Below are 72,089 nucleotides of genomic sequence, written 5' to 3' on the forward strand. Positions count from 1 at the left end.
TAGATTTTATCCAGTTGTTCCTGAATCCCTACCCAAAAAGGTCTAATTATCGGACATTCCCACCAATTATGTCACCAGTCTCCTTCGGTGCTGCACCCTCTCCAGCATAGGGCCGATGTAGTGGGGTACATTGTGTGCATTCTATTCTGTTCTGCACCCTCTGCAGCATAGGGCCAATGTAGTGGGGTACATTGTGTGCATTCTATCGGGAGTGTAGTGCCATTGGAACATAACTTTGCACCACATTTCTCTCGTTTGAATGGAACGTGTTAGTTTGGGTATCGTGCTCTGTTACTGTGGGGCTACCTAACGTGATTTCCCATATTTTAAAATATATTTCCACTGTACAATTGTCGTGCCCTCACTGAGTATTTTGTATAGACTCGAAAGAATTCTCTTTTCACCAGAGTGTGTTGTAATGTACTTTTCGAATCGGGTCGATGGGCATATAGCCGACTTTTTAATACGCGGGGTGGATAACCAGTGTCACATTTGGTTGTAGCGGAACCTGTCGGCCTCCCTCAACCCCATATCCCTTTTACAATCATAAAACGTTCTAAGGATGTGATCCTGATACATATCACAAACTTTCATACACCCCACATCTTCCCAAACTTTGAATGCCCTAGGTTCCAACCCAGGCAGGAATAATGGGTTCTGAAGCAGCGGAAGAAGCGGGGAGGGAGTTGGTGATAGATTCCCCACTTTATTTGATCTATCCCACAACCTAGTTACTGTCCCTACTATTTTACACATTTTTACGTTAAAAGGTCTATGGTCTCAATTCAACCACACCATCCCAGGAAGTGGGGTACCCGCTACTGCCCCATCCTGTCTAGTCCATATTTGCTGTCCCGTACCACCAAACCATTCTTTTATGACCCTTAATTGTGCTGCCTCATAATACTGGTTGAAATGCGGAGGGCCCATTCCTCCCCGGTTTTTTGCAGCTGTAAGAGTGCACATCGCTATCCGAGCTGATTGTTATGAGTTCATAAGGGTGCTAAAAAAGGTTTTCGGGACATGAAGAGGGAGGGCTTGGAAATAATACAGAATTCTTGGTAAGATCACCATTTTTACCACCGTCATTCTCCCTATCCAGGAGATCACTAATGGATTCCATTTTAGAAAGGCTTTTTTCACCCTCGCAACTAGTTGCAGTTAGTTAGCCCCATACATTTGCTCTAGCGCGTTAGAGAGAACTACCCCTAGGTACGCGATACCTTTCTCTGCAACTGATAATTGAGTTGGGATCCATAAGCATTCCACCGAATCTGGGCTAACTGATAAGTTCAATATTTCTGATTTTGACCTATTAATTTCAAACCCTGAGACCTTTCTAAACTCCACCAATTCGGTCATGAGTGCCGGTAGAGATGTTTCTGGTTCTATTACTGCTATAAGCATGTCATCTGCAAACACCATTATTTGATGTTCTTCCTCCACCATCTTAATTTCTTTAATTTGTTGTACTTCTCTTACCCTAGCTGGAAGGGGTTCCAAGTAAATGCATATGGTAATGGGAATAAGGGGCATCCTTGTTTAGTACCCGGTCGTATAGCGATGTTGTCAGATAAAGTCCCATTAAATGCTATACTAATCTGCAGGGAGCAGTAATTTGCTGAAACCATCCGATGGGTTCCTTCGCCAAACACCATATGTTCCGTAGTACAGAACAGAAAGCGCCGTTCAACTCTGTTGAACACTTTTTCGGTGTCGAGCGACACCAAGAGCGCTGGTGTTTGGTTTATAGCCGACTTTTCCAACAGGTGGCATACTTGATGGATATTATCGTGAGTCTGTCGAAATGAGATAAAGCCCGACTGATCGGGTCCTATCAAGTTCGACAGGAGGTCCTTCACCCGAGTCGCCAATATTTGATCTAGGGGGGGACCCGATAAAGATGACGGAGGAGAGGGCCAGGAGGAAAGGGTCACATTCTCTTTGTCGCATTGCCATAGAGCCCATAAAACTGATAATGTTGGGATGCTTTTTATGTGGTCGGGAAGGTCTTTGGGGTGCATAGGAGGTCCCTTACCTTCCTGGGGTGCGTGTTGGTATCCTCTATATACGTCCAATAGGTGCGCAACTCATCCCTCATATGCTCCAGCATTACCCTAAGCTGGGCTGCCTTGTGATACTGTCAGAAATCTGGAATACCAAAACCCTCAAGGGACCTCAAGAGAGTCAGTGTCGCGTGCTTAACCCTCGGCTTCTTACCATTCCAAATAAATCGTTGGACCAGGGTATGTAGGGTCTTAAAATATGCATCTGGGATAATAGTAGGGAGGGACGTGAAGAGGTAGAGGAGACGGGGAAGGACGTTCATTTTAATTGACACCATACGGCCAAACCATGACAGGGTCAAAGGAGCCCGTCTTAATAGGTCTGCTTTTATCTTAGATAGGATAGGGGGAAAGTTCAGTTCAAATAGAGCACCCAAGTCCCTCGGAAGGAGGATTCCAAGATAAAACGAGGCTTTGCACTCAATTCGCATACCCCAAACTGTTTCCCTCCCCTCAACGTCCCCGTCGCCCTACCCCATTGGCATGATACACGATTTCAATGGATTTATCTTGAGCCCGGAGAAGATACCAAAGGAATATATCAGGTCCAGGAGGATCGGGAGAGAGGCATTTAAATTAGTTAAATAGGCCAGGATATCATCCGCAAAGAGCGAAAGTTTAAATTCGAGATCCCCACAACGAATCCCCCTGATCCTCTGGTGCTGTTTTATAGCTATGGCAAGAGGCTCCATTGCGAGGGCATATAGGAGGGGAGAGATAGGACAGCCCTGGTGGGTCCCCCTGGAGAGGAGGAGCGGGGCAGAAACTGTGCCGTTGACTGCTACTCTGGCGGAGGGGCCATTATACAGAGAAGCTATCCACCCACAGAAACTTTCGCCCAGACCCATCCTATGCAAGACCATGCCCATGTCTGACCATTCAACCCGGTCAAAGGCCTTTTCTGAATCCAATGAGAGGATGTGGTCTTCAATGTTCTTACTTGAGGATTCATGTATAAGGTCTAGGGTCTTCCTGATATTGTCTGCCCGGGGTGAATCCAACTTGGTGTCTGTGGACCAGCAACGGGAGGTGTTGGGTCAGCCTATTAGCAAGCAGCTTAGCCTAGATCTTCATGTCCGTATTGAGTAAAGAGATGGGGCCGTAGGATTGGCACTGTGTTGGGTCTTTCCTCTCTTTTGGGATCACCACTATGAAGGCTGATAACTTAGATTGGGGTAGGGTTCCCGAGTCTAGGGCAGCATTGAATAACTTAGCCAGGAAAGGAGCAAGAGTGGAGCTTAAAGTCTTATAAAAGGAAACTGTGAAGCCATCTTCGCCCGGGGTGGTACCACTTTTCATAGCGCTGATGGTGTCTATTACCTCCTGGGGCGTAATGGGGTTTTCGAGGGGGCTCGCTTTTTCAGGAGGGAGACAAGCGATTGGGAGATTCCAAAAACTTGTCGGCTTCCAAGCCGTCTCCCGAATATTCCAATTTATAGAGACATTCGTAGTAAAGGCGGAATTGCTCTGCAATCCCAGAGTCTTCAGGGCATTTATTCCCCCAGGTAGATTCAAAGAATCAACTGTTCTGCTGTTTCTGAGTTCCCGCAACATCCAGGCCAGTTTCCTCTCGGTTTGTCTGACCATGAGGGCAGCCAGTTTTGCCTTAAGCTGCTAGAGTTCTACCCATTTACCTGGGAACATCTGAGACTTGAACTTGCCCACCGGTTAGATAGCCTCTATTTTATCTCTAAGAAGCCTTTCTTCCTTCCCCCTTGCCTGCTTCCTTCTCGCTCCCATAGCAATGAGGACACCCCAAATTGTGGCTTTAAAGGCGTCCCAGACTCCTGCCTCCCCAACCTCACCATTGTCATTGATTGCAAAGTATTCTGTAATGGCTGCAAGGAGGGACTGAGACAATTCTTTTTCCTTCAACAAGAGGTTGTTACACAGCCGCCTTGAGCCCTCAGGAGATTTCTGAGGCAACCCTATTTGGACCTTAACGAGGTTGTCATCTGACCACAGGACTATATCCACCCAAAAGCCAGATATTCTCTCCCAAAGTGAATTTTTGACTAGTACATAATCGATTCTGGAGAACAAGGAATGAGGGTTAGAGAAGAAAGTAAATAAAGGGTCACATCCCAGCCTTATCACATGGGAGTCCGAGAGTCCTAGTTCATCATTAGTATTTTGAAAGGAGGCAGCCATTCTCTTCTGTGTTTGCAGGTCTGAATAAGGGCGCTCAGACTTTCTGTCTTGCTCGGGATTGAGAACCATATTAAAATCACCACCCACAAGGAGGACCACCGCCGTGAATGCCATAATCTTTGTCTTCACCCCCTCCCAAAAAGGTCTTGGCACTCATTCGGGCCGTAGATCGATAACTGTAACCTTGGTTCCCCTGATTTCACCTTTGACCATTACAAATCGACCTTCTGGGTCTTCAGGCTGGGCCTTCAGAACAAAGTGAGCCTTGGGAGACACAACTATTGCCACTCCCCTTTTCTTAGTTGGGGAGGATGCATGGAAGACTTCCTGTATAGACCTGGCCCTAAGAGACATTTCCTTACCCCTCGCCCAATGAGTTTCTTGAAGGAATAAAAAGTGAAGCTTCAGCCTTTTAAATTCTTTCACCACTTGGGATCTCTTATATGGGAAATTCAGCCCAGAGCATTTAGCAAACCCGTCAGTTGTTGGTTTGCGCCAGCCATCAGGGGGACACCACTTTCCCAAAAACCATCTAGGGGTGCACCTGTGTCCCAAGCCCCCTTCCTGGCTCAGTATAGTCAGATCCCTCACAGAAAAGGTAGTCCCCAAAGGAACCAAATCCCCACTCAGTAGTGTCAAAGAATAATAACCCATGAACAACAAGAACCAAATCCCCAACAAACCCTCCTAGCCCCCCCCCGAGCGCCTGGGCTGCCTGCGACATGGAAGAGGCACTCTGACCAGGCCACCAGCATCTATCTCCACTGGGTCGATAAGTAAAATAACCACTAATTATTTGAGCCCCCCGTCCCACAACGATCAAACCAAAACATCATACGTCAGCATCCCATCGCCCCCCCCAGAACTACCACCGAATTGGGTGTACATACTAGCCGCGGGGGCCATTCCGGATCAAGGGACCAAGGTGAGCCTCAGACTTTCTGAGACCCTTGAAGAAAGCCAAAGCCCTCTCCTTAGTTCTTCTGATGCACTGTGCACTGTGAGATAGGATTGTAATCACTCATTGGCGGACCTGGGGGAGGCTGGAGCCACTCTCCTGAATTTTCTATTGCCACGGACCCATCGCCTTTCAATGAATCTGTTGGAATTTCGGTTTAACGCTGAGTCGTTTCCCCTACCTTCTTGGCCGGCACCCAGGGTGGACTCCCCCAGGAGTTCACGGGTCACCCTTTGTATGTCATCCTCTGTGACCAGGGAGTGTTTTAAACTGTCATACTCAAAGGAAAGGGAGAATGGGTGGCCCCATCTATATCCCACACCTTTCGGTTGAAGCCATTTCGTCAGAGGGCCACAGAGTCGTCGCCGAGCCAGTGTGAGAGCCGAGAGATCTTGATAGATCGTGACCTTCGCATCCTCCCAATCTATCAACGCTTCTTCCTTGCCAGCTCCAGAATCTTGCTCTTTTCCGAATAATAGTGAAATCTCACAAGAATCGATCTGGGGCCCCTGGTGGCGGCCCCTGCCATGTGTGCACTGTCAATGGTTGGCTCGCTGGTGTTGCTCTCATCAAATAGCTTGCTAATCACTGCACTGACGATCTTTACAATATCCGCTTGGGTTTCACCTTCATGTTCCGGTATTCCCAAAAACCTCAGGTTACTACGGTGCTCTCTGTTCTCTAAGTCATCCAGTTTTAGAGTGCATTTCTCCTTCCTCCTATCCAGTTCAGATAAGCGCATGTCCAATTGGATCTCTAGGAGGCCGACTGAGGTCTGATTTGCCTCGAGGGTCTGGACTCGATCATCCACAGAATCCACCTTTTTATCTAAGGGGTCCAGTCTTTTGCTAATGTCTGCCCTGAAACCACAGATCTCCTCCAGGGGGGCTACCATGCCCTTATTCACCGACTGGGCATCCATGACTTCTGGCTGCACAGTGCTGGGCATGCCGACTGCCTCCCTTGCTGAGGACGGGGAGTGACGAAACGTTTGCAGTGATTGGGCCCAGCCCATCGGCTGATATCTTAGGAGATGGCACGTTCTGACGAGATGGGGCTCCCGCCCATTGGGGGACCCGCGGGAGACCTTATTGGGTGTCAAGACAAAGCACACAAAACTTCAAGGGGGGGGCCCCACCAGCTGAGAGACACCCTGGATGAGCTCTGGCCCCCTGGGGGGTCGCTTAACGACAGAGATTGTGGGAACTGTTAGTTAGTCGTACAAGGAGAGGCCAGTGAAAAGACCAGAGATTTCACCTGCTAAGCAGACTAGGAAAAAGTGTCACTGACTTGGGTCAGAGCGTGGATTGGACCAGAGCCAGCCCGAAGGGAGAGTCAAGATCCAGAGCTCTCTCGGGTTGTGTAAAGTCGGCGCCCACATGGGCACGTATGCCCCTGTTAGTTCAGAGACGTTTTGTGTAAATCTTGCAGGTGCAGGGATGTTGCAAAGCAGGGGCTAGGAGCCTCCGGGGGAGGGCTCTCCTCTCCTAGGAAGGTGGCAGAGGCTTAGGCTCGGAGGAATCTCCCCCCCCCGGCACCAATGGAAACATTCACTTAGGTGGGTGGTAAAACCTTGGCTTTCAAGCTCCAATGTTGTCTTCAGGCAGGGTGGTGGGGCTCATAGGACGGAGAAGTCGGGGGTCCTGCGTCATCACACGACCCTGGCGAGGGAGCAAGCGGGTTGGAGGGGCTCATAGGATGGAGAAGTGGGGGTCCTGTATTAGCACACGACCTTGGCGATGGAGCAAGCGGCCCTCACACCCCCGGGAGGAAGTACAAGGCTCAAAGAGTTCTCCGCTCCTGGTACACAAGAGAGTCAGACCCAGGCAACAACTGGGTCTACCCTCCCTCCCCACCTCCCCCACAGCAGTTTCCCAAGCACCCACGTGTTCTGGGGCCTCCCTGCCGTCTCAAGGCCCTTTGCGCAGAGGATCCTTACTTGAAGACCAGGGGTTGGGTGCTAAGACACGCGCTAGCTGCAGGAGTGTTCGACGTGGGACGTGGGACCCCTCCCAGCGACCCTCCGAGAAGGCTGGCAAGTGCTGCTCAAAGGCTGCTGGCTACTGGATACGGCACTCGCAAGAGGCCCTATGGCTGGTGCATAGGTGTTCTGGGATCTGCCTGGAGGGTCGCTACATGTCTCTCTGAGAAAAACTGGGCAAAGTGGAGGCGGGCTGCGGGAGCGGAGGCAAGACTGCAGGTGTTCAGTGCTGGCTGGGGATACGCTGGCACCAGCCGGTTCACCGGAGATCGGGGTTGACCAAAAGCACACTAGCCACGGTCCTGCAGAATGAGGGGAACACAAGGGAGCAACAGTTGAATTGCAAACACTCCAAAGTGGGGATGATCTCCTGCGTGACAGACCGCTGCCGCTCTGGGGTAGAATCAGGTTCCTCTCTGGGAGGGACACGTGCGTGAGGCAGCCATTACAAGAAGCACTGGTCCCCTCCACAGTCTGCTGCATGGCCGCCTCACAAGGTTCACCACCGGTGAGTCCAAGAGCCTAAGTACACTTGTCTCCAGCAACCTCTCCGGGAGCCTCGGCCAGCAGACTTGGTACCTTTAAAGTAGCAGGTCGGGAGGGATGATCCGCAAGCTGCGTGGTCCGGCCCCCCTGGGCCCCCTCGTGTCTCTGGACTTCCAAGGGGGACGCAGCCCTGACATCGGTGGGCAGCAGAGGGGGGCGGCGGAAGGGTGGGTGACCCAGCGTCCCCACCAACAGAAGGGTCCTTCCTCGCGGCATTGAACAGCAAAGCCTCTGCGAGGCAGAGCAGAAGCGGCGCAGCTCCCGCAGTCCACTGCGTGTCAGTCTGTGTGTCAGGAGTCGCCTCTTCCCTCCGCTCCCAATCACCTGGCGCAGCCCGGTGACTCTAGGGGGGCTCCGGCTCCAAGATCGACGAGCCCAGGTCACCACGAAAGCAGGTCACGGCACAGAATGGGCAGGCCTCCCAAAAGCCGCCAGACCCAGCAGATGGTCCTGGAGGCGGAGCACGTTGAAGGAGACGTGGGATCTCCGCCCCCACAGCGTGGGAACCGATCACGGCTTCCAGTGCACCTAGAAAGTCTGGGATTTCTCCTCACCGGAGCTCCTTGGGTTTAGGGTGCCCCTGGGGGGGTCAGGTGCTCACTCCTGGTGTTAGGGAAGGGGGGCTTCTTCCCCTTATTTGTCCCATGAGAGCTTGAGATGCATCAGACCATCTTGACGCTCCCTGGTGGCCCCCTCTCCCCTGGTGGCTCCCCCTCGTACGGAGCATTTCTAATTGGCCCTGCACGTGTATTAAAGCTTTTTGTAAACACATTGAGGTGCCTTTAGCTATCTCCTTCAAAATCTCCATTATTTTAGCTTCTAATTCATCCTGCCCCTTACACTGAAGTCTATCTCGATTTGCTTTTAAGGCTATTAAATTCCCCCTTTATACTGCCTTAAATGTGTCACATAACGTACTCATGGACACATCATGGGTGTCGTTCGTTGTAAAGTAGTCGTCTATTTTATCTTGTATCGACTTGGCCAGGATAGGGTCTTGTATCAATTCTAATGGGAAATGCCATTTCCAAATTCTACCCTGCACCCCTTCCAACCGTATCTACATTATTAAAGGTGCATGATCAGAGAGAGGAATGGACGCCAGCTCAATAGCTTTAACCTTTCCCATTAGGCGGGTTTAAAGCCACATATAATCAATCCTTGACATTGATAGATGCACGTGTAAATAATATGTATAGCCTTGTGTCTTTCCCTTAATTACTCGCCACACATCATGTAGGGCCAGAGTTGTGATTTTTTGTTGAAGCGCTTTGGATGGTGTGATTATGTGCCGGGTCGCTGAGGAGCTCCTATCTATCTGCGGGGCCCAGGCCATGTTAAAATCTCTGCTTAATATAATGTCTCCCTTGGCAAAATCCTCTAGTTGAGATAAAGCATCCCTCGGAAACCATCTTGACCTTTATTTGGAGCATATAGTGACGCTAATGTGCATCTGTAGGTCCCCAGTTTGATATTGAGGAAGAGTAATTGTCCCACTGAGTCAGCTTTACTACCCAGGATATCCATTGTTATTTTGTCGCTTATGCAATAAGGACCCCTGCTCTTTTATCCTCTGCGTTTGCCTGAAACAACTGCAAATAGCCCCTTATTTTAAGCTTCCCTTCATCTTTTTTTCTTATATGCGTTTCATACCCCTAACATTGTGGGTTAATATTTTTATATCTTTCATTTTATTTCTGTGGTCTCACATAGCTCACTATTCTTTTCACCCCCACTCTTTCTTCATGATCGCGTCATCTTGCCCCTGCCATTGTGTGATCGATCTTGCTCAGTAGATCGCCCCAAGATGCCCCCAACCAAACAAACCCCAACTCCCTCTTTTCCCCTCACCCTTCCCCAACATTTCCCCCATTCGCTGGGGCAGGGGGCCAAAGTTCCTAAGGTCACTCGGGCAAAGTGCTCAAAGCCATTGGTCCCCTAAGCTACCCCAGGATTTATCGTGGAGAGTCCTAAACCCCACTCTTGGATTCCAAGCCAGGGACCACCACTTATTGGACCCCCAGGACCACTATCTTACTTGCGTGCATATGTGGTTTCCGCTGCTTCGTTAGAGGGTTTCTTCCCTGGATTAGTTCCATCTTTTAGAGTCACCCTTATTTTCTCTGTCAAGAGTTCGATTGCCTAGGGGCGCGACCTCATTTTCCAGACTCTCTGTCAGTTCTTGTAGTCAGCTATCATTCCTAGGGTTTTCGGTTCTTCCTATTTCGCGGATCCATCCTCCTGTCATTGAATAAAGGCATACCTTCTTCCTCCTGGATCTGCAGAATGTGCATTCCTTCTTCACAAGTGGTAATTCGATGTTGTCTGTCTTCCCGTTTGAAGAGTAATCCAAAAGGAAATGTCCATTTATATTTGACGTGTTTTTGCATTAGGAATCGTACTACCATGACCATTGCTATTCTTTTTTGTAGCATGGATTCTGCTAGATCTTGGTACAATTGGATTTCCAAGCCGTTTATTTTTATTGGACCCGAGGTCCTTGCTTCACATAGAATTGTTTCCTTCTGAGCGTATGAGGTAATAACCGCTAATACCTCTCTCGATCTAGCTTGCAGACCCATTTGTTTCGTGCCGACCCTATATATCCAGTCTATACCGATGTTTTCCTCCTCTGCCCCTGGGACAAGGTCTGCAAACATTTCTTGTTCTGTGGCTTTTAAATCATTGTCCTCCACGGATTCGGCCATGTTTTTGATTCGTATATTGGATCTACGGGAATGATTTTCTAGATCTTCTGTTTGGATTTCCAAGTTATGAGTGAATCTGCAGAGGTGTTCTAGGACTTGATCGTTTTTCTTGTATCATCCGACATTTCTTGAAGGGCCCGTTCCGTTATGTCTACCCGCTCCTCCAATTTAACTACCTCCACCTTTACTTCCTGTAGCGATTGTTTCAGCTCTAATTTTAATTGGGTGAACTGTGCTTGAAATGTCTCCATAAAGTCATCCTGAAATTCTTTTAAACAGATTTGTAAGTCCTCTTTTTGCATTGACATCTTTCCTGCTTCCTCACTTGACTGTCAGTGCTTCTTAGGTTCTTCCGCCCCTTCAGGCGGCTGTGCAGGCATACCGGGGGACCACAATATTTTGATACTGCTATCTTAGCTTTTCTTTATGTTTTTCAACTCCTCCCCTGGTGCCTTCCTTCTGTTTCTTGACATTGAGATATTAGTCCTTAACTCCACACGTCACACACTTATAGGACTTGCTTCAGTTAACGGCTCCCTCAGGCAAGTATCGAAATATCTGGTAAACTTTGGCTGCGTTCTTTCCCCCCTGATCGATCCCCTATATCAGTCTATTGCCCTCCCTAGGGTTGTATAGCTAGTTGTAGTCTGGGCACTCCTATTGTCCTCAGTTCTGTACTGTTCACACGAAAGCCTTGTTATATTAGCGGTTCACTCGGGTGCCCCACAGTTCTTTGCCAGCCCACTCTTCCCAGGCAGGTGGTTTTGTGTTCCCGGGGTTTAATGCTTATGCTTATCGCAATATTCCGTTTTAGGGGAGCTTACCCAGGCTGTTATAGTCCAGTATTTTCAGGCTCTGCTGGTGGGGTTCTCTGGTTTTTCCTTAGTGTATTATGTTCATTCCCCTTTCTTATGTGTCACTATTAAATCAGATGGGGGCTTACTTCCATTTGTTGTCCTTGACTGCACCATTGCACCGCTCCTGTTGCTGATATCTTCTGATCATGACTGTCCGGCCGCAATATCCCCCACTCCTCAAATGGGGTTAAGAATGTCTCTGTCTGTTGTGTAAATTGCTTGCTCCTCCTCCCCCGATCCGTGCACGTGTTGCTCACCCCCACTTTTCTTGAACCATGATCCCACAAAGGATTTTTACCCTGGGGGTCTATCCAGTACCACACGCACAGTGGGGGGATCCCCCGCGGCCCCTTCCCTTCCTGACTCCCTCTTCGCTTGGATTCTTCATGTGCGCTTCACTGGGGCGGGTGCGCCGCAGCACTGTATGAGTACCGCTCTCCTCGTGCAAACGGGGGGAGGTCTCGCCTTTTCTTCACTTGCTTTGCAGGCCCAGGGCAGGATCATCACTCTTATTCATTTAAGTCCACCTTTTAGATTGCATGCCTTATTATCAGGCCCAAAGGGGACGGAGTGGCTTACACACGTCCTGTTCCATCGGTGTCCATTTTGGAATAGTCTGATCACTTTGTTTGTTGAATTTAACATACACTTGCCCAGTAAACCTCTTAAAATATTTTCTCTGCCTAAAAGAACAACCAGCAGAAACCTGAAAATAATTGACTTAGGAGATCTTGAAACATGTCTTAAGCAGATCATGGAGCTCACTCATGACACGACCCTCCAGAAACACTAGTGAACACTTATTATCTTCAAATCATGCGTTTTCTAGACAGAGTTGCCCCACTAAAACTAAAAACAATCAGAGATAAAACTGCAAACAATCATGGTATACCCCTGCTCTGACTGAGATAAAAATAAATAAAAGACGGCTAGACCGGATCTGGGAAAATAAAGCCTGCATGCGAAAACAAGGAAGGCTGTAAATAAATGTAATATGTATATAAACAGCAAACCTAGAAGGCTATAAAGAATTTCTATAACAACTAGAAAATGACTCAAAGAAATTGTTTTGAATCTTTCGTAGCCTCGAGAAACCTAATTTACAAGCTCCCCAGTTTACAGCTACAAACGAGGATTGCAATAGTGCACAGCAAGCCTTTGCAAACAAAATTACATCGGCTCACTTAAAAATCTCGGATTCACTGAAGCAACACACCACTTGCTTGCACACAAAGCGAAGTCCAACAAACCTGCAATTTTGTGTTCTCAAAGGTATCAAAAGAAGAGATGCTTAAATACTTGAAATCAATGCCCCCCTTTTTGGTCCGTTTTGTGAACTCTTTCTTTAGACATGGAAATGTTTCTGATATTCTTAAACATGTAGTAGTCACCCCTCTTCCTAAGAAACTCAGTCCGGATCAAAACAATCCGAGTAACCTTTACCCAATAAATAATAAAGTCTTCTTGCTAAAAGCTATTGACAAGATTGCCACAACCCAGTCCCCAATACACCTGGAAAAGACGAATAACTTCCACCAAAATCAATCTGGTTTTTATGCATTTCATGGTACAGAGACTGCACTAGTGGACTTACTTTATTTATTTATTTATTTGTGTTTATTTATTTATTTATTTGTGTTGATTCTTAACAAACCTTTACAAAATCATTCTTATCAAATGTTTTCACATGTTACGGGTTTCATCAAACCACATCACTTCACTTCACATTTTGATCATTGTCTTTGTCACATATTGTGAACATATTATTAAAATACATACATAAATATTTGTGGTACATTTAAAAAACGTGTGTGTTAGAATCCAACATATCTATCGAGACATTAGATCATTTCATTTGATAGTGAATTCCATTAGATCACCACAATTAGCACTGTTGTATCTTCTCAATTATTTAGGTGCTTTGATATAACACCTCAAATTTTATAAAGTGCAATATGTACGGACTGCAGGTCAGTATTTAGACAGAAGTTCCAGAACTCATCACTTTTTATGGTCTCATAACTGGCCACAAACTGACCCAATGTTGTCACATAATTCGATCTCATCTTTGGGCAGAGAGTCAGGACATGTCTTGGTGATTCAATATTTGCTTGATGCTTACAAACAGGTCATGTTAATACTTCAAGTGGGATGTTAGTATAAGCACCTTGTAGTGCTATCTCACAATTTCATCATTAATTTGAGAACAGCCGGACAGGGCATTTCAGGACATATTGCTGTGCTTTATGATATTGGTGACCAATGTTCGATACATATTTAAAGTTGGACAGTGTCTGGAGAAATGTGTAATTTTGTATCCAGTCCCACTGCTCTAGTTTCTTTTTGAATATGAACTTCAAAACCTCAAACTTAGTACCACGTGCAAAATCTGGGATCCAATCTATGTCTACGAAGCAATCATCATTCAATTTTACAAAATTATTAAAGGACCTTATGTCATAGATCGGACCCATGAATTGTAGTAACAGGCATTGGGGGAGGCTTTGAGATTTAATAAAAAGTATGCCCCTTGGTATGACAACTTGACTCATAAGGGAATCCAGTCCTAATTCAAGGCGTAGATATGCCATGGGCTTGGTGGGGGACAGAGTTAAAAGCTTCCTCCAGAAAGAATCTTCTACTACCTTAAGCCAAGTCATTTCTTTCATAGCCAATGCTTCAAGTCCATAAAGAATGGCAGGATAGCTCAGGAGGATAGCTCAGGGGCAGCGTGCTCACCATGGAAGCAAGACGACACGGAGCAACCCAGGTTCAATCCGCAGGTCCACACTTAGAAACCTCTGGGTATTAAGCCCGTTATAAATAACCAATCATATCATGTCAGGAATTAAGCTTTGTTTATACAACTTGAGGATACCTTCGATCGAATATCCAGCTGTATGGTTCCCAAATTTGCCAATGAAACAAGTCAGCTGTCTGGCTTTTCTTTTCTTACTCTCTACAATTGCCTTGTACTTACCTTCAGCCATCAGCTGAACTCCCAAAATATGGGGAACTATCCACATATTCAACGCTGTGGGAACCAAACAATAATCTTACTCTGGCAATCTAGTTTCCAGATACAACCATCATTCTGGTCTTGTTCAGGTTCATTACAAGGCCATTTTGGTTTGCATTCTCTGCCAGGGCTTTGAATTTATTGTGTGGTCTAACAAGAAGAGGTAATCAGGAGACATCAGGCTTGCTATATGTTGAGAACCCATCCTGACTGAACATGCTTCTACAGCCAACAATTTTACAGGTAGGGCAGCCAGATATAGGTTAAACAGAAGGGCGGCAAGGGCACAGCTTTGTCTAACCCCTCTGTTCACCAACACAGGTGCCGTCATAGTACCAGAGTTATCAAGTCGCACCTGAACACTGTTGCAAGAGTGTAGATGAATAATGATTGCCAAAAGCCATTCAGGACAGCCCCATGAATGCAACTTTGTCCATAGACGGGCAAGGTTGACTGAGTCAAATGCTGTGCTAAAATCCACCCAGATCACCCAGATCAAAAACAGTGAGGGATTTCCTTTGCTTGCAGCTACGCAAATCAGTGTATCTAGAATCCTAATGTTATGTGTAGTCTCAGAGCCACAGCGGGAACCTGCTTGTGTATAGTGTAATATATTGCTTTCATCCACCCATTGTTGGAGAGCTGTAATACAAAGGTAGAGAACTAAGTGGATTTACAAACACATATGCTAAGCACCATGGATGAAGGTAAATCAGGTCTATTAATTCTCTTAGACCTATTCACGGTTTTTGACCTGCTTGAGCACACCCGCCTTCTGGATTGTCTACGCACTTTTGGTCAATGATCTAAAGAATCCACTAACTGGATTGGCTCTTTTCTAGGAAACAGTAACTCAAGAGTATGGTGGGGTGCGGCAACCCTAGTGTCTGAATTAGTACATGATGGTGTCCCTCTGGGAGCCTGCCTATCGCCCACATTGTTCAACCTGTATATCAAGCCCATTTTTGATCTTTTGACTGCTTCAACCATTCACTTTTCCAACTATGTGGATTATGCTCAGCTCCTCGTGGAGCTGAGCGGAAACCACAAACTTGACCTGGTACAGCTTAACCACATTTGCAGCTTGATAAACAATTGGATGACCCAAAATTCGATATGTTTAAACAGAGATGATGATTTCGGCTCGACACAAGCTAGAACCAAACTTAGCTTGGAGTACTTAGCTTGGAGTACTTCCACATGAAGTACTTCCACATGAGCATCGAAAACAATCACATCTTAGAACCCAAACCTACATCATGTGTCTCAGATATTTCTACTTCAAGTTTTATTCAAGACTCTATTCACTTGCTTGTCTCCCTTTTGTCTAAAATTGTTAGTTTATCCCTTAGAACATCTGTTGTTCCCTCAGGCTTAAGAATGTGTGGATAACACCTATTCTAAAAAAGCCTACTTTAGATCCCATTACAAACGCCCCATTTTCATTAAAGATATTGGACTAGATTGCTTACTTACAACTCCAAGAACATGTTGAACAACACAGCCTTCTAAGTGCTTGTCAATCTGGATTCCACGCCATGCATGGCATGGAGACAGCCCTGATTGGCCTGCGTGCAAAGTTGGACCGAAGTCTGGAAAGGACATATAGTTTATTTTCCATAAATGCATCTGTGGGTTAGACTGAGTGCTTTGAAATGTATTATATCTAGCACCGGTATCTAGCCTGGTTTTGCTAGATCTGTCGGCTGCTTTTGACCTGGTGGATCATTCCCTCCTTTTGGGCAGGATGAGACACCAGGTGGGGTGTTCTGAAGCTACAATCTCTTGGCTTGCGTCATTTGTTGGCCCCAGAACTGCACATGTGACTAGTGACAACTTTAAGACCCCTCCAGAGCCCCTCTTTTGTGGAGTTCCACAGGGTGCAAGCCTCTCTCCTATTCTATATAAAATGTATACCCACCCACTGTTTGACATGCTTGATAGTGCTGGTGTCGTCTACACTAATTACACTGACGTCACTCAGCTTATCCTGAAACTTGATGAAGACTATGATGCTGACCCTTTTTTTGTTTGAACAGCGTCTATGATATGATCCAGTACTGGATGACTCATAATTCAATGGTGCTGAATAACGATAAGACAGAACTCATGATTGTAGGCACGCCTCAACGAATTTTGAAACTTGAAGCGCGGTTTTCCCATTTTCTTATCTCCAACTGCCCTACTGCGGTCAGTTCCCATATTAAAACACTTGGTGTTACACTAGACTCTGGTCTTACTATGAATCAACATGTTTCACAAATAAAATGTTCATACATCAATAAAAACTTTTGAGACAGATGAAGCCTTATTTGTCTCTGGAACATTAGCTGTGGCACTTGTTAATTCACGCCTGGATTATTGTAATGGCCTTTTGACAGGCACTTTAAAAAACAACTCCACAGCCTTCAAGTAGTCCAAAATAATGCAGTCAGAACAATCTGCAATCTGGGCCTGCACGGTCATGTTACTCAGTCAACCAAGCACCCAGCTATCTGGCTAGTAGATTAATAATGACTCTATTTTCACCCTTAGGTCCAGCGAGCAATTTAAACTTTCTGTACCCCGGCAAAAGATGAGAAGCTTTTGTGGCCGATGCTTCTCCGTTCAGGCCCCTGCTCTTTGGAACTCCATACCTGTCAGCATCCACCTCGCATCCAGTCTTGCAGGCTTCAAAAAAGCTGTGACAACATTCTTTTTTAATCCCAATGATTAGACTGGAATTCTTTCGGTCTTGTTGTCATGGTCCTGACCCCTTGGATTGGCCCTCTTTCTTGAAGCAGACTGAGGCCTTTGGGAGTGTTGCGCCTTATAAGAATTTAATAACATAAAATACCATACAAATTAAAGACAAAGTAAAAACAATCGGAGTACACATGAATGCCAATGTGAGCTCCGAGGCACATGTTGATGGCATTGTTAGCAGTACACAGTACCATCTATAAGTACTGAGACAGGCTAAACCACTCTTGACACACATAAACACAGGCAACATAAACCAGGGCAATTATTATGCCCTGCCTGGACTACTGCAACGCCCTTTTGTTCGGGGCCAACCCCAGCAGCATCAGAAAACTACAGACAGGACAAAATGAAGCTGTATGGGTCAGCTAGGACATCCCTAAGAGGGAACACATTACGGGGGCTAGGAAAAAACTGCATTAGTTACCGGTGCTAGATATAATACATTTCAAAGCACTCAGTCTAACCCACAGATGCATTTATGGAAAATAAACTATATGTCCTTTCCAGACTTCGGTCCAGTACTGGCACCATGCTGATGGTACCAAGGATCCAAAAAATGCAGAGGCTTGGGTCAAGCTTTTCATCTACTCTCAGCCCAAGCTTGGAATCCCTTGCCCATGAAATGAAGGCTGGAAACTAGACAGCAGATTTTTAGGAAATATCTAAAGACACATTTATTTGATTGATGCTACACATGCCATTTTACCTGACTGGCTGCTTCTCACTCTTGGAACTTCATGATGTCCCATCTTTTGTCTAACCTGTATATGTAGCGCCCTGATGCCTGAGGGGTTTGGCGCTTTATAAACAAACAAATACAAATACAAAATAAATAGTGGTCCAGGGTGTGACACCACCAGTGTTTCTTAACACACCAATCACACCAGCAATCTCAAAGAAATAATGGTGCATCAACACCCTACATGCTCTGGTGCATAGGATGCTCCACATAAATTATGGGAAAGGCATACATATCCTAGAAAAGAAGTGCAGTCCTTGGAGTGCCTCATCAAGGAAGTCTGAACATCATGACACAAATGCAATGGAAGAAGTGGTGATCTTACACACTAAAGGCTTCAGTGAGTTCATAGAGAGTCAGAAGGAGGTAATCCAGTAGGTGATTGCAATCCTTAAAGGCTGTGTCCTTGAGCAATGAGAGAAGTGTTGAATGAATGAATACATGAATTATTGAACTGGCGGAAGCAACAGAATGGCTGGCCTCCACTGTGGTGACCAGGAAGAAGGAGAAAAGCAATAAGCAATTTGAGGCTGTGCGTTGACCTGAGGAGCCTTAACAAAGAAGTCATTTGAAACACTTCCATTATTCACCGTTTCAGAACTCATGCTATCGTGGAATGCTGAGAAATCCCAATATTTGACAGCATATACATTACTATTTGGAGTGTTCCACTGTTCAAGGCTCAGCAGCTTCGGTATTCCAAAGGCCTATTTCACACATGCTGAAAGGCATATGTGGTGTCAAGTTCTTCCAAGGTGATCTACTGGAACATGGTAGGATGGCAATTATATATAACAACACAGTGGACAAAGTACTGTTGAGGCTTGAGGTTTGTATCTTCCGACTGAGGTGCGAGAAATGCATCAGACTACTTCTAATACTCCAACTGGGTGGCAGGTACATACCCAAAAGAATATTTAATCAGAAGCATCACAGTGGCCACATTTCCCAAGGACAAAGAGTAGTTGAGATCAGTCTTGGAAATGGCAGAATATTTAATTACACTTCCCAAAAACTACACAGTGCCTCAGAGCACTATTGTTGAAAGGTAAGCGCTACTAATGGTCAGTGAAATGTGATGAGGCATTCAACAGAATAAAGACAGGGGTCTCAAAACATACTAGATGTGATTGTCTCAAGGAATGCCACCATGTATGGTCCCATTACAAAAAGATTGGAAAGATGTACTTTCACTTGCAAATTCCTGACAAGAACAGAGGGACACACTACAATGTCCTAGATAAGGGAATGCTGGAGTACACATGTTTAATCATACTTTTCAGGACATACCTTGGGGAAGGCAATCAATGCTCCAAACTGACTACTAGCCCTTAGTGAATATACTAGGACTGCAAAACAAAGGATACTAGACCAGCCGGTTGGCCTGCTTGATGTAAAACTATACAAGTGTGCCATTTGACCATAGTACATATCAATGAATGGCAAAATAGACTGGCTGACTTCCTGTCCCAGTTATTGCTCAAGGAAGCCCCAGAACGTACACACCTCAAAGGCAAATGTAACTTAACCAATATTTTTTTTGACAATCAACAGCACATGACCTATCATGCAAATAGGACAACTACATTAAGGCAGACATGTCTCAAAGCCAAGTCAGGGCATGTATGAGAAAAGAATGGTCCGGTGGACAGAACCTAACACTAGGTCTGCACCCTCAGTGTAAGGTTGTGGCTTCAGTACATGAGAAAGGAGACCTCCTACTATGGGCAAACAAAACAGTGCCAAACATGGCAGCCCAACTGAAACTCATCCACCTGGCATGTGAAGCCCATTTTGGAAAAGTGTTCAGGAAAAAAGCAGCACACAATCATTTCTGTTGACCCAGAATGTGCCATGAAGTCTAGAACCTGGCACTGCAAGACTCAATCCATTCAAAAAGGTGGAATGCGAAGGCTACATTTTGAATAAAGTTAGGTTGAACTTAGGCCCCATGGAACATATGACACACCCCAATGCTATTTAGAGGTACTTGTAGACATGACTTCATAGTGGGAAGAAATTAAATGTCCGGGGGATTTTCCCACAAAAGATGCAATTGAGTTCTTTAGAGAAATGTTTCTGTCTGCTTAGATGCTTGAACTAGCAAGAGGATATGCCAAAAAGAGGGCTCAGAATCCTCTTACCTCCCCATAGGTGTTTGTTTGTAGTTCTTGTACGGCCGATGGGCCGTGAGGTAAATTTTCATTTCGCATAGTGGTCCTAATTGATAGGCGGTGACATTCGGACAGGTTTGTACCTATAGATTTGAATAGGAATATATGGGTCATGGTAACCTAAAAGGATACATTTTGACACAGGTTCTTTATTTATAAAGCATATACGACAATTTCTGAGGGTAGATCTAGGTCTAGATCGGTTATTTTTCACCTCATCCCACTACCTTTAGAGAACTATTCCTCTAGGGCTAGTGCTCTTCCATTATGGCTTTAGAAAGATGCAAAAGCTACGATGAACAGTATGTCAAAGATCTGCTGGAAAAAGCATCAGGTCTTGGAGGGTCGAGTGAAGAAACATCTAATATAAGTAATTGGGATGAGTTAAGCCAACTAAGAAAAAGACTCATAAGGACAGAACTTCATGGTTCAATTATGCTGGAATATCTCCGCAATGGTACCGTGTCACAAGGGCTAGTCGTAAGGAAAGAACCGAGGCTGCTTTTGGATAATAAAAACTTTATCCTACAATGGAGTTACGTAGCCAATAAGTGTGGCAGAGATTTGGTCATCCTGATAATAGACACGGCAACCGAAATGACTAAAAAGGTCTTAATCGACTTGAAAACCCTGGAAGATGAAATTCAAAAAGCTGTTCCTCTGGAACTTTATAAAAAAAGACTGGACACACTCCTACTGGAGATGGCGAACTTTAAAGAGGATACATTAAGGGAAAGAGTTCGCAGGATGAACCGGGACTTAACGAATTTCACCCCTGAGAAGGCTTTTGCCTACACACAGGAGAATTATTACCAGACCGGACAAAATGACCAACCAACTGGAGGAAGTAAAAAGGTTGTATTCAAAAACACATCCTTCAGCTCAGGCGATGGTAGTCTGAATGGCGACTAATACCCCAATCGAGGACGATCTAATAGACGCCCCCGTGGAAAACGGAATTACAGAGGCAGGAACATGCCAAACCGCGGCAACCAACAAAACAGGGCCAATATGCAACAACAGCCTTTTTTAGAGAGAGGCCAGGACGAATGGGGCTTCGAACCACGTGTGACAAGAAGCATGCAAGCATTGTGGTAAATCTCTCAGTCTCAGACTATTCACCTGCATCTATTGAGTATACAATGCTTGAAAAAGGAATGGGTTTTGTTTCCACAAATTATCATGACAGATTTACCTTTCGCCAAGAATTCGCCCAGTTTATGCGGAAGATCCATTTGTTCCAACATTTCCAAGGAACAGAATACGAACCTGAGAAATCTGACTCAGGGCTACAGAATAAATCGGCGTTTTGTGTACCCACTTCACTGCAGAGCGTGGAGGCAAAGACCTATGAGAATTGCGTCCTACATGATTTGGGTAAATTAGAACTCAATCTAACAAATCGGAATACGTATAACAATACCAGCAAAAAAGAAGAAGAAGCAATGAAAAACCTCCTAAATAATGAACTGATAGTCATTCGCAAAGCAGACAAAGGGGGAGCAATTGTTCTACAGAATCGAGAAGACTACGTAATTGAGTGCAACAGACAACTCCCAGATCTCAGTTTCTACAAACTCCTCAACCAAGACCTGACGTCCATACTACAAAGCCTGATCAACAACAAAGTGGACAAAGCAGAGAAAAGAGGATGGATCACTAAAAAAGAGGCTGATTTCCTCAAAAAGGATAAACCGCGCATACCTCAATTTTATACACTTCCTAAAATACATAAATCAATGACTAAACCTCCAGGACGTCCAATCGTTTCAGGGGTCAATTCTGTATTAGAACCCCTGTCGAAATTTGCAGATACCTTTCTCCAACCAATGGTTTGCAAAATGGCATCTTTCGTTCAGGACACTACACAAATAATAAAAGAAATGGAAGAATTACCTTTTGACCCTAACATTGAAATCTTACTAGGGTTAGATGTGGTAGCTCTCTATACTAGCATTCCGCAGAGGACATCCATCGAAATGTTGGAAGAAAAACTTCTTTTTGATCATGAAGTTGGTTCTACACCTATTTCTTCCATCCTCTGGTGTGCGGAAATGAGCTTAGTTGAAAACTACTTCCACTTAAATGGCAAATTTTTCCAGCAAATACATGGCACGGCCATGAGAGCCACTCTAGCCCCGAGTGTAGCTAACCTATATATGGAAGCCTTTGAAATCAACAAAATCATGAAAATAACAAATCCCTTTTTCAAATATATACGTATCTGGCAAAGGTACATCGATGACATACTTGTAATTTTGTCTAGCCTGAAAACAAGCCTTGAAGAGTTTCTCGTGTGGATAAACAGCCAAGAAAGATACTTGAAATTTACATCCAACTATAGCACTAGTGAACTTGTATTCCTAGATATTACCATTACGGTAGACCCCATAAAGAACTGCATCTTTGTCAAACCCTACAATAAGCCGACAGACAAAAATTTGCTGCTGCATTACAGTAACTCACATCCTAGACATGTAAGGGACAACCTCCCTTTGGGCCAATTTTTGAGGCTCAAAAGGAATAGTTACAAGAAGGATGATTTTAACGAAGAAGCTGTCAAGATGCAGAACAAGCTACTCCAAAGACGCTATCCGCATAAGATAGTTAGGAAAGCTCTCAAAAGAGCTAATAACAACAATCGGGAGTCCCTATTGGAATACAAAGAACATTCTGAAACCAAGAAAGATACCAAAATAATTTTTGTAAACACCTTCAGCAACATGTCAAATGATATCAAGAAGATAATCTTGAGAAATTGGCCAATCCTCGAAAAAGGAGAGATACCGGTACCTAGACCTGTTGTCCCGTTTAAACGCAGCAAAAACTTGAAAGAACAGGTGACCAGGAACGATGTGCTGCTCAGACCTAGATCTACAACGAGCCTGTCCCAGTTATGGGGTCTTCCGAAAATTGCGGCCCATTATCCATGTGGACAGTGTGTATATTGCAAGTATACAACAAAGAATACAGATGTAGACATAGGGCTGAATTCTAAATGGCAACAAAAATCACATACCAATTGCAACTCCACCTTGGTAGTTTATGCCATCTGGTGCCCATGTGAAAAAAAACTACAAAACGGACTGGATGGTGAAACTCTGCATTGACGAACACAAAAGCTGCCTAAAAAATCGAACTAAAAACGCACCCATGGTCGAACACTGGATAGAACATCAACACACAGTGGAAGACCTGAAATGGACAGTGCTCTATAAACTGACTCCCAGTATGGACTCCAACAGGGATAAAACGATCCTTCTAAAAAAAGAACAACAACTTATTTTTTTAACCAACAGCTCCAGGACTGGGCTCAATGAGAAAGTGGATTGGAATCTGTAAATTGTTATTCAAACACTAAAAACGAAATGTAACCAAATATCACAAACATAGTTTGACTTACAAACACCGTGTGTGGTTGACAGTTCTCTTTCCAATGGGGGCCACCCCTAAATTGCGTGTGTAACACTGACGAACATTGTTTAAGGAAACAAAGGAGGGACTCGCTATATCTATGCACCACTAGCTAAAGGTACTAGCTTGACGTATGCTCTAACAACACGACATGTGAGCACCCAAATCACATGAAATGCGAGACGTTCAGAGACACGTCTTTTCAGGTATATAAATCATTTGATCTACTGAACACTCCAGCAACGGCACTGTGAGCACAGACGGAGAACCACTGGAGGAAACATACTACGCGGTACAACTCAGAACCTTTGGCATAGGATTTAGCTACATGTTAAGCCTGTAGCCCTTTAAGCTAGTTGAATACAGACGCCCATTCATGCTAAATGGAGTGCTGTATCTAATGAGCTATATTAGCTGCTCATTCCCTTTTGCTCTTTCGTGCACAGCGACTTTGACCTGACCCTCTCTCCCTGTAACTTGAGCCTCGTTAAGTTTCAATTAGCGTAGGCAGTTGTGAGATTACGCTTCCCTTCACGCCTCGTGGTCACATAAACACATTGTATGCCTTTATTGTTTACAGGCCATTAATCGGCACCCTTAGCACATTAGCAGCTATTTGTGAACAAAGGAACGTCACAGGATATTTACCTTGAGTCTGGTCATTGAAACATGGATAGAAGCTTCAACATATCAAACACGACGGAAAAGGAAATTATACGATTTCCTCCATTGCGCAACTATGAGTGTATAAGGAATGGTAAGCAGCATACTCCACCACTAAATGCTTAAATCTATAATGCCTGCAGAACATACTGACAGAGATGCAACTCGTTTTTTGTTCTCCCTTGTCTCTCTGATGCAGAATAACCAACAGTGCTCTGTGTAACCCCAGACTGCACCAACATGGAATTAAAGACCGACCAACTCGGATGATCTTTCTTGTATTCTCTCGTGAACCTCCATTTTTGATGTAAGTGATGATTCTGACTTCGAGCTCTTGTACCATGATGCACATGATGTATCCTAAAGAGTTTCCTATTCACTTATTCTCATGAGTATTTCCATCCATACTGAGTGTCACCGTTTTCTTTTCTTTTTAGACCACTTAAAGTGATATACTTACCAGTTTAGGCAGTTATATCATTTGTTGACCATTATTCATAAATTAGGTCGACCTTTAATGTTCTTTTCTTTTTATTCACTAGAGAATGAATAAACAGGGTATTAGTTATTGTTTACCCTGATCTGGTCCCTTTTCAGATATGGAGTCCCTCTCTTGCTGTTTAGTCTCAAACAATTTGTGGACCATTCACAGGACGAGAAGAGTTTGAAATATTAATTCAAATGAACATGTGCTTAAAGCTATTACATTTTGCCATTGTGTTTTTTACCTGTTTGAATCTGCAATAATCTGATTGTAGTTGTTACTGTACCCTCACCAATATCATTAGTGGGTTATTTTTGGTTTTGGTAGACGGCAGACTACCCCTGAAGAATTTCTGTTTACTTTGTTTACACACACGTTCAGAAAGAAACATGTTGGGAAAGTGATGAATGTATGAATGAGTATGTCTGAATTTGAATTAGAACGAATGTAGTGAGTGATTAGGTTGATTCTGGTGACATTTGCACAACACTACCCCGGAGTGATCTCAATCTTTATTCACTCCTGGTTTTCACAAGGTTCATTACTAATTTTTGGTATCTGTGGTGATTATTCTATATTTTTTCTGTTTATTCTGCTTTTTTACCTCCAATTGTGAAGAGGTACATGTATTAGCATTTTCACTTCATACCAGTTATCTGGTTATTGAAGTTTTTAATGTTGACTATGAACAAGCTTAAAGTTTTTTAATGATGATGAAAACTAATAAATGACATATATTTTTTGTAAACTCGTTTGAAATTTAATCAATAACTGGTGTTTAATGCTGCAAGCATTGGGACACTAATTGAAAAGGGTCCAAATCAAGCCCCTTGGCACTGTTTTGTTTGTTGTTCTAGGCTTTGCCTAAAAGTATAGAGGATATGCCAAAAAGAGGGCTCATAATCCTCTTACCTCCCCATAGATGTTTGTTTGCTGCCCTATACCACCAACAGGGAAATTGGCCAGTGAAAAGAATTAATATATTTATCAAAGAAACAATGCAAGCTGCATGGCTAGACGTGGAGCCAAATTCCAGAGAGTTAGGATCATCATAGATCAACATAATCTGGCAGTTGTAAATCCCCATGATACACATGCACCTTTACAATCAACTTGTTTGGCCTATTGCTATGTAGAGGAAGAAACCCCAGGCATTTCCTGCCAAATGTTTTATATTCCCCCCATTTTAGGACTGAGACGAGGAAGAGAGATTGAGCAATGAAGATGCCTAGAAGCGGTAATTCAATGCCACGTTCAAGAGTTGGAAGCTTTTGACTAATTCTGGGAAGTTTAAAACAGCCACAGCCGTTAGCAATGGAAGGAGAGTGTGGCAGAGCCTGACCTTGTCCGCAACGTGTGCGAATGCCGACAAGTATGCCAGAAGTGAGAAGCTTGTGAAATGTACTGCGGAGGCTCAATCGAACTGTGTGAGGAAGAACCAAACCAAAAGCGGCCTGGTGACTGGGAACAGCAGGAGCCGCCCGGAGCAAGAAAGACCAGAGCGAAGATGGAATGGCTGATAGGATGGACGCCTAGTCAGCAGACCGAATGAAAAGCCAACGAGGAGACGGGAGGACCACCAGAGACGCCCGATAAGCCCAAGGAGACAGAACGGGATACAGTGGCACTCAGCAGCTAATGTCACGCCAGGCAGAGTATGTGAGAGAAAGTCACTGAAAGCCACAACAGAATTGATATGAACAAGAACATTGGTGAAAGCGGGTTGGAGACCCAATATTCCAAAGGAAGGCGTGATGTGTATATGAACATTGTTAAAAGTGAGATGAAAACCCAAAACCATAAAAGAGGAACTGTGATTTGAAAAGGGGTCGTAGACCCTACCCTTAGAAAAGAGGAGATAAAGTAAACACGAAATATGTAGAAAAGGGGTCAGTGACCCAATTGTGGAAAGGTGTTGTAAACTCGTTGAAAGAAAGAGTAATTCAAGAAAGAGAAAGCCCTGGTAGGTTAGTGCACCGGGCAGACAGAAAGTGTGAGACTCATACCCAGGAGAGGGAGACAAGAAGCAAAGTGATATACTGGAAGCAGAGTATACCAAGAGTAAGAATTGAAGCAGTACCCTGGCAGGTGAGTATACCGGGAGTAAGAAGTGAAACAATATCCTGACAGGAGAGTATACCAAGAGTAAGAAGTGAAGCCATATCCTGGCCGGAGAATAAACCAGGAATGAAGTGATACCTTGGCAAGGAAGTAAACCAGGAGTGAGGAGTGAAACAATATTCTGGAAAGCGAACAACCCAGGACTGAGAAGAGAAGTAAAGTGACATTCTGGCAAGGGAGTAACTCAGGAGTGCAATAGCAAAATAAACTTGAAGTTGTGGAAATAAAAGGGATGATGCATACCCCTTGTAAGGATTGAAAAGAGAGTCATACATACCCTGTCAGGAGAGTACACGAGGGGTGGAAAGAGAGTAAGCTGGAGTAGTGTAAAGAAACCACAGTACTATTGCTGTATGGATTTGAATTGGATACTTCCATTCCGCCTCACACTCTTTTTGAAGAGTAAAGCCTACCCTCGTCCCATGCTATGTTAAAGAGGTGAAAGGAGTAAACCACTCATTTTTTGTCTGTTGCCTGTTTCACTTCTATGATTGAGATCACTCTGGTTTAGTAGTAATGTGGTGCTAAGTAGGAGTTTAGAAACCACTGCCTGTCCATGTACTCCCGTCGTTTTTTTTCACACTTCTTCCTTCATATGACATTTCTGTGCTGTGTCCCCCTGAATGAGTGTGCAGATTATGTTTTGAGGGGATTTTAGGAGTATAATATGTAAAGATATATAAGATATCATTACTAGGCACTCCATTACTGCTGTGTACTGTTAATTTCTAGATTAGGTCCATTGCGGCTGACAATCTTACTACTTTTATGAAGCAATTCGTCTATTTTTCCTCTTGTATGGGTAGACTGCATGCTTCCCAGTTTCTATCCCCCTGAGTTCTTCAAGAATCTTCACCCATGCTATCAGTACTATTTTAGTATAGACTTCACCTCTAAGAAGGAATCTACTCTTCCTATTTCCAGTGCTCTTAAAAGACCTAAAAGTAACTCTCCTCCGCCGTATGAAATGATTCCACATCTGAACCTGTCCAAGATACCACCCTCAAAACTTTAGTTGAAATTTAATGTAAAGTTAGAACAGTTGGATGACAGATGGGTATCTTTCTGGAATTGGGAAGGTTGAAAGAAGGCTCAGCAGCGCTGAATATGTTTCCAAAAAATTAGCAGAGTTCGAGGTGGTTCTCTCAATATTCAGCAGTTTTTTTTTAGTTTTTTTTTATTTGATTTAAAAAATGCTTACACATTTTCTTTTACAAATTATTTGAATCCGTTCCTTAGTCCTGCTCCTCCATTCATCCTTATTTAATTCATTTTTAGTTCGTTTTAAATGAATCTTCTTTCTGGTTTAGGGCTTTCCAAAGTCAATGTGTTGCAAAAATTGCGACACTGCGATTATTTCCTTTGTGCGTTCCCCCTCCATTAAGTGTTTCCACCATTCTTTTTCTTCGTAGATGGAAAATCCTTCAAATAAATGCAAAGGTCAAGCCTGTGCAGTTCAAGAGTAGATGTCTTAGTGTTTCTTTAAACACTTTATCCTGGCAGAAAAGGCAGTTGTTGGACGATGATATTCCTCTGATAAATCTTATCTCATTAGTTGGCAAAATGTTGAGACGAGCCCTCATGAATGTTTGCCGGTGTTGTCTGTTTGGAAAGATTTTCAGATAGGGTCTGATCTCGTTCAGCTTTCTATTAATCGGTATCACATGCGCCGCTGATTTATATGATCCCGCCGTGTCCTGGGTCTTTATCCAATCTAAAGTTTCTAGTCTTGTTATTGCGTTCATGGGATTGGTTATTAGCTCTTCTTCTGAGGATCCGATTTCTTCTAGTTGAGATGTTATTTTCTGGCGCCAGCTCTTTAAGGTATTAGAGTTTGTTGTAAAAACTTCTTTATGGATGATATCAAAGATGTTAGACTGCTCCGGAATCATCACTTTTCTGTATGTCATCAGTTCGTTCCTTGATACAATGCTTTGTAGGGACAGAATACATAATTCCCTTCTTAGTAAAGGCATCGGCGTAGAAGGAGGAAGGTTCAATATCTGTCTCCAGAAATTACTTTCCAGCTTTATCCATAAAGTTCCCGGGATGTTGAGGAAGGCCTCTGCCCCGTATGTTACTGATGGAATCACTTTAGATCGATAAAATTGTATAATCGGTTTGAGTGAATACCGGCAGAATTTCCTTTCAAGGATCTTAGCTTGGGATGTTAGGTTCTTCATTCTTTCCCAAAGATATAGCTGCATACTTGTTTCAGTTTGGTTATTGCTCAAGATCACTCCCAGGTATTTGAACTCTAATACTGTCTCAATCTTTTCGTCTTCCAGCTTCCAAGTAAATGAAATGTTCGGAGTAGTAGTTTTTTGTAGCGTCATGATTTTCGTCTTGGTTTTATTGATTTCTAAGTCATTTTCTCCAATGTATCTGCTCAGATTGTCCAGTTGTCTTTGTAATCCTATTGGCGTTTGATCCAATAAAATTAGATCGTCCGCATACAGTAGACGAGACACTGTAGCCCCGCCCATTTTTGGAGGATAAGATCTAAGGTCAAGTTCAGAATCTTTGAAATCCTACAAATATGCGTTGAATAACGTGGGGGCCATTGGGCAGCCCTGCTTCACCCCTCTTGCTGTTTCAATAGGGGTTGACAGGGTGCCTTGTTGATTCAAACGGATAGTTAAAGACGTCTCTGTGTAGAGTGCTTGAATTTGCTCCAGTATGTTACCAGGGCAGTTTTTGGTTTCCAGTTTTTTCCAGAGGCGCTCCCTATTGACCTGGTGAAAGGCTTGAACCAGGTCAATGAAGGCCATATATATGCCCGGTTTCCCTTCTTTCGTTCTGCTTTTCAGGATGTTTATCAACAATATATTGGCCAAGGTTCCCGCATTCCTTACAAAGCCCGATTGAAAGGGATCCATTAGTGTGTTTTCCATTGCCCAATTCTGAAACATCTCCAATAAAGTTGAACCATATACTTTCCCAATAACATCTAACAATGCTATGGGTCTGTAGTTCTTTGGGTTTTGCCTCGGTCCATTCTTGTTAAGTGGGACTATTATAGCCTTTTTCCAGGATTTTGGGATGGACTTTGTTTCCATAATTGTATCAAATACTTTGCTAATAAATAGTGCCCAGTTTTGTGGAGATTCCTTTAAATGGGCATTAGTGAGACCATCAGGTCCCGGTGCTCTAGAAGTATTCAGCCGCTTAATTCTTGTTATGATTGAAGATGTGTCGTTGGGAAGAACCCATTTCGTTTCCATTCTGCCAGTTGAGATCTCCGTCTGTTTATTTGGATTTTTATAAATGTTTGTGAAGTGCTCAATCCACTTGCCTTCTCCTACACTGTTATGGATTACATTTCGAGGAGTGTTCGTTGTTGATTTAATAAGCGACCAAAAATCCCTGGAGTTACGGCCGTTCAGCATCAGTTCTGCGTCTGCTTGCAGCATTGCAGCTCTGCGCAAGCTCAGCCAGTTTTTATACTGTTTTTTTGCTTTCCGTGCTGCCTCCTCGTCTTTTTTGTCCTTAGTCTTTTTTGCCACTCTTTGCGCTTTTCTTAGTTTTTTTCGTTCAGCGACCAAAAGCTTAACTTGATTATGAATATGTTCACTTCCCATAGTTGTTGAGGCGTTAGCTTTTTGTTTATAGACGTTTAAGCATTGTTCGTAATCAACTTCTTTCCTTTCTATGTATTTTTTGGTAAGCGCTGTTATATCTTCTGGTTTTACTTTTAGTCTTTCCCAAAGGTCCCTTACCGAAAATGAAGGTCACATTCAACTCTGAAATAGATGATAAAGAAGACCTATCACCGGTAGCTCTAGAAAAAGAATGGAATAAACTTTAAGAGGGTCAAAAATGGAGGTGGATTTCCAAAGTTCTAAATCAGAGTGACTCATACAAATGCTACTGTAGGCCAATTTTGCGGTGATACAGATGTCTTCCTGTCTCTCTGTGATTTCCGTCCTGATCTTTTTCTTTCTTACTCGTATTATTGGTATTAGTTGAATCTGCAGGTTTTTCAGTTACAAGGAGTTCTCGACCTGTGTTCCCGTTTTACACTCTTCCTTCTGTTTGTTTGTTTATTTGTTTGTTTGTTTATTTATTTAGTATGGCGCACAAAACCCAGGGGTAACAGGGCGCAAACAGAGAACAGGAAGGTAAGATTGCATAAAAACTTGGTTACAGGATAAGGCAGACATGAATATTAGGCATAACATTACATTGCGTGGACTGTACGTATATACATATAGACAATAAATTGCTTACATATTTACATATTGGATGCCGGGCATAGAGGCGGTCAGGTTTGATTAAGGGCATAAGCATGTGGGGGGGGGGCTTAGTCATGGGGATCATTGGACCGTGACCAGGTGAGGGTCTTTCTCCTGAAGCAGTAGTAGGATTGCTCTGTCCTAATGTTGAGTGGGAGGGTGTTCCAGTGTTGGGCTGCCAAGACAGGGAAACTACTGCCACCGGTTTTCTTTTGTCTGAATTTGGGTACCTGCAGGCAGTGGGAGTTCTTCTTCTGTTCGCCTATTGGGGTTTCGATGTTCTTGCCTCTTCTGTAGTTCTAATAGGGGATCTTGTTTGTGATTCTTTCTCGCACTTTTGTTTTGGATTGTTAGATATTGATAGCTCGTATCCCAATATCAGAAGGTTTTCGGTTGCTTGTGCGATCATTGTTCTCACCACCGGTGAAGGGATATGTAAGTAAACACTATCCTGTTTACCTTTTTTGGCAAACTCCACAATCCTGATATCCGCTGAAATGATTGATCTTAATGACGGTATACATTGCAACACTGTCATTATGTTTTTCCTGTTCAAGATTGTACCGTCTGATTTTCCTATGCTTTCAAGGAGAAAACTTCTAATGCTTTTTATTTTTTCTTTGTAAGTTACTCTATCCGTCTTGGTGGATGTATAACTTGCAGTCCGATTTCTCAAAGGAGATGGGCTGTCCCGCTGGCTTCTTATACTCTCCCTTGGCTCTCTCTTCCTTTTTGTGTCAACTTGTGCGTATTGTGTATTGTCTGTTGCATAATTGTTTCTTGTATTTTTTGAAATATGTTTTTCCTGCAATCTCATCTTTTCTCGTTTTTTTCTTTCTTCATTATCAATTTTTTTCCTTTTGTTCTCTAACGAGATGAATGGAGATGAGTCTCCGTTTAGATTACTATCTCTAGAATTATTCGATGACTTTCGTGTATGTTGAGAATGTTCTTTTGCGTGTTTTCTCTCCTGGTTTATCTCCTCTACCGAGTATTGAGATAGATCTGAGACGTTGATGGTTTCCTCCAAATCAAACGTCACGGTACTCTTAATCGCTCTGTTGGTAGGTGGTTCCCTTTGATCCCCGTCTGAGTTGTTATTTTGTGAAGAGTTATTTGGTGATATCCCTTGTTCTAAGATAGAAAGTGCTGCCTCTACCTCTATTCCTTCCTCCGTTGCTACAGTTGTCTTGACCTTAGGTTCCGGGTATTCAAATATTACTCTCCTTCTCTCAGCAGGATTTTTCCCTTGGACCTGCGAGAACATGGGGTAGATCTCACCCTTCGTCTTTCCGGGTAACTGTCCTGGTAAGTCCTGGGCTTTAAGAAATGGTTCTATTTCTGATGCTGTTTTCACTTTCAAGACAACACAACCATTAGTAGTTTTCTTAGCGGTTGTATTTTGAGATTTTTTTCGCTTACAGTTTTCTCTACTACCTAGCTTTTTAAGTTGACTCCCTGCTTGGCGTAGCGTTTGTAGCGTTGTTTCTGTTGGTTGCCTTATTACCGATCTTGTTCTTGTATTCTGCTCTTCATCATTTGTTGTGGCGATTTTCTCCTGTAGTAGACCTTCCAATGTATTTGGGTTATCATGATCCATATCAAACTGGCTTAATTCCTGGCCTAGGCACTGTCATTAACTTAACGGTTCTACATGCCATTATATTGCACGGTAAAGAGATGAAAAAACCAACCTATGCCGCTTTTGTTGACTTCAGATCTGCATTCGATCTTGTCCCAAGAGATTGCTTTTTAAGAAACTATTAGATCTAAAATGCCCTTGAACATATTAAAATGGATTGTTGAGTTTCACTCCAATACATCAATCCAAATTAGGCTAAACAATCTTGGCCTATTGTCTGCTCCAATAAGAACGGCTCGTGGCTTGAAGCAGGGGTGCCTTCTGGCATCTGCCTTATTTAACTTTTTCATCTGGGATATTGGAACTGGCTTTACTAATGCTATTACTGATCCAGTGAAACTTCAAGGCTCAAAAATTAATTGGCTTCTCTATGCGGATGACATAGTGCTCATTTCTCAAACACCAATTGGCTTGCGTAACATGTTAAACATACTAGATATTGACGCAAGCAAAAATTCTATTACCATCAATTTGACGAAGACTCAAGTCATCCAATTTGGAGAAAAAAAAAAGAGCAGAAAAAGATAAACAATGGTATCTGCAAAAAGTCCCGTTGAAGGTTGTACACTCTTACATATATCTGGGTATTTGCGTCAATGATGACATCACAGACAAACCATATGAGGAACAACTACAGATAAAACAAAAAACAGCTCTGTCTCAGATGTCCTTGATTCGCAAAAAGTATTGTAAATTCTCAATCAATCCTTTAATTGTTTATTATAAACAAAAGTATATACCCACTATATTGTATTGATCAGAGACTAAGAAATGCCAATCCTACTCCTATTGGTTAAAATTTGAAAGCACCTACTGGAAAAAAGCCTTGATGTTGCCTCTGTCTGAATCCATGTGTATTATTAGACATGAGCTGGGTTTGCTCTCAATCTATGCCATATACAAGTGGAAAATGTGTCAGCTACTCAGAAAATGTATAATGAAAGAGAACAGGAACGGTCTACTTTTTAGACTGTCTAATTACTTGTCATACTCAAATGAGAAATTTCCAAGGAGCTGGCGTACGTTTGCTTATAAAATTATGAATGCTGCAAACATTACTAATGAACTTCTAATTGAGAACCCTGACAAAGCAAAAACTAAACTTTGGAACAATGATTGGATTAAAACAAAAATGGCTTGCTTGACACTGCAAAAATTTACAAAAGAACCATTTAATTATAAATGTTGCGGACAAATTGAAAAATATTTGATTCAATCTCCGAGTCCGTATCAGCGCTCGGATTTCTTGAGATTTAGGCTAAATATTTGGCCAACAAAAGAAATTATGGCAAAATGGGGTAAAATCCCAAAGGAAAGCATTCAATGTCGTTTTTGCATGACCTGTAACGAGACTCTGAAACATCTAATAGTGGAATGTGGAGCCTTATTGTCTGTACAAATATTTTACTTTAAGCATCTGTTTGATAGTAATTATGTATTGGATATGGAAGAGCTATGGATAAGACTATTTGTGGGAGGTTCTAAATCCATAAGATATGCAACTACAAAATATATTAATCATGTGATGCCTAAGCCAACTAGTAAACTCGGGATAGATGAAAATCTCTATACTCCATCAAAAATGAATTAGCACTTTTCTCATTTAAATGCAATGACTATGTATATTATGATATGCTCACCACGCTTCAAATGTGAAATAGGAAAGAATCTAAATGTGAATAATCTAAATGATGTAACTCAGAAAATATGTGATTTTTCTTTTTTTTTAATATTGCAATGTTTTTTTTAAAACTAAGTTACTTATCTTATCTATTTTGTATGTACTTGTTGAAAGGTCAGATTAATCTCTGAACCAAAACAACAATAAAAAAAAAAAAAAAAAAAAAAAGTATATGGGTTATCCTTTTGTCCTTCATTCTCTTGCATTGTTTGAGTCATTTGATTCCTCGTTTCTATTACCCTTGTTTCTGTTTTTTGATCTTTTAAATTTATTCTCCCATCTGGATTATCCGTAGATTTTTTGGAAGTACTTAATTTGTACATTTCTTTTAGATTTGGTGTTGATGTGATAAAGCCCTCTAAGAAGATCATTTTCGTGTGCATCATTGCCAATAATGATGTCTGATCCTTAAGCGTGTCGTTGAGTGACTCGTACAATTTAGTAAAAGGTGCTAAAGCTATTGTGAATGTAGACATTATTGCCAATAAGTCCGTTTTTTTAGAAGGGGTTTCTTTGTGTGGAAAATCTGTGACACTTGAAGCAGTACGTCTTCTTGTCGGTGACTTGAAGAGTGGTAGTGTTGATTTATTTCCGTTTATCCCCCCTACAATACAGTCATTTACCTCTTGTTCTGCAGATATATCATTATTCAGGGGCGTTGGTGTTAACGTTTTACCGCTCTTTAGCCTCGTGGGGTTTCCCTCTTTCGTGTTTCTTGGAGATGTGTGTTCATTAGGGAGGATTTCCCCTGGGATTGGGGGAGGAGATGATGGAGTCAACCCTTCTCCCTGATTTCCTTCTGATGGGGCACTTCCTCCCAATAGAAGTCTTAGTTCTTCTGATGTTGGAATCCCTTTTGATTGAATTTTCGTCTTTGAGGTGCTTTCTTTTATGTTGGTTCGCGGTTCAGGTAAGCGTAATTGTATCGTTAAGTCACCCCCCCCCGTGTTTTTGATGTGTTAAAGACAGTTTTCTCTGCTCTGTTCGCAGAGGAGTCTCCTTCCATTACTTCCACCCCCAGTTGAAAAGACAGTCCCCTTTCATCCGGGGATGTGTGAGTTTTCTGAGTGGAGGGGACTTCTCTCAAGGTTTGTTTGTTTGTTGCATTTGACAGGCCCGCCCATGTGAAACCTGCAGGCCTGGCAGTTGTATTTTAGGATCTAGGTCTGCTCCTTGTAAGATTTCCGCGTCTGATAGCTCTCCCAAATTTTAGGTCTTTATGTTTTGTTTTTTCAAAAAGAAGTGCGAAACTGTAGTTTGGCTTGACATAGTTGTCTTCTTTGACGGATTGATTTTTATATGTGTCCGTTTTGCTTTCATCTCATCTTCCAATTTATTTTGCCCCTTCCCTATTTTTCTTGTAGGGATAGGAGGATTTGCTGGAGTGAGTTTAGTCTTGGGTTTTGTGGGTTTCAACTCCTTCGATTTCAACTTCTTCTGAGATTTCTTTAAGATTGTTTTACTTTTTGGTTTCCTTGTAAGCTCTGTCCTCTCCTCATTATTTGTGGAGCTTAGCGGGTTTCCCAGTACTAGTGATTGGTCCAGATCCTCATCCAGATTCATGATGCTGTCAGTTGAGATCACTGAGTTAGATACTTCCGTCAGTTTTTCCACTAGAACTAGGTCTTGCTGGTGAGGCGTGTTATCATCTGCTGATGGGCTTTTGAAGTTTCCAACCTCAGGTACCGGGTGGATGGTAGTTCCGTTGTATGTTTTCTCCCCTCCCCCTCTTGAACAAATTCAACCACGCCGTTGTTTTCTTTCATATTGTCTATAGGGCTGTCGTCTCCCCTCTTTATAGAGGGATCGGGCACATTAGTGCCGACTCCCTCCTTTTCTCAGTTCCATGTCATCGTGCTCGCTTTGCCTAGAGCGAGTCCGTCGATTTGACTCCCTTCTTCGTTCAGGGAGGCGGAGTCCGTAATACCCACTCTTGGCTCGTTTTCCGAGTCATGGGCTCCTGGGTGGCGGAACATCTGCTCTTTTTCACCTCCCAATGCACCCTCCCCTTCGCCCCCACTCTTCTCCTCTACTAAGGTGTTGACAGGGGCAGGTGCAACAGTCTTTGCCTTCTGGGCCTGCCCAAGGGTGCTAAAGAAGAGGACCCTATCTTCATCTTGGAAAATGCTAACCAGGCTAGCATGCCTGCCTAAAACCATGCATTTTAATATTCATAGAGTGCATACAGTGGGGCCTGGGGCAGGTTCTGCACAAAGGGAGCAGCACATAGAGCCTTGATCATATTCCTCCCGGAGTGCACCTAATTACAGATGATTATGAAAAAAGGGAAGGAAATAAAGTAATTGATTTGGAATAGCCATAAAAATGTTGTTGCACAAGATGCATCAAAAACTACATACTTGCGTAGAAAGGAAATCCTATAATTTCATTGGGCCTTGAAACAACTTAATGCTTGCTACAGCCTGTTCACCCTTGCACCTTTAAGGTAACCAACAGCGGTCACACTTCCTTGTTTGATGACCCAGCATACCCTAACAAATTCATCCATTAATGCGAAATGGAGGATATGGATATTTTGAAGCCCTCCGAAACCATCCGATCACCATCTACATCTGATGGGAATACCTGAACTATTTTTATTATGTGGACCCGCTGTATGAGCTTCCAGTTTGCTCCTGTTGTTACTTCAGACATACGCAAAACTCTAGGGTATTTAGTTGTTTGCCTTCCCTTTCTTACCGTTTGCGTTACCCCTTCTATGTGTCTCTGCATTCATGGATTTGGTTTGGCATACCTTTGTTATTATCCATTTATATATGTTGCTAATATTGTGCAAGATGCGTGTACTGCTTTACATATGTATTGAAACCGCTAATTTGCTCTTTATTTTTTGTTATGTTCATCCAATGTTACTGAAAAGCATTTTTTGGAATGTCAAGTGACCAAAGACCCCATCCCAATAGATTTAAGTCTGCTATTGCTTGTCTTCAAGAGACACATTTGTCTTTGCTGGAAACTGCTGAGCAGAAGAAAATGTGGGTTGGAGAAGTACTTTCCATTCAAGCTGAGGGAACCTTCATTGTGTCTGTATTTTGATTACCAAATCTCTCAAATACAAACTACTGCATTAAAAACAGCCGATAAAGGCAGGTGATTGTTTTCTAAACCATTGATTGAATCGGATACTGTTTCTAGTAGGAACATTTATGGCCCCACTAACCCCAATCCTTCTTTTCGGGTGAATATGACAACCTTCTTACTCAAGTTAGTCATTCCTAATCTTATATTATGTGGTGACATTAAAATTAATATGGATTCCTTTGAGGATAGGTAATCCACCAGGCTGGTGTTCGTTGTAGATCAAAAATGGGATTGGTTGACTCCTAGAGAATAGCACAACCCTTCAGACCTTGAATTTGCTCTTCATTTTCCCCATCATGATATATTAATGCATATCGATGACGTTTTTGTTACTAAGTCCCCTACGTGTGCACCATTAGACTCCCAGGTCGAGAGTACTGCCATATCTAATCATGACAATTACAACTTGGATCTTCATGATAGGGGACACACTTCTAGTAGATGGAGTTTTAATAATGAATTTTGTGACAAGAAATAAATGCAACCTGTTTAGCTTTTCATCATGAATTCTTTTAATTGAATAAAGAAGGCGAGAGTGCCATAGTAAATAAGTGGGACTGTAATAATGCTTCTCTTAGAGGCCTCATAATCTTGTTTGTTGTAAAAAGGTAAGGAAACCCTCATACCTCATACATTATTATGTTCAATCAAATTACAATCATGGGGAGGGCCTTCAGTGATAATTCTAATTCAGATCTCAGAATTTAATTTAATAAAAGCAAATCTGAGCTGAGGAGGTTTATTGTTCTTTATTGAAATACAATGCCAAAGTCTTTCAAAAGGCAAATAAGGCCAGCAAGGCACTTGCAACATATTTGAAAAAAAGAGTTTTGCAGAATCCCTTTCATCAAAATAAAATAAGCTGGTGTTGGTGTCTTCTGATAAGACTACACTGGATATTTTCACCAATTTCTGTAAAGATCTGCATATTTCTAGACACAGCAGAGTTAGCCCTGTTTTTAATAACTTTTTAGTAAACTACCTAGAAATATCCACAATATGGCCTTAGTTCCCTGTATGCTCCCATCCACATAAATAAAATCTATAACCTTATTAAAGATCTTAGAAAGGGTAAAGCATCTAGTACAGATAGACATTCTCCATTTTGCTTATTTTGCATGTCATTTAGCAGCTCCAAAATTGCTTCATGTATTCACTTATTTTTTGACAAATGTAAATTGGGCTAATTTTGTGGAGCTATGCTAATACTTTCCCCTGACAATGGCAAAGATTATTAGCTTCCTAAAATGCTTCTTCCTATTTCTTGGATCAATTCTGACTGCAACATTTTTGCTAAAATTATCAGCAACACCATTTTCTTACTCTCCTCAACAAATCTGGCCATACTGGCTTTGTCAAAGGGTATGCCCCCTCTGCTAATACCAAACTCTTTTGATATTCTGCATATCTTTCATAATCCACCTAATAGTTTTGTGGCCATTGCTTTGGATGCTGAAAAAGCCTTTTACCTTGTAGAATTGTATTTGTTGTATCATTGGTGTAGGCTGGCTTTGCTTATTAATGTAGCTCCCTTGTAAAGCCTATTTACTCTAATTCTAAAGCATATATTCTTTTATCAGTGGTCCATTCTCTGAATGTGTTCCTCTTGTGCGCAAGATTGTTCCTTGTTTCCTTTTTCATTCATACTTGCTATTTATGACATTTCTATTTTTCTGAAGTACCCTGTACTCCTAGCCAACATCTGCTCCATACTGTTGCCCCTTTTCCTTAGTTTCTGAATATAAATTTAATAAGGCTACATTGGCAATTCTCCCCCTAAATGAGCATAGGGTTGAAATGCTGTTCAAATGATATCAAATGTCTAGGAGTTCAGATTGTATCCTCTATTAAAGAAACTATTATGTTCACTCCTAATTGTATATTTTCTACAATTACGAGACTGGTCATGGGCTCCTCTGTATTTAACATGTTGCTGACACCTATTGGTCTATATTTCTTGATAATGCTACCTCTAGCCTTCCATGATTCATTTCATAAAATGATAGACTTCATACTTATCAGATTTCTTTGGGAGAAAGCCCATTTTCCCATAGCAGATTTTTTTTATATAACAACCCACTCTAGAATCCTGTAATCTGTAACCATTAGAATAACTACCTACTGTGTACACTATGTTTTATTTCCTCACATAAAAGTCATCTGAATTTCTCTCTATATATTTCCCCCATAATAAACATATTACAATCAATGAGAGAGCCATGTTCTGTAAATCATAGCTTACTAGGGGCATCACATTAATCTCACATTTTTTATGGGGGAAAACCTCTTATAATATCAAGTAAATCTTAATTTGCTCTTCCTACCTTGCCTTGGTCCATTGCATTAAACTGCTCGATTCCATTCCGTAAAACATGCCCCTATCAAGGGCACTGATATTATTTCTGATCCAACCAGATTATGCTGTAACTATTCTGAATGATGAAAGGTCCTGGAATATTAAATGATCTGAATAAAATTAGGAACTTGATTTCATATTGGTTTGGTGTCATGATATATGGTCTCACACAAGAATCAAAACCAAATCCACATCAAACTTAGCTACATTGACTTCTTCCTCCATAGAACTTATTTAACTCCCGTCAAATTGTGTAACTCTAAACTATCAAATGAGAACAGATGCTGGTCACTTCTTACTGAAGAAGGCTGTACATTTGTTAGGGAATTCTGGAAGCAAGTTTGGAAAATTCTACAAACCACTTTTAAGGTCAAAATCCCTCTTATGTTAGGCAATATTTTACTTGGAAACATATCCTTCAATCCTCCTTGTGATGGCCAGATTTACCGGCTACTTGACCTTTTTGTAATTTTTGAAATATTAGTGTCAAGATCCGGTGCAACAATATCCACAGGTTAGAAAGTTCATGGGTTAGACAAAAGTCTGACAACCTACTTCGACATACTGATGAAACATGGTATTAAATGGCATGAATTTATCAATAACTTATCCTGTTCCAAACAGAGTGTAGTTACTTCTGTGGTTGACTGTATCAATACAACTGCTAACATGGATAAATCCCCCTGAACTTTCTTTAATCATTTATGTATTATCTCTTGCCATTTATGTGTCGCATAATACATATATCTTATTTGATTACATCTTATGTTTTTGGTTTATATATACTTTGCATAATGATCCATCTTTTTCATATACCCTTGCAATATTAGTGATATTTCTAACTCAGGCGTGCCAAATTATTGATTGCTTGCCTACCTTTCCCCCTCTTTCCTTCATGTACCTTCCCTCCCCCTGTCTGATATATGTGTTCATTTGGGTTTTATCCACTGTTTTCTGCTCTTTAATGGATCTTTAGCACAATTTGCTGATGATATGGATACTCTTGATATATGAATATTTATTTCAACCATCTTGCTTACCCCTATGGTTTGAATGTGTCTGTGCTAATTCATGGATTTCTTTTCAGTTTTCATGTTTCTGTAGATTATGACTCGTAGCTTACTCATGTAAGGCCTATCATTCTGTCTCAAAATATACAAGACACTTTTGGGTTATTATTTTTTCTGAGTCTTTCTATTTTTGAAATATTCACAATGTTAAAAAACCTTCCTGTTGGGGGTTACTAAATGTTTTTTGGCTAAATTACGTTGTCTTTTTTAATAAAAAAGATAGATGTATTTGGATTTGTTAATCGGATATAATATCCCTGTTTTTTTGTATAACATTGATACTCTTTGAACACAATACAATGTACAAACTTAAAAGTTCCGAATCATGCACCTTTATTAAATACATTTCGTGGGGCGAAGTGGTGTGTAAGTGGTCCTTCGTGGTGGAAACAGAGTCGTTTTGCTATTGCGATTACTGAAGAGGAGCCAGCAGCTAAGAATTCAACAGACTGCATTTAAGTCTCATTCCAGTGCGGAGCGCGCATGGGGTGAAGTGCTGTGTAAGTGGTCCTTCGTGGTCACTCGGGATGGGAGAGACGGAAGACTCCACTCAGTGCGTAATAGCCTCCCCCCATCGTGCTGACAACAGTGATCCATAATTTAAGGACCATAGGGTAAGCTGATTTACGCGGACTATATATTAAATCTGAGCGGGAGCCTGTTGGGGTATTTCCCCTTTGATCCCATTGCAATCAGAGCTGACTCTGGTGATGTAGAGATCGTTTGCATGAAAATTATTGGAATTTTGTGACTGTGCTAATACTTGTGGGACTCAATCTAGTCAGTACTTTATCAACTAACATCCTCGAGAGCCGTTCATTAATTTCAGCTGCAGTGGGAGGAGGCGGCGGGCACAAGGGTTGAATTTTTCCTAACTAGACGATACGAACATCGAGCAGGAAAGAGTACCGCCTCTCCAATTTTTAGCTATGTTCCACTATTATATTAATAGACATGCCACCAAAAACAAAAGCTCTGAAACCCTGTTATAACCTGAGGAGGGGAAACCACAATAAGGAATCAACAGTGATTAAAAATAATAACAAAAGGGAAAAAACTGTTGTAGCCACAAAAGAGAGGGGCACTATCCCGGCACTATTCCAAAATAATGCACCCAAGGATAAAAGCACGGCCCCCACGGAAGAAGAATTGGTATCAGCCCATAACATTAGACAAACTTCTGACTTAACCAATTGTGGGGATATCGATAACAATTCTCTCCTTGATCTCTGTTTATCGATACAGAGATCAGTGGCTTTGGTTACAAGCAAAACTGTGCATGTGGGAGGGGAGGCAATTAATGTTGAGGCACAGGTATTACATCCAGCGGATAGCCCACCGGCTGACACAGGATCATCACGGTTATCAGCATCACCTAATCTGCAAATAGATACTGAAGGCACAGGGCGATTGGAAGAGTCGAGGCAGAATGAAGCCTCTCTTGTCAATTGCACAGCGATAGCCGACTTGCAGGCCTCAATGGCTTCCTTACAATTTGCCATGAAGATACTCTTAAAGTTGTGTGGGAGGATTCATATTAATACCGTATTGCACTTGAATTTACCTGATCCGAGGACAGCTCAAGAACATGAAGAGGTGGCAAACACATCATCTGAAATAATGCATTCATAACCCATCCCCAATGAAGTGGCAAATCCAAATACTACTGAAAACTCTGTCACATATTTTTCTAGGAAGCAGCAGCGGATGGCTAGGAGAGCCACGGCAAGGCAAAAGCCATGTGAAGTGGCTTCTCCTTTGCCAGACACTGCCATTCCTCAGAAGAAATCCAAAAAAAGCACATAAGAAAGCTACAAGGGCCAAAAAGCGTCAAGAGAAAGGTCCTGTGACACTAAGTAGCTGGATAATTCCAGAGAAGACTAATGACATTTCACTTGTAAGCAGTGACAGTCAGGATTCAGATATGTCTAAAAATTTGGGCTGCAAAGGAAACAAATTCTCTAGGCCGTGTGTGTAGGAGGGCAAAGCCACGTGGCAGCGAAAGCATTCTCAGAGAAAGAAACCACTGAAGCACTAAGAGACAGCAGGGAAGAAGAAAATAAAATCTGTATGATAAAAAACTTAAACCAAAAAACAAGAGGCAAATGATTGGCAAGATCGGCTGTCCTCACTAAACTGCATCTTATCCCTCAGTTAAGAGTAATACTATCAGACGACTTTCCGTTTGTTGAGCCATTAAAGACGATTAATCCTAATGTGATGGCATTGCATTGTAAAGTACCAGCCACGGTGCAGTTGATACAGAAACATAAGAAGAGCCTGGCACAAGTAGGCATGGACATTGACATCAATCCAGAAGAAGAGGATTCAGAACTACCAGTGACTGCCAACTAGCAAAGAAATAATAAGCACAATAAACCTGACCTACCGGTGGGGAAGGATGTCCAAAACATGCTAAAATGGCTGGGACAATCTCTACCATTAGCGGCACAGAAACACTGAGGCTGTTCCTTACTAACATAGAACACGCTAGGTTTTAAACATTTCTTATCTGAGAATGGGTCCTTACCTTTGATTGCAAATCATACTTTCTTCTTACTTCAAGAGACATAGCTACTTTCGCCAATTATGATGGATGGCTATCAGATATTTCAAACTATAGCCAAGAAGGGTCTCTGTGGGAGGCCATATGGGGGATTGTTAATTGGGGTGGCAAATACGTTGACAGTATGCAAGATTAACACCCCTTATGAAGATAATATCAATGCTATTGAGGTGACAAATATGGTGAATGAGAGCTGGGAAAAATTGTTACCAGTAAATATGTACAATCCCCCCGCTATAGAGAACAAATCCAGGATGCACTACATACCCTGTTGAGTCAATGGAAGTATGACACCAAAAGAAATTATATTATTATAAATTATTGTTGCGGGAGAGCTCAATTGTCACATCAAAGGGGGTATTGGGACAGCTACTAATGAACTGTTACAATCTTGCAGTCATATGGAACACAATGTTGTTGATTTAGAGGGGGAGTGCTGGCTCAGTTTCTTTGATAGCTGGGAGCTTGAAATAATAAATGGGCGCACACTTAGTGATTATCCGGGGAAACACACATGGAAAGGGGGCGCTGCCCAGAGTACCCTGGACTATATATTTACGAGTTGTGACGTGGCAACCCTTGTTAAAGATATGACAACATTTGAAAATGAGTGGTTATGCACCTAGGTAACGTGGATCACTCCCCCAAGGTCTTAAAAATGTGTTATTGAGTAGTAAACCTTTCTGCCACGCGTATAGTCTGGCCTAAAAACAACATTTTAAAAGCAGGGCGAGCTACCAGCAATCTAGATATTAATACTTTATCCTTTAATACCATGGCAATAGAGGAAATAGAAAGTTGGATCCTCTCCTTCTCTGGTGAACCTGCAATGACAAGATCGTTAATGGCGAGTAAAGATTCCTTAACGGAGGGTCCCTTCGATAAAGAATAAGGGGTGCTAAGTTAAGAAGGGACATCCGTAAAGCCAGAACAACCTGTTGAAACCTTTTTCAATACATGGAGCCATTAGAAAATTAAAAAGTAAACATTGTTTATGGCTAAAGCTACGGAGAAGGTCCAAACAATTAGAGTCTTGGCAACACACAGTAAATTTAACTGTGCACAAGGAACACCCGTAATATTTGGGCCCTACTGGGGGAAGCTAGAGGAAGCAGAAAAGCTCCTCTTGTCAATCCCATTCGTGCCCAGGACTGGGTGGAATTTATTGAGAACTGCAATAACTCAAATAGACAAACTTGGACGGCTCCAACGAGTATTGGGCCAGTACCCCCTCCTTTTGTGGTAACAGTGGAAGATCTACAAAATAAAATTGGTAATCTAAAATCCTCTAGAGCCCCTGGACCCAATGGTCTATCAAATATTGTTATGAAAATAAATCCTGACTTCTGGGCGTGCCTATTGAAAATATTATTTGAAAAGGTATTCATGGCGGAAAGAATTCCCAGCTCATGGCAGACTGCCATTCTTGTACCAGTGTATAAAAAAGTGAGCAAAAGTGACTCCGGAAACTATAGATTATTGTCAATGCTTGACTGCACTGGTAAAATGTTTGCCACCTTGCTAATTCGAGAACTGCAATTATGGGCAGACAAAGAAGGGGTTATGGATTGCTTCCAGAGTGGCTTTAGGGCTGGATACTCTACTATTCATAATATACTGGTAATGGACACATTAAGAAGTAGAGCACAGCAATCCAACAGCCCACATTTATATGCCCTATAGAACGGTTTCAAGGCAGCTTTTGATGTAGTGTGCAGAGAGAGACTGTGCCTTAAATTAAAGGAACTGGGATGCCCTAAAAGTATACTCTATTATTTACAGCTACTGCATTCTAGTACTATGGTTCAGCTTAAACTTGATAGCAGTGGTACTATGACTAGCCCAATTAAACAGAACAGGGGAGTTAAGCAGGGGTGCGTTACTGCCCCCCTGCTTTACAACCTATTTGTCTGGGATATTCCGCAGGCTATTCAGGGAGTACAAAATTGTCCACCAAAAATAGGTACCAAGCATTCAGTGGTTTACTTAGATCGGCTGAGAGGCTATGGCAATATGCTGAATCCAATTAATTGATGATTAACCACGATAAGACTCAACTTATTTTATATACTAATGGTAAATCCCCGCGACCACGCATGTATGTAAGGACAATAGAAATACTATATGCCACTACTTATAAATATCTAGGTGTGGAATTTGACCAGAGGGGGAAATACCATTCCTGCATACAAGTTCGCAAAATCAAGGCAGCACAATTAACGGCCTTGATCTACCAATTCACACGCAATCAAAGCGGATATTCCCTATGGGGGGCACGCCAATTGTACTTACAATGCTTGGTCCCAATGATAACATATGGACTCGAAGCGGTGGTCAATATGGATCTTAAATGGCTTCAGATCATTGAGGGGACATTTTTAGAAGAAGCTATTGGGGTTACCCCAATGTATTGCTATGGCCATCCTAGAGCTAGAACTGGGAATACTATCACTTAGATCATTGGTTGTTAAAAAAAAGGAGCTGAATTATACACTAAAACTCTTAATAATCCCTCCCGTTTCCTATTGGCATGTATGGGGGAGGATATTCAAGGTGGAAAGCAACCTATATTAAAAGCTAATATGGATTCTCAATTTGAAGAAATAGGCTGGACGCCACTATGGGGAGTAGACCAGAAGGACTTGAAATACTCCTTGGGTAAGCGTTTAGATTTATGGGATTGGCACTGTAATTTTGCTCATTTTGAGAAATTAAAAAACTATAAATTTGTTCAGCACATACTTTACATGTTCAAACAGTCACAAAAATATTTAAATTTATGCCCATCGATCAACCTTAGAAGGTTTATACTGCTATTGCGAATTAACCATCTTACAGTTCTAGCAGTGATAGGGCAGGAGAGGCAATTGCCTAAACCAGAACGATTTTGCCGAATATGCAAGAATCGCCTGGTGCCTGAGACAGGCAAGCATATACTAACGCAATGCACAATAATGGGTCCCGTATATATCGGCCACTATGGTAGATTTGTGCATCACTCAGATCATATTAAAAAACCTGAGTTCTGGTATCAGTGTTTAAATACTCTTAATGCTAGTTTCCATTTGTCTTTGTATAGAGTGTGGTAATCTGCAGGAAAGCCTATGAATATTGGAGCTATGGAGTTATGACATGATCATAACCGAGAATTGAATGCGCAATCAGAGAAATTCAACCTTAATCTGTTTTAGTCACATAGTTATTCTTTTTTCTCCTTTTTCCTGATGTATTATATCTATACATGAATTATGACTATGGGGCTGATTCATGGAATTATTTGCGCCGAAAAACGAGGATTTGTGCGCCATTCTGCCCGCAAATCCCAGTTAAACAAATGGGGATTTGCAGGCAGAATGGCACACAAATCCCTGTTTTTCGGCACAAATAATTCCATGAATCAGCCCCTATGTGTTTTAGTTAATTTGTTAAGATTATATATTTGATTTTATGAATGAATTGATTTATGTGAAAAGTTTTCTTTATGTAAATCTGTAGCACATTAAATAAATAATAATAATTAAATACATGCTAAATTGTAGTGTTCACCTTTTTGTTTTTTTCTGCAATCTATGCAATGGGAGCCAGGCAACTTTCTGGATAATAAAATGTAATCAAAATGCCTTCCATTTATTTTTTTATTTATTTTACATTTTTAAAGCGCTCACACAGCCCACAGGCATCGAGGCGCTGTTACAGGAATTGTTTGTTTTTGGATGCGTAATTGTTTTTTTTATTGTCTTAGTTGCGTATTTATAACGCACTTAAACACCCAGAGGTTTCTAAGCGCGGACCCGGGATTCGAACCTGTGTTGCTTCGTGTCGTTTTAGTTCCAAGGAGCGCACATTGCCGCTGAGCTATCCTCCTGGGACGCATATTTGTCACACTGTTGTGAGCTCTGTTCTTGTGTGTGCTTGCTTTAAAGTTACTTATGATGTGGCAGCTGTGCATTATAGAACTAATAGAGAAACAAGCCGGAGTTTCATTCTCAGAAAACCAAAACCCTTCCATATGCATTGGGACAAGCATATTTTACTTGTGACAAGAACGAATCAGGGAAAATAATTATGTGATTGTTTATCGTCTAAAAAAAAAGAAGTGCCTGCCCCCATACAAACAGCTGCCTCAGCAAATCTGTTAACCAATGAGTTCAAACAAAAAGGGACTGTTGGGCCTGCCCTTTTATGACATCATCCACATTCCATACATACCATACCACTCCCCTTTACTGAGCACCACTCCTTGGACAAGTACGGTTCACTTCTGCCACTTATCAAAGCTAATCAAAGAACAAGAAAACTTTATAAATATGCACATTTTTCCTATGAAGCTACATTTCATTTTTGAGCATTTCAAAGGAAAAAAACGGAATTATGTCCTATTCTATAAAATGTGTTACGCGAACTGCGGCATCCATTACAGGCAATTAACTAACGCAGGCGCATTAAGCATTGTTTTGGGCTCATCAGGGTGATGTTGCAGACAGGCTTTGAGAGTAATGAAGTCCGAGGGGTCAGTGATGTGTTAAGAAAATAAAGACAAGGGGGAACAACCATGCAGGTTAATATTGAAGAAAAGCATTTATTAGAAAAATATACAATTTCGAAGGTAAACTCAAGACAGTGGGCCTCATTATGACTTTGGAGGTAGCCATGGCGCTATTGGCGCCATGGCTGCCTCCAAAATCGGGTCTGGGTTCCCTGAATGGGGAATTACCGAGCCATTCCGAGTTTGGAGGGCCCGGTAATTCCTCCTTCAGGGAACCCGGGCCCGGACCTTCCCATGGGTGCGAGAGCTAACAACGGGCCGATTACGACCGGCCCGTTGTTAGCTCCCTGGTCCCCTCGCGGGACCCGCTCTGGACGTCTGGTAAGACCAGACGTCCACATCGGGTCCCGCGAGGGAACCTCGTAATATTGTGGAATGGGTTTAACGGCGCTGCCACCATTAGCGGCACATGTTAACCCATTCTGCAATACTTATAATAAGGCCCAGTGATTATTAGAACGCAGATCATTCCTTGTACTTCAGTAACTCCCCAGGATCCAGGAGCATGCAGATGCTTTCCAAATACGTAGGAGTTGCTATTGTATTAAAGTGGGCCTATGTTTGCTTGAAAGTTGTAAACCACCGACCAAATGTCATTGGGCCTCATTAGGACTCCGGTGCTAAACCATGGTGCTATTAGCACCATGGTCCATGACGCAGTCCGCCATGGCGGAATGGGGAATTACCACCCCATTCCGAGGTTGGTGGGGCAGTAATTCCCCATGCCGCCATGGCCCTTCCCCATTCCCATTTTTGCCCCATAGGGCTCAATGGGAATGGGGAAGGCACTAATTACGGTACTGCTAATTGCGGTACTGTAATTAGCACCAAGGTCCCTTTGCGGGTCCCTACTTTAACGGCTGGTAAAACCAGCCGTTAAGGTCGGGTCCCGCAAAAGGACCTCGTAATTAGACGCTAGGTGTTTAACGGCGCCGCAGCCTTTTACGGCGCTGTTAAACACTTAGCGCCTGGGTCATAATGAGGCCCATTGCCTTATTGGTGCTTCAGGAACTATTTGACAGAAGGAGTCATGAATTGATGCCCAAGAATCAGAAAACCATTCCATAGTTTGGAAGCCTAAATACTTGCTTTAGGTTTTGGGAGTAAGTGGCTTCAATGACAGATAAAATGGAAGTGGACAGGTAAGTGTGGGGTGAAGTGGAAACCCTCCTCCCTCCGAAACGGAAGGCTGAACAGCCAATGAAGATTTTCTTGAATTATCATTATTATGAAGTCTTAGGGCCTCATTACACGGATGGCGGAGAACCATGGTGCTATTAGCGCCATGGTTCATGCCGGTAAAATACCAGCACCGCCTGGGCGGAAAGGGGAATTACCGCCCCATTCCAAGGTTGGTGGGGCGGTAATTCCCCCTTCCACCATTGCCCTTCCCCATTCCCATTTTTGCCCCATAGGGCATAATGGGAATGGGGAAGGCGCTAATTACGGTACCGGAAACTGCGGTACCGTAATTAGCTCCCTGGGTCCCTTTGCGGGTTGGTTTTTAACGCCTGCAAAAAGCAGGCGTTAAATCCGCCAACCCGCAAAGGGACCTCGTAGTAAGGCGGTAAGGATTTACCGGTACCAGTATTTTACCGGTACCGGTAAATCCTTACCGCCATTCCATTAAATATAGCAAAAGGTGTTCCCGTGTAATATAAAGATTTAGGTAATTGGTAAACTTAACATTGACTTAGTACATCTGATAGTGATTGAATCACATAATTTGTAAGAACATGGTACCAGTGATTATTAACATGACAATATTTTCATGAAAAGCAGAATGATGAAAGAACAAGAGGAATGTTTAATGTCTTCATATAAAATATATTTTTTTTGTTTCAAAAGGGAAATGTATCACAAAAAATGAACACACTTGTTAATATTTCAGTAACCAAACAATATAGTTTTACATGTACAGAATAAAAAAACGAAAACTGAAAGGATACATTGATATATACACCCACTTGCGTGGAAGGCACCAGTAGGGAGCTGATTATTAGAAACACAAAGGGGGTCATTCCGACCCTGGCGGTAGGGGGTTAATGGCACCGGTAAGGATGCTGGTGCCGTTAACCCCCTACCGCCCTATTCTGAGGTACCTTAGCGGGTCCCACCAGGAACGGCTGGTCTGACCATTACTTTTAGCAAAACGTGTCATCAGACCTCACTGTCCAATCAGCACCTATTCCTGTTATTAATCTTCCTGAACATGTCCTCATATTCGTATTTTTTTTTGCAGCAAAGAGCCATTTCCAACAGGGGCATTCAAACAGTCCAAACCGTACCACAACCAAAACTGAATTGGCAGAGAGAGCCATGCATTTTGGGCATCCAGTCTATCAGCTCGTGGTGGCAGACTGGGCACAAAAGAGCAGTTTATTTCGTCAATGTCAATTGTGTCCTCTTCTCCGAGAGGTGCAAAGGAGTTCTAATGAAAGTTGTGTCAACAGTGATGTAATTAACAATACAGTAATCAGAGATAGCAAGCTGATAACATCGTATTTATGGCAAATGGGTGGGGCAATACATACCTCTGTCTCTTTCAGAGAATCAAGCCTTTACTATGGCGATAAATGTGGGAAATCTTCATTTGATGTCATGTCATTTTTATTGTTTTGTTTATGTGGAACAGCAGCGGTTTGAACTACTACTGCTCTGCTTGCATTTCTATCCTTCAGGCAGGGATAGCAATGCGGTTTCCTTGTTTCTAGCATTTCACAGTGACGGTAAAAGCGCCACCAGCACCTACGTGGTTGATAGGAGCTTGTAATATTTAAGTGTTGGGAGTGCTCAGCTGACACTCATGTATGCAATGGGGCTGGCCAGCACACAATTTGCAATGCAGCACAGCTTCTGAAAATCATCATTTGCACTAATTTGAGGTGTCTCATTTTTTGAGAATTGGCCTCAGTGTTTCCATCCCCTTTATGGTCTGTATGAGGGCTGGGTGAGAATCTCCCCAGGCCACACCTGTGGCACGCAGGACCCTTGCTCTGTCAGGGCGAGAAATGTGCCCCTTTCAGTCCCATGGCAAACTGTCATCATAAATACCCACTTCTACATCACCCGGATGTTAGATTCAGAGCGTTAGGGGTTTCCCTTTTCTCTGAGAGCTTTGCTTTAGGTGGTCAAAAGCAACAGCAAAGTTTGAGATTCTGGGAGCCGCAGGCTTGATTGCTCCCAGGAGGAGTCGGGGAGGCCTTCACATTCTTACGGGTAGTGCTACATACCATACAGCATTTCTGGATGTGGCGGAACAAGGCCAAACCGGGGCACAGATGGGAGGGGGCACTGCTGGACTCCTGCTGAATCTCTCATCAGGGAGAGGTGTGTGTTTGTTTTCGAGTTTGTTAAAAATGTACACGCCTCAACTGGACATGGGCAGAAACAGAAGCCTGGCCTGCTCATGTCAGTCTACAGGCCCCCTGCATCCCATGGGGCAGGCAAAGGATGAACTGCTCTTCTTGATGTCTTTAGATGACTCGCACCGCCCAATAATTTAGCATGTCTTTGTGAAACTAAGTATCCCGGCCAAAGAGTGACAGTTAATCCAGAGTCTCTGGTCTGCCAGAAAGAAGGGTTGTGGGTTGGGGAAGAGCTATAAAGTCACTTTGTTTTTGGTGCTGATTAACCAAGACTGCATGTAGAAGAAGACAGTTGGAAGCTGGCGGGATCTTATAGCAAGTTACTGGACTCATTTGCTTGTGTTCGCTTTCTTAGGGTGATCAAATGAGTGACTTTGTTATACGGACAACAATTCTTGAAAAATGTGTTTTTTGTTGTTATTGTATTCTGGTACATTGATCCAATTGAAACGAACAAGACTACAGTTACCAGAATGCATTGATATGCTAAATTAAAGCCCATCAGGACCTGACTCAAAAGCAGGTGACATGGTTTTTTTCCCCTGTGTCCCAGGAAATAGTATAGAGTGGTGACGTGTCTCCATGTCATTTGCACCTCCGATGACAATGGCCACAACACCAATTCCCCATCTACATTTGTTATTGATAGTCAACACAGATTTTGACTATTTGCTTTGCCGGAAGCAGAGAGGGAGAGGACAGGGGAAGAGTCCCAGGGACTTTAGACACCAAAATAAACACAGTGCTCATTTTGGTGTCTGAAGCAGCACTGCTGGGAAGCCTTAGGCGAGCTACCAGTGGCTGGTGATCTACTAGTTAGAGACCCTGGATCTAGACGTTGGACCAGGAGAAACACCTCAGCACCCATATTCTTAATGGTTGATGATATAGAGGACCCTAAAATGTAACTGCTGCTAGCTGCTGGCTTGCTCGCATTGGCCATCCTCCTCTGACCATTCTTGGTCCGACCTCGAGGCAGCCATGATTCAGAACTGACTGTGAGCAATACGCAGTCATAGAGTGACTTTCTGTGACTGTATTCAGAGCAGTCACTGACAGAAGGGGCACACTGTACACTGTGTGTGGGGGAGACTCATTACATGTGGGGTGCGAGGAGAATGAGTCACACAGTATAACACGCCTGGGTGTTAGAAAGCGGACGTATGCTGGCATGTGGATGTGCCCCTTATTCTTCAGCCCTCCTAACACAGAGATATCCAAACTTTTTTATACTGAGCCCCCTTGAGTTGGCGCCCCTCAAATGCCAGAACTTCTTATATTGTCTATGAAGTGCAGTTACCGTTCTGCCTTTTGAAAGAGGTTCGATGCCCCCTCGCTCTCCCGGACATCATCAGAGGCCCCCGCAGTTTGAATGCCACTGGGGCTTGAACATGATTGAAGGCATTTATTAAAGAGGGCGCACATCAGGCTGGCGGATCAGTGTGAGGAGAGCTGTGGCCGCGATCCACCACGCCAAGCCCAGCTCAATGGTTATGTCATTGGCGGGATGGCGCACAGTCGCCGAGCGCTGCAGCAGTGCTGAATTGGCACCAGGGCGCATGGGAGCAGAAGTATTGCATGCCTATTCATGGCACTGTTGCTTCAGGACAAAGTTTGATGGGGGTGCGCCTGACTGCTAAGAGCCATCCAGTCCATCAGCCCCTAAGGAGCAAGGCTGGAATCAGTTCAGTCAAACCAAAAGCAATTTTAATAACATGTAGTCCAGATCTCGTACTTATCCTCTGCTTGATCGGCAACAGCAATATGTGCTGATTGGACAGTGAGTTCTGATGACATGACATGCCTTTATTTAACTACTGGATGACCTGAAGAAGGATAATACATGTACTTTACGGCATTCTTTTGCATTGCCGCTTGAACATCCTAATCAAGAGAAAGGTGAATAAGGCTCCAGTGCTTTTGGTAGAATAGGAATTCGAGGCAGGGGGTGGCGAGAGGGGCGCTAACCAGTCGTAAAACTATATTTGGAGGTGGCGGGGTGGTCTAAGAAGTGTCTGTGGTCGATGTAACTAAAAGGGTGGAATAATAGACAGTCAAGTCTGCATACCCGGAATGAAAGGGATTACAATCTATTTTAAAAGGTGTGCTAAATAGAATTAATAAGCAATCATAATTGACTAAAATAAAAGCATTCAAATATAAAAGTGAAAGCAAATCAAAATAGTTCAATGCAGGTTTCAATTCCTCATTTATTTTGAAAGAATGTGAAATTAATTTGATTAAATCAATCTAATGAAAATATTTGAAAATTATATTTTCGAGGGGAAAAAAAACCCACATTCTCTATTATTATATTGCCTTGCAGGGTGTGTTGTCTTGCATTTGTATAGTGCCTCCTTCCATAGGTTATGACGTTGAAGCGCTTTGCTGTCAGCGAGGCAAAGGAAGAGTATAATAGAATATGCAGAAGCGCTAGGCAGGAGCCATGTCGGGTTGATAGTTAGGATGAGTGCTGAGGATAGGTAATATGCTCAGAAGGCATTAGAAGGAAAAGGTGGAGGAGCGATGTCTACAACTGTTAATGTGGGACTCAACTGTATTCTAGGGGGCGCAGCGGCCAAAAGAAGCGATAGCTGGAGTGATGTGTTCGCTGTGCCAGGGGGTATGTCTGGAATGTACTCACACTGTTGAGCTTGTATGTTATGTTATACAATGGCCCTCATTCCAACCCAGGTGGTAAGTTCCCTACTTTACCACCATGGTGTAAACTGCGTTTACACCATGGTGGATGGCGGATTTACCGCCCCATTCCAAGGTGAGTGGGGCGGTAAAACCCCCATCCCCATTTACCCTTCCCCATTCCCATTTTTGCCCCATAGGGCATAATGGGAGTGGGGAAGGCGCTAATTAAGGCACCGTAAATTACAGTGCCGTAATTAGCGCCAAGGACGCTTAGAGCCTTGGTACTTAACGCCTGCTAAAAGCAGGCGTTAAGGTGGAAATCAGGCGTTAAGGGTTAACGGCACCGACGGCGCCGTTAAACCCTTAACGCCTGGGTTGGAATGAGGGCCAATATGTATACTGCTCCCATTCCCACTGTAGTTGTATTACAGCCCTGGGCCTTGCCTAAAAGGTGGGCATATTGTGACCCTTCAAGTGTGTCACCAGACCCTAGTCATTTCTGGATTTAACTGTGCCTTTCACCACTGTAGTGATTTTACGGCGCCTGGTCTTGTTTGAAAGGTGGCCTATTGTGACCCTGCTAAGGTGTCGCCAGACCTTAGTCTGTGTTAAGGAAAGGGATTTTTTTGGAAGAGATGATAGGAAAGAGAAATTAGACAATAGAATGACCAAAATCAGGGAGGAATAAAATGTGGATGAGTTAAGTGGGAGGGGATATGGTTGTCGAAGTAGGGATGCGTCTTTCTCAAATGTTATAAGTTATTGATAAGCCAGAGTGTAGGACTCAGGAGAGTATAGCTCAGTTTAGAGAAGAGGTTTATTGTGATGGCACTATCTAGAACTGATGATGCATGGTACTAGATGTAGTTAGCTGCTGAGTGGTTGCGTGATGGAGTTCAAAGGTGCTCAAGCTGGCCCTTGTAGTGTGGAGGTTTTTAGCAGATTCGTTTGTAAAAGAATTCCCATATCAAGGGAGAGCACTGGGTTTGCCAAGTCGGTTGACAGGCATGTCAGCGACAACAGTTGGACTTGTTTCGTACGGCTGAAAGAGGAGGCATGCTGCACTTGTGTCCAGTAATATTAGGTTCTATAAGCTAAGAGCTAGGTATAATTCACTGTAACTTCATAAAATAGCATTCATAACAAAATAGCTCAAGGGACCTGCTATTAAAGCTAGGACAGCAATCACAATCCTAAGCAGAACCCTTATAGACTCTTGCAGGATGAACTCCAACACACACTAGATACCCAACAGTGCCATCCTCCCGATTGGACAGAAAGCAACAGCAGGGCAAGTTGCCTTTTCCTTAATACTCATTCCCTGACCAAAGGACCACAACATCTATTAACTAGTCCTTTAGGGCAGCACTTATTTCTCTTTGTTCTACACAGGTAATTTAGTCACCTCACCAGCAAGAGGAGAGGAAGACTCACCCTCATAAACAAGATTACGGCGATAATGACATTACCCTCTACCAGCATTCCAATTATGAATCCCATCTGCCTTTTATGTCATGGTTACCGCAATGATTTTATACTTGACCATGAGCTAGACTTGCACTTCTTTGCAAAGTGCTTAAGGACATATGCCCGTCTTTGGCTCAGCAGTGGTCAGACTTTTGAACCGTCTACCTTGTCATGGTGAGCCTACGCTTGTTGAAGCCATGTCCAAGAGAACAGAGACAACAAAGCCACTCTACGTACTTCCCTAGGCCCCCAACAACATTTGGGAGGGGTTGTATGTCAAAAGCTCCCTGAAAAGTGAGGAAAACTACTTTGTGGCTGATTTTGTTTGCTCTTTTATGTCATGGTAACCACAAGGATTTTCTTTATACTGGATATCCATTGGCGTCTTTGGCTCAGCAGTGGTCAGGCTTCTGAGCCTTCCACAATGTCATGATGATCCGAGGCATGTCGAAATCATTCGCAAGAAAGGTTCTATAGATGGGAAAGCTGGAAGGAAATATGAGCACATTTAACTGAGGATGGGATTTTGACCAAGGTTTCCCTGGGAGTAGAAGCCCCTGTCCGGGCTTCCTGGAGATTCCTGAGTCCTGCTATGTCCTTTATGGGAATGGTTATAGTGGTGTGTGAGGCAGGAATCCTCTTAGGCTGAGGCTTGGCGCTTATGGGAGTTCATTTACATAATCCAGCTTTTGACTAGCTGCCTCAACCTGGGCTGCAGTAACTGTATCCTGTTAATAGAGGCCATCATGTGAATGTATGGACAAAACAGGGACGTAGATCCTAGTTAACAGATTAGATTTCCAGGATTTGGGTTGTTTGACCATGGTAAAATTGTTTGCGGCTGAATTGACCGTAGTCAATTTTGCTGCGAATACGATTTTACCGTGGTCAAACACACCAGAACCATGTCCCCTCAATACCCCAGTACATCCGCCCATCCCTGTACTTAACTTTTCTCCATCCGTACCCCTCTGCTGACCCTGCGGCATCAGTTCCGTCTGTCTAACGCGGGTAGATCTGACGCCAGAAGGACCCCTTTTTTTTCGTCCAATGTTCAGGAAGCGGGGGACATCTCTGCAGCCCCCCAAGGCTAAAAATACCAATGATGGGGAGGGGGGACACCCCCGCATACCCTGCTCTACATGTTTGGTATTTTTTCTAATCGATTGACTGGTACTGCTCGATTTCGGTAAAAAGTACAATTTGATCGATTATATTCGATCAAATTGGGCAATACTGATTTCCAGGCCGCACTTCTGCTACTTTTTCTTTTCATTTGCATGTTTAGGGGGTGCTACCTGCTGCCTCATGACTGCTTCAAGGCACTTGAACATTAGACATTTAAAGCAAAACATTTAATGAAACCTCAACTTAAAATAACATGACCTATCCAGCTAGTGCAAAGGGAAACCAAAATCATATTCTCCATGCACCCCCCAAAAAATGGGTGAACAAGTACATACAAATGAAAGTAAAAAAACAGCAGCACTCGCTTGGATTCTAGTTGACTTGTGTTTAGCTTTAGGAAAAGAACACATTCCCTTAAGAACAAAACATTACACAATATGTTTCTACAGCTTAAAAACATGACATGGCATAGCGTAAAACATTACACAGTGTAGCACAAAAAACCTTAGTGTAGCACTTCAAAAGAGGGTGCAGTCTATTAAAAAAAAACAATATAAATTCAAATGTAGCAAACTGATGGGAGTGATAGTGACATCCACTGGTGAGAGCAGTGTTGTAATGTTGTCACTCGTCGCCTTTTTATTGGGGCTCATTGTACTCACAGCGATTCATAAGAAACTGGTGTAAAAAGTATGAATGGCACTTGCAAGCTTTTTTTATGAACAGCTTCATTTTTGTTATGTATTGTGGAGTGGAGGCATGGACCAGATTTACCACTTTCACTCCACCATGTTCCACAATGTAAAACCAAAGGCATTAACGCCAGCATGACACTTTCCTGCTGGTGTAAACGTAATGGAATTCCATGGAATCGAACTGTTTTAGCTCAAAGCTGGAGGATTCCTTAGGAATCCATTTTAAATACCTTCTGTCATGCTTAAACGGCAGGCTGCATTTACACTATTTTCATTGCACAGTGCAAAAAGAAGGCATACAGTTGATTTTGCATCTTTTCACACTTTCTTGCAAATTAAAGTGCAAATGATGAAAATGACATGGAGGGCACCCTTTTGGCGCTTAAATGCAAACTGAACGAGCCCCTTTGTGCAATTTATCCTTCTAAAAAATATTAGCTCCTTTGATTTTTGGCATGCAGAAATAATGTGGAAATCTGTTTGGGCACCAAGGCAGTTTACTAACTCTGTCTAGCTGAGCCCTTGATAGACCCAGGCTGCTTAAAGCCTGGCATGCATGATTTCTGTCTCGACATCGAATCGGATTTGCAAGAGTCCATATGTGGCCACAGGAGGTGTGTGCGAGTGAGGAGTGACAGTCAGAGACAGTGGTCGAAGTGTATGAAAAGAACTGGTTGAACTATGTTCCCTACTGGCCTGTTCTGCTCCCCACAAACCCCATCGTCACGCCCCCTCCCATGCACAATACAAACCCCAAAACACATGTGCATGGTGTTTAAGGGAACGCCCAGTGCAGTGCACTGAAAGTGCAAGTTTCAACTTCTTCCTACACTTTTATTTTAAAACGAAACCATTCCGCAACGGTTTCTTTTTAAAATAAAAGTATAGGAATGGTAAAACTTAATTAAAAGAAGTAGAGGAGCACCACTCCCGACCACTCCCGCCCACTTCGACCACTGGTCAGAGATGTTTAAGGGAAGAAAATTACTTAGTGTGAGAATACATCTCAGGCTGCAAATTGTTTTGGTCGTTTAATAGGCTTTAAAAATCTGCCAAATCCCCATCGTAGCCGTTTCAGAGCAAATAGGCCTGTCCACGGATTGGCGTACTGTGAACCCGCCCCCCCCCCCTCCCACCCTCTGCCAGGGCTAGACAGACTAGTCTATTTACTGGAGGAAAGAAAATCAGCAATGGGAAGTGAGGATCTTTCACTGTGAACTAAAACAAATTCTACTGTGACATCACATAGTCAGGGTAGGGCCTGAGCGGGCAAGGCCCACCCAAAATCTATAACTGCCCACACAGCAGCACTGTGTGCTCATTTAGAGATATTAATGTCACTGCAGTGGGCCAAATACATTAGCTTTAGGCCCCACTTGTTAGACAGTCGTGGCTACGCCTCTGGGTGACATGACACAGAACATGCTCTTAGCACTAGCCTTTCCACTATCAAGGTCCCATGCTTCTTCATTTCCTTACATTCTGTTACCAACAACATTCACCGTTATACACAGCCTCTTCTTGAAATGGTCACTCTTGGCTCAGGCTTGCTGTGGCCCACCTCGCAGGACCGAGGTCCACCCCTCCACACCCCCCTCCCATCCCCACTGCAAGAGCCACTGAGCCTAATACAAAAGGAGTACTGGCATCTTAATGGGGCGATGCTTCAGTTTGGCTGGGTCTTTCGACTTCTGTGGAATTAAGGCATCCGCTATGGAACACTGTGGGTCTTGCCCCCTGGTCCCCCCCAAACCCCACCCTCTCACTATTCACCATTCCCGATTTCCATGGCTGAAAAAGGAGCCCCCTCTTTGTGGAGCCCCCGCCCCCTCTGCTTTGTCTGGCAGATAATAGAGTTAACAGCTTGTGTAAGTGACACCAGGGAGGGTGCTTGCAGTTTAGGCCAAAGGGATTAAGAAGGAGTTTGATCGTCTCCCTGGGTAACCGGGAGCTCTATTATAAAGGCTAATGCGATACAGGCCCAGAACTGGCCCAAACTATTCAGGGGGACAATGGGGCTGGGGAGTAACATCTCTCCTTACCATCCTAAAATAAAGGCAATGGCATGGCATGAAACTCTCATTGACCCACCTGAGGATCTGGGCACTATATATATTAAGAAGAGGGAAGGGAAGGCTGGGGCAGGAGGAATGATGGGAAAGGGAAGGGTGGGGAGGTCAGGGTGCCCGGGACGAGAGAAAGAACGGAGGCACAGAGGAAGGGACGCAGAGGAGATGAAGCGCGGACAGAAGGGGGCATTTGGAAAGATGGAAGAGAAGGGCTGGTATGGGGCGGGGGAGGGAAGAGAAGGCGCTCTGGGACACGAGAGTGTGTCCGGAGGGAGATTACTGCCTCAGTGGCAGGGTGGCCGCTGATCCCGAGTTCTCTGGGGCTGTATCCGGAATGTCGGATTCCGGATTCCCCCTGTTTAGTTCTCTGAGCTTTCTGCCAGTGCCTCGGATACACCCCCTCGCCTCCCCCTGGCGAGTGGGACTGATTGAGGCCAAACATCTTGCTTCATCTCTCAATTCTTCCTGAACCCCCAACTGCAAAGCACTTGGGCTACCTGCATAATGACAGAGGGTCAGACTCTTACCAAAGTGGGAGACCCTGCCCCAAAGTGAGAAATCACCATGAATTGAACCTCCAATTGGGGAGATGTGGGGCCTTGATTGCCCATTAGAAGTTCTTGTTGCAAGGATTAAAGATAAACATTTGCCAGGAACTGCCATCACGATACTACTTGCCAAAAGAGGCTCACAGTTGGTAAATGGTGTGAATACCTGGGCATATGATGCCACTGCCTTGCGAATGCCTAATGCACATACACAAGCAAAGATAGCAGGACTTCAGTGCTAGGGACAAATGCAGGGACACACATGTTGCTTCTACATCAAGGGGCCAAAGGCATACTTCAGTGAGATACTTCTATCACACATGGAGCTCATTTACAGTGAAAATTAAGCCCTTAACACTCAAGAACTGTTTAGAGAGAACACTTGCGGACCGTATAAAGCAGAACATTTTATTTTACTGCATGATAGAACTACCTCAAAGAGATCCCAGGAGGGAGTGTTTTGGATGGGGAGAGCAGGTACTTGGTGGGGTTGACCAGAGGTATTAGCATGGGTATGGACTGTTGTTGGCTGGGTAAATAGCCATACAGCGTCCCCTGGCGGCATCCCTCCTCACGTCCCATCTCCCTCCTATCTGTGCACCAATGCAATAGTTTCGGCTTGTGGGTGAAGCTAAAGCACCACCTACCTGCCAGAACTAAAAAATGTTCAACACACACCCAATGTTTCCTCTATCTTTAAATGTGTCTATGTAAATACATAATAGTGGTATCGGTCTTTGATACTCAAGTGAATCATAGGTAGTTACTTTAGACAAATTTGCCATGAGTAAGCCGAAAACAAATAACTTAGTTATGTGCAGTATATGAATAGACTCTTTTGTTTTTATGCATACAGAAACACCATAACTGTGATTCAAGCTTTTTTGAATAGTGTACACTGAGAACTGAATCACTTCTAGGGACTATCAATTTTTGGCAGAAATGGCAGAGTGGTAGAAACTGATTTGCACAGTATGTGGTAGGTCAGAAGAAGATAGCAGTCCAGTTTTTGGTCATGATAAACAGGTAGTTACCTAAATTATAATAAAACTGCCTTTCTTTTCATATTCTATGGGTTTCTCTACGTAACAAAACTAACTAGGGTGCTCGTCGTCAGTAGAAGTCCAAAAAATAAACAGCCTTTCCTCCGTCTCAAATCTAATCTATCCTGACTCTACCACTAAGAGAAAACAACAAGAAGTTCAGGATTATGACTCCCTTCCCCTGGATAGGCTTTCCTCAGCCTTAGTAGCTGATTCTTAAATAGTTCTTGGCTATTTCTTGGATTCATTTGTACAGTTCCTCTCGGTCCTTTGCCACCTTTCTCGTGTCCCGCTTCTTTCTTGAACTAGACTTCGTCTATTCGCTGTGTTTGGGATTCTATCCCCTTGTATTCTTTTTTAAGTGTCTCTGTATTCTTGTTCCTTACATCTGCCTAATCAATATGTCTCATATCACATTCTTCTTGTTCTGACAAACTACCCCTCACCTTAGATCGAATACAGCAGTCCAAGCAACTATGTTTGTCCCCCTGTTCGGTCCCTGTCCTGTTGTACTGAGCGAGACAGGTTCGACTGATTTTCCTCCTTCTTATAGGTATTAGACCCTTCACTGAGACGAGTAAACAGGGTCTCAGAATTATTGTAACTTTTATAGGCAATTGTATTCGCACTGGGAAGAGAATATTGATTGATGTAGTGGTTCTTGCTCTTATGAACACTTTTCCGTTCACTGGGACGTGTAGGCTGAATGCTGTAGCGGTTCTCACTCTTATGAGCACCTATCCTTTTACTGGGATGACTAGTCTGAATGCCGTATTTATTCTCACTCATATAAACACTTGTTCTTTCACTGGGACGAGTAGGCTGAGTGCCAGAGATACTCTCACTCTTGCAAACAATTGCCCTTTCACTGGGATGAGTAGGCTGAGTGTCGTAGATATTCTCCCTCTTACAAACACTTGTCCTTTCACTGGGACGAGCAGGCAGTGCGTGTCCCTGGTCCCCGTAGCCCCTCGCAGGCCTCCAGCCTCTCCCGTTACCTTCTTGTTCACGGGCTAGCATCACTTGGTCTTTCTCTAGGATCAAGACGATAGTTGGAGTCTGAATGGGTCCTGCGTTCACTCTGATGCTTCTTGGTGCTTTTTCGTGGCCCGGCGGGGCCACCGTAGAAATGGTCTCAGCGTTGTTCTTGTATTGAACAGTCCACCTTCCACTGGTCATGCCACCGATCTCCGAGTTCTCCTTCAGTCAGGGTTCTCTTCCCCTGCACGGCTCATCTGTTCACATCTCTCCTGGTTACACCCACGGCCGTATCCTCCCAACAGAGGATCGCCCTGTTCTCAGCAGCTTCCCAGCAGTTTCACACCCCTTCCGTAGTCCTTCTTGCCTTTTTATGTTGGCTTTCTGGGTCCTCCCCAGCTCAGTATCAAAATCCCTTTTCTCTTTTCACTGCTTCATCTTCCCAGTTTGGTTGGCTTCCAACCAGTGAGCAATCGGCATTACTCACTCACCTCTCCTCTTCTTCTCAGTATTTTCATCAAACATTTCTTTAATTTGAAAGTGTGGTGAAATATTACAATAACAAGCACTGGCTTGTTCTAATGGATTTCTCTGAATTCTGGATGGTACTGATGGCCCACCAAGAAGTGTTTCAGGGAGTTCCTCGATGGAACGGCAGTCCTTGTCCCCAAAAGGGGAGTCTCCTCCTGTGAGGACCCGCATACCGGAACCCATAGGGGGAATTTTGCATAGCAGGCTCACCTCGCTACCCTCACAAGGAAAGGCTCCCCTCTGGGGAGAAGTGACGAAACCCTGCGATTCATCACAAGGCTCCCATACTTTATTTAAGCAATGCTTCTTGGATTTGAGCCCAGTCTGCAATTTAGGCTCTTGACCATATATCATTTTAGCTCTGGTTGGTAACCGTATGTGGTAATGAAGATTACCCCTGCTAACTGCGCAGGGAGTATTAATTCTATTAAAGACTAGAAGGCGAGCATTATGCTTCAACTTCTTTTATTACTACTCCTCAGCAGTTTCAACAAACTAATAACAAAACTCTGTATAAAATGTCCCAGGTGACTTTTCTTTTCTAAGAACTACAATCCCCATAGGGCCTCACTACACGGACGGCGGTAAAATACCAGCACCGCCTTGGAAGAAAGGGGAATTACCGCCCTATTCCAAGGTTGGTGGGGCGGTAATTCCCCCTTCCCCCACTGCCCTTCCCCATTCCCATTTTTGCCCCATAGGGCATAATGGGAATGGGGAAGGTGCTAATTACGGCACTGCAAATTGCGGTACCGTAATTAGCTCCCTGGTCCCTTTGCGGGTTGGTTTTTAACACCTGCAAAAAGCAGGCGTTAAAGTCTCCAACCCTCAAAGGGACCTCGTAGTAAGGCGGTAAGGGTTAATGGTCACTGGTACCATTAACGGTGACCGTTACCCCTTACCGCCGTCCGTGTAATGAGGCCCACAGTCTCTGTAGTCCAACTCCATCCATGCTCATCTATGACCACTTCCTGTCCCTGAGCTCCTCCTCTCTTTTACGTGTTCTGAAATGTCACTTTGCTAAATCCACTCAATGTCCCACTAACAGGGCGAAGACTCAAACCACTCTGAACTCAAACGTCGATCCTCCTCGACTTTCCAAGACCACTGTTGCTAGTCTCTCGCCTCAATTGTTCTTCTGCTTTTCCCCTAGGAATGACACAAAGCAGGAGAATCAGGGTGGCGTTCATGTATTGCATCTATCATACAGACATTATCATCAACAATACATGCATGGGTGGGAAATGAATGCTCGCCTCCTAGTCTTTAATAGAATTAATACTCGCTGCGCAGTTAGCAGGGGTAAGCTTCATTCTATGAAAAGACTGTAGGCGAGCATTATGCTTGTTCAAAGCTTCCCAACACAGTTACTGCTAAACTCTCGGTTGGCTTAAAGTAGAATTACTTAAATGTGCATTCACTAGCCCAATCTGCTGCTAGCATAATCTCTCTCAATGATACCCCAGTTGTAAATGCTCTAGAGACCATTGCTCCGCGCACAGAATGCGCACCATATCTCCTCAGATCAATATTTGCTGCTTGCATGATCTCTTTAACCCATCTAGTGATGGTGGCTGTAGAAATGGCTTGGAAGAGCTTCCTACGCGCTATAAGCAATTGTGTGGTCCCTGCCGCTCTACACTCTGCTGTCCTGATCTCATACTCTTTAATGCAGCTCGCTACACACCACTTTGATCTCTTCGGGAAATATGGATAGTGAACTGACAAGATCCCCGTCTTAGTCCTCCTGACAAGCGAGAAAGTAAAAAAAATAAAAAAATAATAAAAAAAAAAATAAAGAAAAAAAAATGAAAAAAAACAAAAAAGAAAAACAAAAAAAGAAAATACTAAGAGAAAAAAAAAATAAAGAAAAAGACAAAAACTAAAAATAAATAAAGAAAAAAGAAAACAAAAAAAAATAATACAACAAAAAATTAAAAAAATAAAATAAAATTTCATATAAAAAAAATGTAAAAAAATCAAAAAAATAATCGAGAAAGTAACTCCCTCCGGGCCGAATGATATCCTATTTATTCCTAGCGGTTTAACATCAGACACTCGCTTGCAAGATACAAGGCACAATATCATCGCTAATTTACTTGATAGTTGTTTAAGGGACAAGTATCTGTTTGAGGGCCAGTCTTCTAAGACTCGGAGTACTGTTGTCACTTCCCAAACTGTATTATAACGAGGCTCCGGAGGACTCCTAAACTTGGCTCCCCGAATAAGCCTCACTACTGCTGGGTGTTCGCCTGCTGGCACCCCTTCAATAGGCAAATGGCCTGTTGAAATCGCTGACCTGTAGACTCCTATCGTGCAGAATGCTCTTCCGTCTTGTAATAACTGAGTAAGGAATTTCAGGATAACTACTACAGGGGCTGAAATGGGATGAACACCTCTCCCCTTACACCAGCTAGTCCACTTGGCCCAAGCCGCGTCATAGCTCCTTCTAGTGGAAGGTGCCCAGGATTCCACTAGAAATGCCTGGCAACGCCCAGCGTCTCCTGATATCCTACAAGTGATGAGCGGGAGTATCCCTCTCACTCTCAGAGGATGAAATGACCCAACTAGGTCCGTGAGTAGTTGATCTCCTCCTGTTAGTACTCTAGGCAGATCCACTGATAGCTCCATTAGTGTTGGGAACCACACTTGTGATTTCCACAGTGGTGCGATTAATAGCAGTTCCGCCTTCTCCCTCCGACACTTTGCTAGAACTCTGTTCAGCATCATGTGTGGTCCATCTGTTCATACTTGCAGGAAGGAATCTGTGCCTCGTGCTCCCGGATCCAGCCTCCAACTGAAGTAGTCGGCTGCGCATTGAGTCGGGATGCGAAAAGGTCTATGTGTAATGGACCCCATCTCTGATCCAGTGTCTGAAACACTGTCGGATCCAGTCTCCAATCGCTGGAGTCTGTGAAGTAGCGTGAGTTCCAGTCCGCTACTACGCTCAGTGCTCCGGGCAGATACTCCGACGTCACTGACGTCTCCGACTGAAGGCAAAAGTGCCAAAAATCCTTTGCTAGTTCGGCTAGCATCTTGGACTTTGTGCCCCCCAGGTGGTTTATGTAACGGACCGCTGATATGTTGTTCATCTTTAAGAACACGCACAATTTCATCTTCCCCTTCATGAAGGCCTTGATCGCGAAGAACCCTGCTAGTAATTCCAGACAGTTTATGTGCAGGCAAAGCTCCTCTTCGCTCCACTTCCCTCCTGTCTGCAGGTCTCCGCATCGAGCTCCCCAGCAAAGGCGACTGGCGTCTGACTCTATGATCATGTCTGGTCGGTCTCCGAAAATGGCCCGCACATTCCAGGCGTTCATTTTCTTCAACCACCATTCCAGTTCTGTCACGGATTCTTGATCCAAAGGCACTCGATAGTGTAAGGGCCCTGGGAATATGGCTTGGATGGATGCTGCCAATAGCCACACTATCCTTGCTAGTACTCTGAGGGAGACTACTCGTTTCTGCAGGCATCCTCGGATCTCTCTTTTGATGTCTCTTATCTTTCGAGCTGGAAGTTCCAGCATGGCTTTCCTGGTGTCCAGGATGAACCCCAGGAAGTCTAGCCTCTGAGCTGGGTCGGTGTCTGATTTTTCCACATTCACCAGAAACCCTAGCGATCTGAGCAGGTTCAGCACCCATTTTGTCTGGTAAACCAGTGCCTCTTGGTCTTCGGCTAACAGCAGCAGGTTGTCCAGATATATTATTAGCCTTATGCCTTTCTCCCGGATCGCCGCAGCTACTGGTTTCATCAGCTTGATAAAAGCCCAGGGAGCTGATGCCGGACCGAAAGGCATAGTTTTGAATTGCCAATACTGCTTTTTCCAAAGAAAAACCAAGAACGTCCTGAACTCCTGTGCTACTGGGACCGTCAGGTAAGCATCCTTCAGGTCCAGCCTCGTTAGCCGGTCTCCTTCTCTGAGGGAGTCTCGGAGCTGATGTATGCCTTGCATCTTGAAATGGCGGTAGACTACCCAGCCGTTTAGTTCCTTCAGGTTTATTACTGGTCGGACCTTTTATTTCCTGTGCACTAGGAACATATTGCTCACGAATCTGGCAGTCCCCGGGCCTCTTTCTATGGTGTTCTTCCGGGCAAGCTGCAACAGCTCGTGGTCTAGACAGCTCTGTTCTGCGCTTGCCAGTCGCTGCTGCTGTGGTCTGCGCCCCTGTACGAGCGGCTCTATAAATTCCAGATGCGGGCCTATTACGGTTTGTAATATCCAGGCATCGCTGGAAAGCATGCGCCAATTTCCCCAAAACATACCAGTCCTGCCACCTACCGGGGGGTAATGGATCATTCTCACCTTGTGTGAACCCTTGGCCACGGCCGGATCCTCTTCCTCTGTGTCCTCTAGAGAAACGACCTCTGGCTGGGAAGAAGGAATCTGGCTGTCTGTTCTCCCAGTATTGTGCTCTGGTATTAGGGGGTCTTCTTCCTCCTTGATTTCGACGAGCCGCACGACCCCTGTGGCGACTGGTCCCGGTAAAAACTCTATTGGGGAAAATCTTATGGATTGAAGCTTGCGCTTTCTCTAGTGACGTATAGGTACAGACAAAGCGGCCCATTTCTTTCCCAAACTTCTTGCCGAAAAGGAGACCTTGCACTGCTTCTCCTGCTTCATGGGAAGCAAGGTCACTGAGCTTGGGATCTATTTTCAGCAGCAGACCTCTCCTCCTTTCTGGGGCTATAGCGCAGTTGGCGTTGCCTAGTAAGCATACTGCTCTCTGTGCCCAGCCTCGCTAGTCAGGGTCCACTTCTTCCCCCGTGTCTTCAGCTCTTTCAGCTAGGTCCATGATCTTCGCTTAAGGTCCAGCTAAATCCAGCACCTTCTCTTGACAGCTCTTCCATGACCTGTCGATTACCTTCCGGGGGTCCTTGTTGGTCTTGGACACGAAGGTAAGCATCTTGGGGTCTAGTTCTGGGGTCTCGGCCACTTTGCCTGGAAGGTCTGGCCTTGGGCACTCTGCGCGGAGGCGTTGTCTCACCTCCTTGTCGAGGGCTTTGCGCAACCTTATGGTCATGTACTGTGCGTCTCTGGGGGACGGTTGCCAGTCTGAAGACCTCGGGTTCCGGATGCTGTCTGGGTCAAACATGTCCTCCTGGTCCTCCTCGAGGTTCTTCTCTTTGCGGGCTCTTTTACCCCGCTAGGCTTGGCCCAATCCTCCTCTACTGTCTCTTCCTCCTCGTGGGGGGATAGGCCGCCTTCTAATGGCTCTTCTACCGAGCCTGGGTCATCATCTCCACCACTTTCTTCCCCTGGAGTGGGGGTTGTGAGGTTCGGCACTGTCTGACGCTGCAAGTATGCTTCCCTGAGATTTGCAAAGGGGTCGACAACCTCCGGGCCTTTTCTTTTGCCCCATGCGAGGGGCCCTGGGGGTCAGAAGAGGCTTTCCTCTTTCGGGCCTTAGTACTCCCCTTAGACCCTGATTCAGAGGGTTATGTGGGCGTGCGCTCTGTCCCTATGGTGCTATCTCTAGGCTGATGTAGGATTGCTTCCAAGTTCTCCAGCCTCTCTTGCAGGGGCTTGACCCCTTGAGCCACAGCATCCACCAGTGAATTACCTAGCACCTCCCTGAAGCTGGCCGCTAAGTCCAGAGACTGCTCCTCTTCACTCCATTCAAATTCCGACATATTTTGGGAGGTTGCTGTGTGCCATAATACCTGATGAAGGTGTCTGTGCACGTCCACTTCACTGGATGGACGTTCTGATTAATGCCTTTCTGAGGATTTCCCAGTCTGTATAACTGTCCTTTAAGCTTAATATGAAAAGCAATCCTCTTATTATTATTATTATTAATTTTGTAAACGTTTTTTTATGGCATGTATGTGGCTGAGCGAGAACAGATCAAACTGCACTCCTAATTTTTACACAAGAGTAGTTTTAAAGGTGTAGCCTGAGTATTATTTATTTTAAGGTGCGGAGGAGATAAATAACAGCCCTGGTATATGGGTTGCAAAAATGTGGCTGCACCGGACTCTGTGTGTTTTCTCAAAGCCTGTGATGGGCTATCGCTCAAATCCCTTTATTTGGGGCTTTGTGTCGTCTGATGGGTGAAATGTCTCATGTATTTCAGTTCCAGCACGAGCTTCGGTGCCTCCGTGTGCACGCTCTGCTGTTTGCTGCCCCGTGTGCTCTCCTGAACGGCGAGCGTTATAGTAGGCAGGACAGGCTGACTCGCGGGTCAATTCAGGCTTGAAAAACGGGTTCCAAAACTCCCGTTTCTATGTTTATGCTGTATGTGCGAGCGTTCACCGCCGGGCCCGGCTCCTTTGTTTCTCCGCGTCGCAGTGCTAATGCGACGCGGAGGTCTGGCTCTCTGTGCTCTGACTCCGCCCCCACGAAGGTGGGGGCCGGAGAGCACCAGCGAACTTCTCCCTCGTACGAGGGCTCCGAAGAAAGCCCCGTGGGCGCCTAGCCACCCCTGGGGTGCCGGGTATGCGGCACGGGGCGTGCGCTCCGCGAAGGCTGCTGTTCCCCTTGGGGGTTTATTAAACGCGCGTAGTTCATAAAATTAATACGCTCGGATTACGCGCACCGCGCTGGCTGTAGTGCTTCAAATCTACGGTATACCTGCACATTTGTAAGCTGTCTATAAACTTAAATGTGTTACACTATCACACATTTAGCATTTATATGGAGGTAAAGATTTTGGTACTTATCTGCTTGAAGAGCAGTAAAAGAAGAGGAGGAGCTCAGGGACAGGAAATGGTGATAGCTGAGCATGGATGGAGTTGGACTACAGAGACTATGGGGATTGTAGTTCTTAGAAAAGAAAAGTCACCTGGGACATTTTATACAGAGTTTTGTTATTAGTTTGTTGAAACTGCTGAGGAGTAGTAATAAAAGAAGTTGAAGCATAATGCTCGCCTGCAGTCTTGTCATGGAATGCTTGATTTTCAATCAGAAATAATACCTAGGTTTATAGAGATTACTTGAAAAGCACATATCACATAATAAACCCACATAATAACTATATCAATCATTTTAGAAAAGTGTTATTGCGCAGACTTTGATTGTAGATGAAATTCCCCCATCCCTAATGGCATTCTACAAGCACCAGACTGCAAAGTACTGTGAGCCTAATAGACCCTCTCCGGCTTTTCCAGCTGTACCAAGGACTAATCCCAATAGACGCAAAGACTGATCCACAAACTGCATCTCATGGTATCGTGCTGTTGAAAGATGCCAGACCAAACGCTGGCTTCCCCCACGCTGTGAAGCGCTGTGCTTTTCTCGAGATAGATCTGCGCTTTAAGCAATAAAATAAAAAAATAAAGTGACTACTTTCAAGAAGTACAAACACACAAGCTGGGTTATGAGTGTGCGTGGCTGACACTGATTGGGATTTAGACGGATAAAACGTTCTCCCTGGAATTACAGCCCTGTCATACGATTTGGATTTACCATAGTATGTATGTTTCTACCCTCTGAGATTGAAACCTTATGAGCGAACCTTTATTGTTTAGGTTAGACTATTTAATTCAGAATAACATTAAAGCATAAGTATAAATATCTTTTCGTGCTTTTTTATTTCTTTTCATCCAACTTGTATTGATTTCGGATTAGCCGTATTTGCATTTACATCATACAACACGTGTTTCACACCTGAAAGGTGCTTTTTTAAGGCCGCTGTAGTTTTCAATTTGCTAGTGAATGGTCGTCTTCGTATTTGTTTGCAAGGACGATCTGATAAAACATCAGACAAGTATCTAAAAAATGACTTTGCTCGGCTGGCGAAATGCCATCTAGAAGGTAAAGGCCTCCTAACGTTCTTGGCTTGGCCTACACAATCTACTTGAGTTTCGATTTCTAATTATGAAGGCATTGATTGATTATTAAAATATTTCGGTTCGTTTACTTTCGCATCTGTAAACATTCAGCAATGCATCCTTTCAGCCCGATCCTCAGTAGGGGCTTATTAGGCTTAATGTATTGCAATACAAAGAAGAATCTTGCAACTCGCTGAGAAACAAGTAGAAAGGCTTCCGAGTGCACATGATCAGCCATTTCGTCAAAAAGCCTGGACTACTGTGTACGCTGGGGATAGAGATGTGGAACGCTACCTATAAGATCTCCTTGAGTCTACCCTGCCTAGCTTGAACGTCTGTGCCAGTTATAAAGTAGGGATAAGAGGATGAACCTGAAGACACTTCCAGGTTAGGGTATCTTTCAGTAGACAGGTTCCCTGTTCACAATATAACCCTAGCAGCCATTGTACCATGCCAGCAAACCTTTGTTGGTGTGGAGACTGCCCCTTCCCACACCCTCCTTAGGGGTTGCTAGGCTCCTCTGGGAAGAGTGTGCACATAAACCACCCCTCTTCAACCACATTGCCTTGACGGGTTAACAGATGGCATTGCAGAGTCCCGGGACAGTCTTCAGGCCCAGAAATGAGAGATAGGGCCTGGAAATGCACATGAATTTGCTGAGAAAATAGAACCAGTGCAACGAGAAATGGTAATCTGGGGAGCATATACACTTGAAAATCATTTAAAAGGAGGATCCAAGATGGCCGCCGTGGGAGGAGGATGCGACTAGGTGCCTCTCCCCACAGGGCCGCATACAAAAGTGCTAAATAAAGCAGCGGTTTCGATCTGCGACCACCCCGAAAGCCAAGGGAGGTTCCCCAGACACTGACACTGCACCGGAGAAAACATTTCAGAACCGAAGCTACTGCAGTAGCTGGAAGCCGCTCAGCCAGCAACGGGGGATGGGCCAGCGCACCACAGGGCAAAGACCACAGGGGCGAGCTCAGTAACACTGGGAACAGCACAATAGGAAAAGGCGGCACCGGAGGAGCTGCTCTGCCCTGATCCAACATTGGGATTCACAAAGCCCCCGCAACGAGGAGGACAAGAGGTGCGCATCCCCGACAGAAGAACTCGGCGGGCATCGGGAGTCTCGCCTTGCTGGAGGAGGAGTGGACCCACGCCTGCAATTGAGCACGCGGCGACAGCAGAGGAGGACAGCAGAAGAGGAGACCACATTGCAAGCACAGTAAGAGTCGGCTCCGGCCACAGAACCCACCAAGGAGGGGCCAGGGAAGCAGACCACACACCAGGGGACCCTCACCAGAGCAGATTGGAGCAGAGGGTTTCTCCTCCATGGGGGAGGGATGGCCACCCCACACACAGCCAAGCCAAGGAGATCAAGAGAAGGCTACCCAAATCTAGAAGCACACAGGCACCAATGGAGCGCCGACACCGTCATACGCTACCAGAAGCTAGCGGGGAACTGTCCCACATTTACATTGACACAGCCCAAGCTCATAAGTGAAGGCTCCCTGGGGCGGGACATACCAGCCGCAGAATTCAGGGAGAATTAAAGTGTCCCCCCACCCCCACCCTACAACTCGCTCCCACACATAAGAAGGACACAATCAGCCACAAACTAGAGTTCGGTAAAGAGACCAACACTTGGCAGCCTAACCAGCAAAGACCACCACCAGAATAAACCACTGTCAAGGGGCAACAACACACAAGCAACAACTCTAAGAGGAGAAGGGACTATTGAAGAGGGGATGGGGATCGGGAAGAGACTTACAGAACTTGGCAAAGACCCGAACCTGCAAGTATCGCTGTCCCGCAGTGAATAAGCCACTGGGAAGGGCTGACCAGAATCAGAAAGAACCCCCACGTAAACGAGGACACCAAAAGCCCAACTAACACATGTCAAAAACAAGGGGGAAAGTGGCAGCAGCTGTAACCCAACAAACCCCTCAGACAAAACAGCCCTTCAACTTGAAGCAACTGTGGGGCGTGGAGACGGAGACAAGCTCTAAGGGTGCAGGAAG

Source organism: Ambystoma mexicanum, chromosome 1p (assembly GCF_040938575.1).
Source record: "Ambystoma mexicanum isolate Mex_15411 chromosome 1p, UKY_AmexF1_1, whole genome shotgun sequence".
Lineage (NCBI taxonomy): Eukaryota > Metazoa > Chordata > Amphibia > Caudata > Ambystomatidae > Ambystoma > Ambystoma mexicanum.